We start from the raw sequence: 53,975 nt of genomic DNA, 5'->3' as shown, positions 1-53,975 counted from the left end.
ACAGGTGCTTGGAACATTATAAAACAGCAACCACCACATAACTAAATATTTGTATACATATTCAGTTACTCTTGCACTTGATTCTGTTGCAGTGTGTTGCAGCCCTTATACAACAGCAACTACTATCATTTTAAAACTGGCATTTCCCTTTCCTCTGCTTTTCCTTGCAGATTTATTACATTTTTTTCAGTCAGCATCATAAGATCCAAAAAGAACCTCCAAACTCTCCCCTCAACCCCCTCGGCAAAATATTGAATAGGCCTCTCACTGCAGGGATGACAATCTTTGATTTACCTCTACAATAATTCTGAATGCTGATCAGATTAGAAGGTAGTGGGATCATAAATAAAGCGAAGCATGTTTCCTGCCATGTCCTTGGATGGTGTCGGGGAGGAAATGAATCTGAGGCTGGTGCCAAATTGAATTTAGCTGATAAAATCTGCGTCCTCACCCCACTCCCACTCCCAGTGTTGTTTGTGTAATAAATTAATCTTGTGATAAATTTAATTCTTGCAATGCGTGACTTCAAAAACACTGTTTCACTGAAGGATTTCTGTGATTCACACAGCAAAAAGACGTTAATATTCATCTTGAATTTTAAAGCCTTTTAATGGTGAACTCAAGGATTTTTTTCCCTCCTTAAAATGAATACTAAGCTGTGCTGCGTCACTGAGAGCTTCATGCTCGCAGGTTTTCAGTCAAACCTGCTCAGTGGAAAAGAAAACTTGTAATCCACACGTCTCTCTGTTGCACATGGTTGAGAGCTCACCGCTGTGCTTTTTGTTCATCATCAAGAAATAAAGAAAAACTACCTTCTTGGCTCATGTGCTACGCTGACGTTGATTACCTAGCCTTACAGCTACAATGCGCGCAGCAGCTGTCACCTCAGACTCATTTCCTATTACAGATAATTGAATGTAATGCGAGTGCAACCCCCTGAGTCTCCCTTACTCTAATAAGCTTTATAACACAATAGCATTAGGCTTGTCCGGCTAATAGGATGCAAACTGCTTGCTTTGATCAGACATAATGGTGCATAGTGGTCGTTCGGCGTCTGATGGCTGTCGAGTGGACAGTCAAGGTCACGGTGCTTCTCACTGTTCACGCCGATGATGAGAGTTCTGTCTTAAATGTCAGATTCATCCTCTTGTCGTCATCATCAGGATAGATTTATTAGTTTCCAATCACATTCTTTGGTTTTCCAAACGTGTCAGCAGACGCCGAGGGAACACAAGGAAAGATCTGTTCTTCTTCTCTACTTCACCTACAGTAAATCCCTCCATCTCTGTTATGTCTGGGGGTGGAGCTGAGCCACTGATAGGCAAATAATGAGGAATGCTGTCAGCGGGGATTTTGGCAGGGTCTTGGAAGGGGATTGAGGGCGCCACACTGGGAGGCCCGCAACCTCGGGGATTACTGAGTGCACCCTCTTTCTCACCCAGCTCCCGTATGACAGGCCACCCCGCTGTCCTGGACTCAACTTCTGCCAGCGTGCACGTGGAAAAAGCTACATTTGACCATTTCTTGCAGGATCTGATAAAAAATGCAGCAGGAATCAGATTCCGCTCTGAATATCAAAACGTGTCTGTGGTTCTCAGTTCACCACCACATCAAGAGCCTATTATCAACTCATCATTTGTTTTTATGATGTATCATTAATGATGGAGTCCACTAACAAGCCGGCTGCTATCACCGAGCTTTATATAACATGTGTGCGCTCACGTGCGTACATGCCTTCAGGTGCTTTTTGTTTCATTTACAACATACAAACACAGACACACACACACAGATGAGGTCAGGGCCCTCCTCCTCATTATTTCCTTGCTAATCTGGCTCACCTCTGTCCGCACAGTGCAGCAGAAGCGTGCAACACGATCACATGACAGCAGATTAAGAGCACATTCTTCGCGTCGGTGTCACCCCCATCCGACGACACTTAACTGCGTCGAAATGTTTGACACCGCATATAAATAGTGTCATTTAGATTTGGATCACCTCTCAAAGAAACTCGAGACTTGTCAGTATTTTGATCGCCTGCCGTAATTTGCATTCACGAATGTTTAACATGTTTAATTGCTGCCGCGGTATTTGTGTCCCTCAGGAGTGTTTGGTGGGAATTTTATCTTGTTAACTTCACAACTCCTCAGGACGAGGTGGGGGAATAGTCTTACAAGCAATTAAGTGGAAGCCAGCAGCGTCATGTTATCTCTTCTGTTACACCCCGGCTCATTTTGGAGTAGAATAGCCTGTAAGTAGAAGCTGGTGGTAGAGACACACTGACGGCGTTAACGAACAGCTATGTTGGTTAACAGCTGGACAGAAACAGTCCATCACCAGTTGTGAGCATATAGAATTAATCCTGGCTGTAATCCAGCGAGTTGAATTAAAACTACTAATCTTATGTGTGTGTGTGTGTGTGTGTGTGTATGACAAAGCTTCACTAGGGCTTGACCTCGAGACCTTTCACCCTTTGTTTATCCCTGTTGTGTTGGTATCACTCATCACCCATCCATACGACACAGAGTCAATGATATCTATCACTGGTGTCTGACCTCGTGACTTCTTAGTATCAATGAGACCTCTCCAAAGGTAACACATTAACTTGCTTTACTGTTTTGAAAGTAGTTAAGTACATAATATTCTTACACGCACATGAAATAAAATATGAAAATTAAACCAAGACAAATCATTGCACCAAAGCCGTCCTTGTTCTCTTTGTCTTTATTTTGATTTTATTAACTTTATATTCTGTGGCTTGTCTTCAACGACCCGTTTGTAGCCACGCGAGCCGTTGAAGAAACGGTGCTGACCCGAGGTTTCATTTACACTGGTGATGCTGGGGACATGCCCATATCCCCCTTTTTTTAAAATGACCAATTTTTTCCACATCACTTTTTAAACTTGTTGGGTTACAATGATGTCCTGGGCGATTTTAATCCGCCGCTGTTCAGACTTCCTGTCCTCGTGCTGTGCATGAACCATGCCAAGTTGTCATGTTCCCACTCAGGATGTTTTCTTTCGCTGTCTATTCTAATTTTGTTTTTAGTTTTCCAAGGAAGTAGAGCCTTTTCTGTGCTGTCTTTTTAAGATTCTTTTGCCAGGGTGGTCATGTGCGATGGCTATTGTAGGTTCTCTGCAATGTTAAGTGAGTTTTGGTTTTGAGTAACATTTCTCTACAAATATTGGATGGTCTGGTGGAGACATTCATGTTCCTTTGGAGTCAATTGTGATGACACTGGAAACATTTTTTTTTTTAAAAAGTAGACTTTTTGTTTTCTTGCCTGCCTCTTTTTGTTCTCCTTTCCCTTTTCGCCCCCTCAAACACACTTTGTAAAGTCTTTTTTGAAAAGCAGTATGACGAAATTAAGTTAACTTGCTTGCTCAAGAGGCACCTTGCATGAAGACTTAGTGGCGCTGCTGCTGGTGCTCTCTTGATTGGCCAGTTTAACCTCGCTGAAACTCCGGCTGTTGTAGTGATTTTTCCTCCTTTTCCCTCCTTACAAATGGCACCGGGGGTCAAGGGAAGGCACTCCCACCCTCTCATTCACGTTTTTTCCTGCCTCGGCTGTTTTCCTTCGTCTCTCTCTCTCTCTCTCTCTCTCTCTCTCTCTCTCTCTCCCTCTCTCCTCATTGTGGGTTGTCATGGAAATGAAAGCACGGGGAGGGGAGGGTGGCTTCTATTATAGACACAGTTGTGGGATTGGTAGTGGGCTGGGAGTTGGGTATAGTGAAATGGAGCGATTCATGCACTCATAAACAGAGAGTGCGGTGGAGCAGAAGGGAGGTGGAGGGGCTGCGGGTGAGGTAGAGAGAGAGAGAGAGAGAGACGAGGAAAAGGAGAATAGAGAGGGGCCCCCGGGGGTGAGCGGAGAGAGGAGCCAACTCCACGTGTTTTGGCCCTCGCTTCTAACCGATAGCACGTTTTTTTTTTTCAACCATTACATCATGGTCTGCCAGGCTCTCCCTGCTGTTTGAGACATACTGCTGTGGAGTCACATTCCTCGTGGAAGAAGGCAAAGTGAGCCCCCGGTGATGCCACCTGTTGTTCGAGAGGTCAGGGAAAGCTGCTCGAAGAAGATCAGCGCAGGAGGCGTTTATGAGGAGTGGTGTGCTGTGTTAACTAGCGTCTGTACACCATATGGAGAACAGTTTAAAAGTAAATCAACTTGAAAATAGACTTCACAAATCCACAGAAAAAAAGACAGGCTGTGTTATTTATTGGTTAACCAAGAACACGCTCATGTTTAGGTTATAAGCACATGATGAGACTAAATAATCCTGGAATCATGAACATGTTTATTGTCAGAGTTTAATTATATTATTATCATGCACATTTAATTTTTTTTATTCTGACCTAACAGTAATCATCTGTATTCTGGTATTGAGGCCTTGCTAATATAAATAAGCATCCTATGAGAAGAACCTTTAAGGGCCTTATTACCTCATTAACTGATGCTCATTACAAGGATCTTTATGTAAAGCATTACTGGTTGAGCTTGGTTGGCAGTTTTAGATCCATCAAAAGTGTACACACTGTTCCCTTAATGCTGATGAACAAAGGGGAACCATTTGTACTCATGAATGTCAGTCACCAAACTTATATTTAGCTATGAAAACAGTTATTTAATGTAATGTCTCCTTTGGCTCTGTCGGGGGTTCTCCAGTGTTTGAAAAGAAGCCCTGATGATGTCACCACAGTTATTATCATTACAGCACTGAAATGAAAGATCTAGTGTTTTTGGAGCTTGACCCATACTAGAGATGGGTCAAGTACAACAAGTAAGTTGAATACATCAAGACCTCCCGGCTCAAGTCAAGATCCCAGCCCACAATGAACCGCAGACTAAACTGAGATGATTCAGACGGAGGAGTGCTCTTTTTCCCAGCACCCTGAAGAGAAACACAAAGAAACAGGGAACTCTCCCACACTATCTCTGCTCGGCGTACACACACACTTATCCGGTGTGACGTGTGATGTAGTGCCTGATTAAATCAGACGACAGGAAACAAAAGACAACACGGTCGTAAATTATTTGAATCTACGGGACCCCTACAGGTGCAGCCGACCTTTGACCCTGCCGAGCAGAGACAGTGATGAGGTAACCACAATAGTGTTGCTTTGTGAAACCTGACGGCAAACCGAGCCAGCAATAAGTAACCACAGCTCCGGTGACATCATCCGAATGTTTTGTGCGGAGCCCGTCGTTTGCTGAACATCTCAGCCCGGAATAGATGAAGCGCCTGCAAACAAACACATATCAGCAGTAAATCCATCATAGTTAATTAGCCTCATATCCACCATTCCCTTATGCTCCCCCACCCCCACTGCTTACACGCTACCTAGCATTTGCCAAAGGCAGAGATAGTGTATTCAGTAGTCTATAACATAGGCTGGGTCTATGTTCTCTGGGGACATTCTGAACATTCCTGCTATTGTTGTTTCATTACCAGGCTGAGGGTTACCCTTGCCATTCACAGTGGCTGACCTCTAGACTGACTGGCGGTGCTGGTGGTGACCATGTTCCTTAGAATATGAACGATTGGACCGCTTTCTTCTTGCGTCTCTCAAGTGATGGTGCAAAACATGCCGCTGTTAGAGCAGTTTATATTTGTTGTACATTCAGAGAGGAGAGGATCAGAGAGGGATTCTGTACGGAGCCCATGAAGGGTCAACATGGGAGGTGTTTCTGGACAGTTTTCTGCATTGTGCTGGTCTTTCCCCAAAACTCGCAAATGTGGGAAATGCTCTGTAGATATTACAAAAAATGATGGATGAAGTGACACTTTTCTTCACTCCTTTCAAAACTGTCGAGCTCTGACAGCACACAGTCAGTGGTTGTCAGCACAGTTACAGCCGCTCCGCCAATGTAAAATTTGTCTTTACTTTAAAAAGTGAAGCAGACTTTAAAATGTAAGCTTTACGAGCTAAAACGTTTGAACAGCTTGAGATTATGCATCTACTTTACATGGTATTTTTTAAGTAAATGGCTTCTGTGACTGATTTAAAGTAAAGTCATATTTTTGAAGTAGTGCTTGGCTGTGGATATGGCTACAGTAGCTGCACTGTAACTACTCATCCTACTCCCATTGACATTAGCTGAGAAAGCTTAGTGAAGCTAAACAGTATTTGAATTTTATTTTCTGCTGTGACAGATAAAGTAAGTAAATGTGTCTCAGAGTACTCAGCAAAAGAGCTACTTCTGTCCTTTTGTAAAGAAGGTAAGCTTACTTCTGGGATTTTTAAAGGGGCACTATGTAGATTTGGAGAGGAAATGTTCATATTTGCAATATTAATGTATTCATACAAAATCTGAAATATTGATCTTTTCCATACCTGAATAAACAAGCTGTTCCTAGATTAATGTTTGAAGCTAGAGAGGTGGCAGGGGCTGCCACATATAAACAAAGTGAAACAGCAGGAAGATTTCTTCCCCAAAACTACAAAAAAAATAAATCAAGTTACTTCACCTTGAGCAGGATGAGGTGCTCTTCCCACCCCGATCACCTGAACTTCAACTATTATTTATTTGGCTCCTCTTCCTGTCCTCATTACAAGCTCAAACAGCACAACAATCAAAAAGGTGCAAAAGAAAGGGAGACATCAGGATTCAGAGTGCTATCTTTACACAGATAAGCCCTCATCAGCGGCTCCCTCTTCCTCTGAGGTATCAGTTGTCCCATACAGTGTGTTACTTCCAACTCCCTCTTCCTTTTCTTTTTATCTGTTTACTCTGGGTCCCTGTCTCTTCAATTGGTTCCTCTTGTTTCCGGGACGTGTATTTACTGATGCGAGTGAGTCGTCTCTGCAGTAATGATTTTTGTTTACTCTCTTATTCCCAGTGTTCTCTGTTTACTGCCATTTTTCAAGGGCACAAAATGCTCACGGCGATCAGTGGCAGTTTAATGAAGTGTGTGTGTGTGCGTGTGTGTGTTTTTTAAGCGAGGAGTGCAGCTGCAGCTCCAAAATCAACTCCTTTCTTGAGCACTGAGGGATGGATGGATGGAGGAGGAGGAGGAGGAGGCGCCTCCACTTCCTGTGTGCAGTGAGGTCACACAAGTGGTTCACAAATGGAGCCGACGCAGGTTCACAGGTTCGCGTAGAAGACCTGGCACGATTTCAAAAGCAATAAACGGAGAGGGAGTACAGAGACAGCGCAAAATGCAACTTATGTGTTTTCATCAGTCTGCAGAAAAGACATGCAACATTTCATCCGACAGGCAGATAAAGGACGCTAACTGTGCTATTTTCTCCTGTCTGCATCTACCTTACTTTGAATGGCTCATTAGCACAGCAGGATATGGTGATGTGTGATAAATGGACACACGCCTCCTGACTTTGAGCTATGCTTTAATCCCGATCCCTTTCATTTTCCTATCAGGCTGCTGGCTCATGCACCTGGCCTACTATCTAGTGTGCAAGGCTGAATAGTAATGGTTTATTTGTAACACTGAAACATGTTCCTCAAATACTCAAGGTTAACTTGTTTTGGTCGGATATGAAGTATTAGAAAACTCAGAAACTCATGAGGATACATGTTCTGAAATTAATAGACAACTGTATAAAACATGTGCAAAGTTTCTTATTTGTCATATTCACACAATAATGTTAAATCCATTCCATTTTTCTTTGTAAATGAAAGTGTGACAAGAAGATAAGATCAGAATTTTTTCTTTGCTACTCATGGACACAGTAAATGTATTCATGTGTTTCTCATCCAATTTTGAAGGTCACTGTGTCTCTTTATAGTAAGAAAAAGTTATTAATAAGATCACTAACATCAGTGTTGTTCAAAATACTTTCTCAGAAAACATGTTTTTTTGTGTGTGTGTGTGCACAGGTGTTCGAGTGCAAGTGTGTGGATGTGCTGGCTCAAGAGCTGCTATAGAGAGAAGACTGAGAGCATGAAAGGATTGGAGGGTTTCAATACGTTGGCCAGAGAGGCAGCACAAAAGATCTAAAAAGGTGCATCTGCAGAGCACTTGAACAGAAACAATTCATTTGTATGACTCTCTGAAGCATTTTGTTTACTTCCCACTAATACTGTGCAACAATTAAAACATTTTTCAGTCACAACAAAATAGTTATTTAAGAATTTGCTTCATGTGTGCATGTTATAACGACAAGATAATGAGGTTCAACTGAGCTTGATAAGTTTCCTTTCCACTGGTTTTTTGTTTGCTACACTGATGAATACTCCAGAGATGTTACAGAGTTTTTGTAATACCACAAAAGATGTATTTATTTATCCAAAATATCACAATTATTATTAATTATTGAATTAGCTGAGTTTGTTCTACACAGGAAATAGTTTATTCAAGACTCAATAATCTTTCATATAATAATACAATAATTTAGCTCTTAATAGCAAAGGTGGTCTAAAAATGAATTGTGTCTTCTTTCTGTAAACCCTGAGTTTTAGCTGATGTATGAAGCCACTGATCCTCCATTAGTACTCAAGGATGCTTCTTACTCTCCTTCAAAAGTTCCTTGACTTGAAAGACATGTAAACTTAACTCCCAATTGCTCCTTTGTCTAGTAAATGAACCAACATACTTATCTGTGATTCAATTACAGATAATTCTTAAGTCATCCATCAGTAATGACTTTAGGGGGACTGGGATCTTTGACAAACTGGTGTGAATTCATCAAGGGCAGTTCGGAAGCAGACTTTGAGACATGCAGTCAAATCACAGTCGCTCTTTTCAGCTTTAATTCTGCATAACCTATCAACCATGCACCCTAAAGCACACCCAACCCCCACCTCCTTCAACACCCCCCCAAACTTTTCCAGTTGCAGCGACAGGTGGCTCTTGGGGGTTTGGGGGTGAACACGACTCAACAGCTGCACAAAAGAGCCCCACTGGGGTCCTTTTGACGGGGTGTCCCCTCTCAAGCGTGCCGATCAGCCCCTGGCCCAGCCCCCACCTCGGCAGATGCTCTGAGGGATCCACAGGTGGTAGACGGGAAGACACTCAGCAGAACCTAAAAACTGTTACGTAACAAACATCCGTTTTGTATTTAATGTGTTGAATGCGGTTGTACTATCTCCGATGTTCAATGAAATCTAAATATATAACAGCAGCTTCTATCATGGGTGGAGTAACTTGTTTAACGCATCAAACATCCATCATTCAAAACAAAAACCAGGCTGACAGGAAAACCTAGTCTTCTCTTCAGACTGAAATAACATGCTTGTACCATCACAAATTATTAATCACATATGGTTGTACCTCAGTTGTAGACACTGAAAGGGCTACACCTTTAAAGGCGCATTACGAAGTCTGGGGAGGAAAGTTGGATCAGAAGAGAAAGATCTTCACTGACTGCACAGTTTGTGGACCAACTCTCTTTTTCCATGTCATACTGCCTCCGTCCAGCAGATATACCCGCTCAGAGCTGGATGTGCGGCTGGACCAACATGAATGTTGGACATACAGATTTCTGAAGAAGTGCTTTTCCTGGAAACGTCTCTTGGAAGTGCTAACAGATTGCATTTAAGGGAGCTACAATGTACCGACTCTTAAAAAAAGTGTATTGTCTTTTCAAATACTGAAAAATACACTGGAATTGTGCTGAGAAAGTGCAACGTTGAACACATAAACATGTAAAATCCTGTTTGCTGTAACGGTTCTCTGCACTCAACAATCTCAGATTTTTGTTCAATAAATAAACTTACTTTTTTTATTATGTCTACAGTTTGATCTGCTGTTAAATAGTGCTTATAAAACCCGAAAACAACAGTGCATAAAATATAACAAGCATGCTCGTCAGAGGCTTTCTTAAGAAGAGGTTTATATTGAATCTGAACTGTGACCCGGCTGTGAGAGCATTGTAGTTTCGTGGGTGGAGGAGCCACTAAGAACGAAGGTGGGGTTACAATTTTCTTCAGATATAAAAAAGACAGTTCTTAACAGTATAGGTTGCTTAAACAGTATAACATGTATGTATTTATTCGAGCTGTTACTGTATTAGTCTTTCAAAACGTTGAATCTAGCGAGTATCCAACGAATAATACAATACGTAGTTGCCGCCTCCCCCCTTTCAGTAATGGTACAGTCCGATCCGGAGGCCAGTGAGGAACCATCCACACTAGCCCAGCATCAGCTGTGGCGTGTCGGAGAGTGAGAAACTTCCCTCACTCCTCCTCCTCCCTGCGTACTCTCTCTCCCAAATTCCCCCAGACACCTCGTTTTTTATTATTAAACTCCTACCGGCGGCTGCAGCCCGTACCTCCACCCACATGCAGGTACTGGCTGGTGTTTAGTAGTTTTTCATTGTCGGTGTGTGGACTCAACTCGGGGAGGCGCTTTTATTTCCCCTGGCTCCGGTTCGTTCAGGACATCGGGTGCAGCTGGAGTGACTCGACCAAGTTTCCCCCCTCGTTCTGCCCGAGGAATGAGCCCGTGGAGGAAGAGCCGAAACTCGCATGTTTGAATGAACAAAGGAGCAGAAAGCGAAGGGTAGGACTGCCGCCGGAATGGAGGAAAACACTCTGCCAGGAGCAACATGTAAGTGTTTACCTGAGAGCTGAATCTGTGTTGTTGTTTAAAAAAAAAAAGAAGAAGAAAAGAAACGATGCACTTGTGCTTTGTCATTCACGTCCTCTCTCACGTTTTAACAGCACGAGTCGGAACAATGTCTTGAGGGTGTTGACTTCATAGTTGCATGGCTCATTCACGTTGTTGTTGAAACACTGTTGCAAAAAAAAAGAAAAAAGGGGTAAAGCAACAGAGAGAGAGTATGTGTGTCTCAGGAGTGAATTGTGAATGATTCATTAGGAGGTGCCCATGCAGACAGTCCTCATGTCATCAAGCGAACTCAACCTCGTTTGCTGCTGCAGATTAACACCTAAACCCCAAAACGGATTTTTTTTTTTTTTTTTAATCTGTGCGACAATAAAAAAAAAAAAATCTGATTTGCCTCTCTGGTGACGAAACACCGGTGTGCTCATCAGCTGATTCCTGATGGCTTGACATTTAATAGCTACACAGTGCGGTGCCAGTTCCTTTTTTTGCGCACAGCTCAGAGCCAACGGGGTTATGATAACACAATTTGCGCTAGATGAGGTAATCTGACTAGTCCCATCCCATCCCGTCCCATCCCCCTCCGTATGTTATGTTTAGCTCAATACTAACATGATGCAGTCACAGGCGGGCTGGCATCCCTTTCTTTTTCTCCTCCGTGCTGCGGATCCACCACAGGATGTTTTTTTCCCCCCTCAAACAGACAGTTCACAGGTGCAGTCGTGCTCATGTTGTGCTGGTGCAGAGATGCATCAATGAAGTCCTGAAATCAAGAAAATGTTTGGTAAGAGGTCTCAGCTCAGAGGGGGCAAAGTGCAGGATAGAGAGTCCACCTCATGCTCCGGCCAGATCCGGCTTACTTACTGCTGTTTTTTTTTTTTATATGTTACAAACTATGTGGTCCTGTGATCAGGCAGTTCAAGGACAAAGTCATGTCTGCACTTGGGTGTAACAAACCTCTCAGTTTAAGACCTGCCTGTGTGATACAAGTCTTTGCAAGACATCAACCCGAACAGTTGAATCTCCATGCCAAAGCATTGTGCACTGACAATGTCGCCTGTTTTCTGAAAATAGAAGGGGACACGCACACACAATGTGACCTCCTCCTTCTGACAACAGAAAACTTCCTTCCTGCTGACAGGGGGGCTTTCGTGGAGGGAGGTCAGCTTGTTTTGGCGCTGCATCAAGCAGGAGGAGAGACGTGCTCCACCCCAATCGTGGGAGTCTCGACCACAGCAGACGAGAGAGTCTGACTGACATAATGTCCATATGACCGTAAAGCCAGGAGGGATCGTCGACATATGTGTTGTGAGTCATCGTGGCAGAAGCATTTCATGTGGCACACAGTATGTCAGCATGTCTGTTATGCTTCACACACGTGTGTGAATTATCAAAAGTTGTTTTTCCTGCAGTTGGAAATATGTCATCATTGGTGAAGTGGTTGCAGAGCCCCAACAAGTAACTCTCCACCTTGCAGCTTGGTGTTACTTTGTGATGGTTTGGCGATCTGTCAGTTTCAAGTCATTATCAATCTTGACGGCGTCCGCCATCTAATTGTAAGGCGAACCGTAGGGATGTTGGTCTTTAATGTCGTCTTGTTTCTGTTTCCAAACTTCACATAACCTCACTGACTAGCAGCAGCATTTCAGCCAGCGGTATGGTGGATGGAGAACTATCTTTTAATTGAATCTGGTGCTGGTATAATAGTGCCAATGAAGAAATTCATGGGCTTCATTTCAAGACAAAATTGAGATAAAAGAACACAGACTGTGGATTGTGATTCTGTCTTTTTGGCCAGATTGCACAGCTTTACTCTGAGATCATTGTGTTTTGTTTCAGATAAGGATAAACTTCTGTATATTACATAATCTCATGATGTTACTCTTGAGGCAGTTTTTACCTTAATGACATTCTCCTATGAAGAGAGAGAGAGAGAGTATGTCAACTAAAAATACCCCTGATAAAAAAGACATGTATTCGATCCTACGGATGTGTGTTTCCCATGTAAAACATCTGGGAGCACGATATTCAAACAACACCTGGAAGCAGAAGGACAATTGGAAAAGCCTCCTTCTTTTGTTGAAGTACAGCTACTAAAGCGAGCTGACTTGATCCGACCTGCTTGAAAACTAGCCCTCGGACCAGAGCTGTTGAAAGCCGGGCCCAGCAATGTGAAAATCTGCTGTCAGGAGTTTCGGAGAAGATCTTCTAATCCCTCTTTTCTTTGTGCAGGCTTTCTCCGCTCAGTGCTCTCCACTCTGCCACTCTTTGACAATCAGCTCTGTTTGGTCGTCCTCTTTAATCGCCGTACCTGAACAGCTAAGCTGTGACCAGCTGGGATGAATAGAAACTTGTATTTTCCTTGAAGATTTGCCTTTTATAGCACATTCGCAGGCCGATGATTGTGGCTGCTCATATCTCTAAATTCTTACAGTAGGTACACAATGCATAAGATACTGAGGCTGTGTTTTAAATTGTTAATGAGCAATTATGCAAACTTTGTTTTAAGCAGAAAGCCAAGCTGCTTCACCGCAGGCATACTGAGGATAAAGAGCCTCAGCAGACTAACAGGCAGTCAGATCATAGTGTAGTCCTTGTCTATTGTGTAATATGGGAGAATCCACCAGCTTTGGCTGTCAAGCCTGTAGTGTTGTGAACCGGATCAGTCAGCTACACATCTTCAGCCGCAGGAGTTGTTATGTAATCAGGGGAATACGTGCGACCGTGTCCCATTTTTGGAGAGATTGCTGCTTTCGTGTCTTTGTAAATTAGCAGTGGGCAAAATCCCATGGGGCCTCTTGGATTCACTGCCTAATAATGGAGCCAGATAACGGCAGGAGCCGGCATTGTTTTTGTGCAGGAATAATTGTGAGCAGTGCAGCGGTGAAGCGCGTGTTATAACGAGATGTTTTCGTGCTCTGCATTAGATGTGTTTGACAGGTTAGCCACACGTGAATCCAGTCAAATGTATCATCCAAATCAGGGATGGACAGATTACTGGCCTGGCCGATTATCAGGGCCAGTATTCACAATTTTTCCGAATCATCAGTTGTCATGTTTTTTGTTTTTGTGTCAGATTGCAGATAAAAGTAGAGGATGCAGCATCCTCTCTCTGTCTGTAAACACCGATCTGTGATCTCACTCAAAGTCCCACCCACAACAAAGAATGATCTGAGTCTGCAAAGTAACTGAAATGCATGTAGAGGTATTAAATAGCTGAAGATAGAAATACTGAAGTAATGTGCTTCAAAGTTGTACTTGAAATATGGAGCCCTGTGGGCAGAAAGAGTTGGAGCTTCAAGTTCATAATACTTTGAAATTTAAAAATCTGAATATGTGTATCAAAGGGAGTAAGTTATGGCACAGTATAACATTCATCCCACTGCTCCACCTGTTTTTTTTAATGTTATTTATATCACTGGGTGGTAATCACAGCAGGGACCAACCTATGTTTGGGCTTTAACCTGCATAATCCTTTTAATTCAGTGTATGTGGCTGCAATCACAGATTACTTTGTCAATCAAATGGCTTTTTCCAGGCATGCGTGGCTGAAAGGATTAAAGCTGATTGTTATTAGACTTCACCACACTCTCCCACAGGGTAGAACTTTTCTTTTGGTGTAAAGATTATTTGACTATTCCTCTACAGCCACTTCAGATGACAGTGATGTTGGTTCAGGAGGCTGGAGGCTTCCCAGTTCCTGCATGTTCAGATATGTTCAAAGCCCACATTCAAGACTTTTTTTTTTATAGAAGGGACTCAGCCCCTGTCCCATTGAAGTCAGGAGAGAGGGAAGGGAGCAGAACAGAAACATCTGAGTCCCAGAGAACCGACTGAAGTCATGCCAGCAATGTGGCGTTGAGGTCTGCTTTAGAAACTGCAGTGCAGTTTTTAGACAGTGACACTTTTATTTTTGTAATTTTTGGCTCCCCTGTCCTCCTGCTTATTGGATTTAAAATGAATCACTGTCTAGGGTTCAAGAGCAGAGTTAACAAGTTGAAGAGTGTTTGAGGGTCCTCACAGCATACTGGTTTGAACAGTGCTGTGTTTTAGATGTGGTCAGTGCATTTTGAAAAGCTCAGCATGACGGTGCTTGGGCTGCAGTTCAACTACTTTTCACCCAGTACAGAGCTGCAACAATGAGCCGATTAATTGATTAGTTGGTTGAAATGAAATGAAATGCCAACTGCTTTGATAATCTATTAATCAGTGTTGTCATTTTTCAAGCAAATATGTGAAACGTTTGCTGCCTCTGGCTGCTGAGATGTAAGGATTTGCTCCTTTTCGTTGTCATTTATGATGAATGCAATTATGCGATTGTGCTCATAATACGTCTGTATACAGTAGGAGCTCTTGATGGATCATCCATGAGTTTGCAAGCCTTTGTATGCAAGTTTGTGTCTATGTAGAAGATGCCGGATGTGAAGCACTCCTGAGGTCAGTCCAAAGTAGGTCCCACAGAGTCCAGATCTAGTGCATACAGAGACCAAAAAGGGAGAGAAAAAAGCATTTTAGTGAGGAAAAGCAGAGACCAGAGGAAGCAGAGATGTGCAATAATGTGGAAAAGTTGGAGGAAAAAAAAGACTGACCTGCCTTCTCCACATTTCAGCTCCCCACATAGAGGAGGCATCACGTCAGTGTCGGTCCACTCTGTAGCACCAAGATGGTGTAAATCACACCACCCAGACACAGACCTCTCATAAGGGAATAGAGGCGGATCTCTAACCCAGCAAGGCAAATAAATGCAGAGAGCCTTCCCATTAACCAGCACTCAAAGTGTGTCAGCTGTCTGCCTCTGCAGTATTCTACCAGGAAATGGTTACTGAAAACGGTCAATACGTGCATGCAGGCACAGTTCATGTTTGTTTTTTGAGAAAGTGGTTGACAGACACAAACTCACTGAGCTTCTCTGTGTGTGAGCGCCTTTAATTTTGGACCACCCCGTTTTTAAAAATATATTGGTAGAAAGCTCAGTGTTTGCTCTGAAAACATGGATTAAGGTAGGACTAGATAGGATTAGATCTGAACTTGCTTACCCTTGCACCACCTGTAACCGATTAAAACAAAAGGTAGCTCAAGTATGACAAAGCACGTCTGTGTGGTCTCACCTTGTAGATAATGAGTCCAGCCATATGTTCTAGATAATGTCAATCAAATGCAGTGATGTGACAAATAATTGATACACAGCTTGTGTTTCTTGTGCGTAATGGGTTGTGACGATGACTTTTCGTAGCCCCATTACACGTGTTATTAGTCACACTTGAAATGACCCTGGGCTGCTGTTTTGGTAGATTAGCCTTTTAAAATGAGCTTCACATCTTGCCCCAAGAACTCATCTGGCTTGTTAAGAGTGTGTTTGAAGAATGACTTTATGATGTACGACCTGTACTCACCTTTTCAGCTCCTTTGGTCTTCTCCTTATAACAGGACCCTTTGATATGTAATACAGTTGATCATTAGGAGAGCTAGGACTTGTCACGGACCACCTGAGATCACTTTGAGTTGCAGGTTGAAAGACTCATTAGGTGATGAGTAGTGCGTTAAGAAATGTGTGTGTTACGGTATACCAGAGAATTACTTGATGCAACATAACTCCTTGGTTAAAACTATCAGTTAATCTACATGATGTTGATAAATAAGTTGTTAGTGAGCTCTAGAGGTAATGGTTGGTGGATTTTGTTACCTTTAGGCAGAAAAAGGCGAGCTGTGCTGATTCCGGTATTTATGCCAAGTTAAACTAACTTGTTTCACATCCAGCGCTCAGCAAATAACCAATTAAACATACCATTGGGTTTACTGTGGCTGTCGGTGTTCTGGTGTTACATGGTTGTCAGGAATTGCTGGATTACATTACTTGCCCTCTGCCCGCACCTTCAGGTTTAAAAAAAAAATCAATAGTCAGATGATGGATGCAACAAACTGTTTGCAAACTGTAGGAGCAGTGGGGCCAGCAGCAGAGTCACAGCAGAGAGTATCAGGAGTCACATTTAACCTTGTGACGTGACAAGATGAAGTATTGTTGACTGACAAGACTGTCGAAGTGAAAAGCTTTGGGATTTAAACTCAACAATAATAAAAAAAACTTGATAACCTTATAATATTAATGGAATAAACTTACAGCTCTTCCTCTAACGGGTCCTTCTTGTTCTGTTATTCCAACAACTGATTTTGAAATTGAGCCACTGTCATCGAATGTAACAAATCACCATTGTTTTGCTCTGTAGACTCTCTGAAACACATTGCAGTCCCTGCAAAAAAGAAAAGTCAACTCGTGTTTCATGAGTTAAATGCTATTGATGTGAAGCTGCAGCTGTAGGAAATGTTCAGTTTCCATTAGCAAAGAAATTAATACAGCACTCTACAGCTAGTGATTGTCTTTTCCTGTACTGACTGCACCAGAGTGTAATAAAGCCAAACAATGGTGCAGAGTTTATTCTTATGCCAGTTCCTTTTTTTTTACACACAAAATGCATAAAGGCAGTTGAATATGTTCTACACATTTGATTTACATAACCATAACAAAAACAAAGACAAAATTAGAAGCATGGAATCTTTGCCTGTAAGATGCTGCACAGCTGCAGCAGCTGGGTAGTTGGGGCCGCATGCCAAAGAAACATGCTGTTCTCACTACTAAAACCCTTCACTTTAAAAGCACGACAGCTCCATGAAACATACACATGTGCTGTGTCGACAGCATCAGCTTTTCCTAACCCCTTCATGTCTCGACTGTGACATACAGCAACAAGGCCGATGCTGCAGAGCTGTTTCCTAAATTTTAAATACTCTACTGGGAGCCTAGAGGAAGGACGAGGGGAGGGAAGTCTTGATTTGGACTGTGTCGCTTGTTCCTTCCACCTCCAACAAGTCTGAAAATATCCCAGACGGGCTGCTCTTTGCTCTCTGGTCGCCTGAAAGTTCCAGTCACCAGACCTATCTGCTAATATTAGACCGGCCCGTGTTCAGCTAAAGGGCATGCTTCTTTTACTATAAACACATCTTGATCTCCCGACACATTCCCTGGCAGGTGTAGCGTGTGTCACGCGGAGCCTTTTATTGACTCATTTACAAAGTTTCTTAAATTCTTGTGCAGGCTTGTTAGGAAGTGCTAAGACCGTTGCAGTCTCATCATTTTTGCTTATGGATTTGAAACCTTGTCACCTAGAGGTGGGAGTCAATATTTGGCGTCGTCATAGTTACCTGTGATCAAGAAAACACTATCGCAAGCAGAAAAGTTCTGTGTCTTTGTGTGGGGAGACAAAAATCCAGTTAATGATAACCGTTGGGTGTAATTGTATGTTGAACAGGCACAAGATTACTGCCCGTGCCTGACTTTAGCTTTAGGTAATGTTTACGGAAATAACCATATTGGAAAAAAGTGACAAACAACAGTTTCTTGAGATGCCTTCAAGACAAGGACACACAGTCATTGTTGTTATTTTATGCTTTTATTCTATTTAAGGTGACCTTGGGTGCCTTGAGAGGCGCCATCAAATAAAATGTATTATTATTATTATTATTATTATTATTATTATTATTAGTCCCAGCTCTTTCAAAATGTCAACTGAACTGATGAATAAAGTCACTTGTTATGCCTGTAGCTACTGATTGATCCCAGTGATGCTTAGGGGTGGGGATCGCCTCACAAATCAATGCAATTCAGAGGGCTTCAGTGCGATTCATAAAACAATGAACAGCATTTTTGAGTTGTCTACATGATTTATTTTTTCTCACTGTGAAACTACATACTTCTTTTAGAACAGTATATTTGTGATGATTCATTCTTAAAATAAACAGACAACTTTCCCTCCATTATCTGTGCTCATGCTCAGCCATCCCCACCAAAACAAGAGAAATAGCCTCGTTTAGAGTGTTAACATGACAGCTGAGTTTTACAAAATAGTTACAGGTGCTCATAATGTCGAGAATTAAGTTTAAAATTTCTGATTGTTTACTTTTCCTTTCCCTTTTAGGAGATAATTGTAGTTCATTAAAGAATCAAGGACTGCCTGGAACACTCACTCCTTTTTGCACTGGATCTCATTTCCAGCAATATTTCCAACAAAGCTCTGTAGATCTGTAAAAAAAGGAAAACTAGACTTCCACATAGATGGAAAATTCAGAGAGAGGATAACAGAAATCTGAGATCATTTCTTGGCATTAATGACCGTACAGGACAATTGTGTACCTGGATAACCGTTGTATGCATTTCAGACCTAATATGAGCATTTCAGTGCGAGATTCCTCAAGTCATTGCTATAGATCCTTCTCCCTGAACCATGGAGCTAAACATGAGGAGGTTTAGTTATAAATCAGTTTCTCCCAAAGGCTCATGTGAAGCATTGTTCTTCTGAGTGTTTGAGGGCATTACAAACTAAATTGACTGACTAAAGATTAGACTCTCTTAAAACTAGAACAAATAGTTTCGTTCGACTATAAGTGGTTTTTGACTGGGACAGGGGACCTGAACTCCCCGTCACTGAAACTAGGGAGAATTGGATCATGCTGTCACTTCCCAACCCCCCAAACGGGATGTGGAGCGGGTTGCTAGGAGCAACTGGCTGGCATGCCGATATACTGCTTCCAGTTATGAATGGCAGCTTGTGCGGCCCACAAATCCCTCCTCGTCCTCTGATGTCACTGAGGAAAAGACTCAAGTTTGGCAGTTCGTGGCACACTTCCCCCCACCGCCGGTCAGACCCTCGAGGTTACTTATCCGTTTTTTTTCTGCTGGTGGCAGCAGCACATGCAGCGTCCCCGGGGGGCTGCTGCTAGTTCAGATAAGCGGTGCCTTTCATCAGCGCGGTGGCTTTGGCGCATACGCTGGTGCAGGAGAGAGCGGCAACGGCTAAATACCAGGCATTGTCCTCCACCAGGGCCAGGTGATGGGATGAAAGCTGTTGCAGTCAGTGACAGAGACATTAGTATTCACTGACCGATGGACACGCCGTGAGGGAGCGCTGTCTTGTCTTCAGCTTTCTTGATTGGTATGCAGGAACACTTTTGACCTTATTAGGCAGACACAAGCTGTAGCCTGATGAGTGGTTTCATCAGCCTGCATCGGATAAACCTGTTAAGACCTGTTCTTTTCATTGTCAGCCTAGAAAGCAAACTATTAGGTGATTCATTGATTAGTTATTTGAAAGGAAACTAATCAGCAGCTTTTGTGATGACTAATTAATCATTTAGTGTAAGTCAGTTTACAGTCAAACATGTCGAGCACTCTTAAGTTACAGTCTCCGTATTGTGATTATTTGTTGTTATTTGTTTTACTTACGCAGTAGTTGATTAAAATCTTTAGATTTTGGACTGTTGCTGGAATCATACAAGATGTTTTATAGATATTTCCTGGCATCTGCAACAGAAGACAGGCTAAAGTTAGGCTGCCTGCCCAACAGCCAATGGGGGCAGCTGCAGCACATATAGGATAAATGATTAAAGATCAGTCAAGTAAATAAGTCAGCTAATGGATCGATGATGAAAGTAGTGGGTAGTTGCAGGTCTTACTCAGTCCTTGTCTGAGATATATTGTGATCAAAACCAATCAACAAGAATGATGAGCAAATAAAGATTTTCATCAGAGAAAAATACCCAAATTTCTGTGTTTCCATCATCTCATATGTGAATATTTTCCACATTATCCTTGTTAATAGAACATCTTTGGACCGTTAGTCAGTCAGGGTCAAATTTGGATTTGTTCCATCAAATTTCATCTAACGCGTTTCAAAAACACTTTGGACACTTTTAAAATTAATAATGGCCCCCTAATTAAACATAGCCAGGTTTGCTGGTGGTGTTTTAAAGTACATCCTGTGTGCAGAATTTGGTGATGTATTTAAAATTATAGTCCCCAGCTGTTATCATATCTAATGAAAACTTTGGTCTCTAAACACACACACGCAGCGCCTCGCTGGGCATGGAGTCAGTGCTTGTTGTTTACTCTGCGCTTCCTGTGTGTCTGGGCCCCCTTGCCCTCTTACATCACCCTATTCGGTGCTGGAGGGACACAACAGGGTGAAGGGGCCGACGGGTTAGGGGGGTAAGCGATGAGGTAGTTCATTAGTCCCCTGGCCCGTCCCAAATGAGATGCAGATCCATTCTCTGTGTGTTTCCCGGAGTTCCCCTTTTCTTTTTTCCTTTTTTTTTTTTTTTTTTTAGTTTGCCGCCCTTCTCCCTTTCCAGTCTTTTGATTTCACACTCCTGGTCTCATACTGTTTCCTCGTCTCTTGCCTCCCCTCATTTGCATTTTTCAAGAGAATGCATTTCCACCCTGTTTTTTTTTTTTTTTTTCTTTTCAGAGGGTTAAGATTTGCCGATGTTAAACCTTGTTGGTGTTCTGACAGTGTGGCCACTCCTCGACTTATCTGTATGCCCGGAGACGGAGAACTCTGTGCTTAAGAGTGAAGCTCTTCTTGGCTTCATAAATATTCCATGCCTTGACCTATATTCTTACACTGCACAATGTCTTGGCAATACACTGGAGCTTCTCTTGATGTTGCATTAAGAATAAGCAGCAGTTGTAAGTTGTATTAATTATGACCAGTCACTATCATTTAAGGAGGATCATTTGAAAGCATGCCATTACTTCTTTGTACATATATCACAGTGGAAGTGTCAGCTTGTTTTCGCAGCAGGCAGTTTCGCTTTGAGATTTTTTTTTTTTTTTTTTTTCCTGCTTCTCCACCGAAAGTCTCCCTCCATAAGCAGTAAATGAGCAAACAGTCATAAGAATGTGCTGTCATAGTTTGCCGATTCTGTCATACAGTGAGTCATGTGTTTTGCTGTGCTGTTGAGGACACAGGTTTTTCTTACCCTGACTTACGGGTCCCCTGCGAGGTTGATGAACAAGTAGAAAAATAGCAGTGCAGTATACTGTCAGAGACCTGTGCTTAGTATCCTGTGGAGACAAAAGAGCTTCCATTCAAGGTCACATGGACTCATTCTCTCCCATCTTATGTTACGTTTTATTGTGACTTTCTTATTGCTTCAACATGAATATTCATACGCTGTTATAATTAAATGAATTCAACTAAAGGGCTCTCGTGCCCTGCAGTTTAGGAGGTGACTAAGTATTTAAGTGGCACTGGGGCAGCATTACATGAGGAATCTGGCTTTGCAGTGTGGGTATTTATAACCTGCTCCCACAAAATAATATGCTGTGAAATTGGATTTTTGCTAAATCACATTTCGTGTGGCAGCATTACCAGTTGTCCCGGTTTTAACTCGGCTTCTTGCTCCCAATGTCATCAGCCAAACTGTAAAGGGCTGAATTCCTTTGTGATCACACTTTGGGAGTGAATCTAAAATGAGCTTTGTAGAGCCTGTGCTACATTTTTCCAAAGCCACATTTGAAGTTGCACATGTATTCTGTCCAGCCTGACGTGCCTCTGACTGGGAAATGGCACTGAGTCTGTGCTAATTACCTGCTGATTCCCAACCTGCCACTCTGCTCCCACACTGTGCTCTTGCATGCATGCATACACCCACTCCTGCAGGGGTTCCTTTACCATTTCTGCTGACTTTTTCAGATATCTTATTCCATTGTATTGCGTTTGCATGTAAATGGGTTCAGCTAAGTGCCTGAGGCTTTGTTTGACACCTACAGCTTGAGAGGCCCCTTGGGGAGACACCATGGAGCCAGCTGAGCAGTGGTGCAAGGTGACGATACACTGTTCAACCAGTGATCACGCACAGCATGCCGCAGATTTCCGAACCTCCTCTGACCCACTTTGTAGGGTCTCATAGCTGTCGAATAGCCATTTGATACCCAGTTGGTGGGTAATGCACATAGCGACCGTGCCATGACATCACCGCTTCAACACCAGATCATGTCAAGCACCTAAAACTTTATTTAAAATTATTTACTGTATTTCTCTAAAACATTTTGCCATCATCAGCATACACTACCATCCAATGCCTATTGATATTCTGATCATTCATTTGTAGAATGATGATTGGAACATGGATCCAAACTTAAGACCAGCGTGAGGAGGGCAAATAAAACACAAATGCATCTAAAGAAGCACCGGTCTTGCGCACCAAATCCTTCAACATGTCTCAGATTTTGTCAAGTGTTTGAAATGCTGACCACATGTTTGGTGACCTGTGTATTTTTCTTCCTTGCCATCCAATTATAAGCATAGCCAAAGTGTTTTTCCGTGTTCAGGGCTCGATGGAGGCTCGAGCATCTCAGGGGAAGTTGGTGTGCATTGATTTATGAATATGAATAATGTAAGCGATGTCACAAGGGGGTGGGTCTAATGGGTTTTGGTTGGTGTCATCCCCTGGGTGCAGTGCCTCAGGGAAGCTGGAGTGTAAATATTGTAAAGAGGCAGTTACTCATTGTTGTGCTCCATTGATAGACCTCCTGCATTGTGCTGTATGAGTTGTATAAACACGATAATAGAATTAGGCTGATCTCTCTGTTTCTGCAATGATCTCACAAATGGATGCGCCACACAAGGACACACTATTACATAAGAACGTGATAATTTGATCAGCTTGGTTGAAGTCATATTTCTTTCTGTCAGTGACAGCAGCCAGAACACAGAGTTCACGGATTGCTGAACACATTTGGTCATCACATTCGGTACATCTGTGCAAACATTACTAAAGAATTCTCCTCAAAGCCCTGCATGAGTATGTCCCAATCGTGTTTGCTGTAAGGGGTCAGAGTGTGCGGCGTTCCAAATGCACTTGTTCCTGTAAGTGTGTCAGCTCAGGACGGGCAAATGTCCCTGAATCAAAATCAGACTTCTCTCATGTCCTTCCAGAGAAAACATTTTTAAAGCACTTTTTCTTGTGCGTCACTGCTGCCAACTTTCAATCAGTGGATGGACACCCACTTTTAGAAACACTAACCTTCTAATGATCAGAAACTTCATTTGATATCTCTTTAAAGTATGCATTTGAAAGGATTTGCAGTTGTAACTTCTGAAATGATTTGTTGACTATTTTCAGTGTCAACTATTTTATTTTCAATTAACTTCTAAGTACTTCTAGCAAAATCCCATCCACTCTTCACGATAACATTCTCAGAATCAAAAAGGTTTTGGTTTGTTGCTTTTCTCAGTTTAATGTCACAGATTAAATTTAGTTAGCTAAGTTAAGTTCGGTAAGTTCTGAAGAAATCCATCTGGAAAGTTATGATGACAATTTATATATGCTTTTTTCAGTTGATAGTATCAAGCCATTATTGGTACAGATACTGTATATCGGTATATGTTGTCCAATATGAAAACTTTCCTTTTAGAGATTAAATTGCAGAAAAAGATTGTTGTTGTTGTGGGGTAATGATGAATTAGTGAATTCCCGGTGAACATACTCAGTGAACACGTTACGTTAAAAAGGGGTCTTTTATTAGGTTAGGTACTCACTAGATGTAGTCGAATATGGTGATATTTGCAGTCATTTGCAATAATTATCGCAATACTGAATGTCGAACAGTTGTTATGGCATCTTCAGGTGTTTGTTTAGAGACCGGGCTGGTGGACTTAACTACAGGTTAATTGGCCTGATGTGGCAGCAGGCGAGCAGCATTTTAACATACAGGCATATATACATTTTGGAATGTTAAAATATATAATATTTGGCCCCAAAACAAATAAATTGAGTATCGGTCAGGCTCATTCAACTAATAAAAAAAAAAAAAAAATCACCTCTATCAGCCGTAGTTCAAGTTTTTTTTACATTCTATGGAGGTTTTTTTTACCCATCATTTTCAGCTATCTATGCTACACTCTGTTCTCCCAGCAGTCTTGTTGCCACACAGTCAGAGTGCTGCATCAATCAGCCCTTGTTTCATTCCCTTGCCACACAGCAGTACTCCTCTCTCTCAGCTCCCATCCCATTTTCCTCCGGAGAGCTTCAGGTTTCATTGGTATTCATTGTCAGTGCCGTCAACATACCAGAGTGTGTTACGTTCTCATTCTCTTCATCATTGACAATATAGATCTCGGTGATTGTCTGACCAGTCGCCCACAGTCCTGTCAGTCAGCCAACTCTTTGTGGCTCCAGTTCTCAGGTGTATGGGGAACTTTTTACAGGATACGAAGGAATACAATACTCCTCTGTCGGAGCTTACACTTGCTCCTGTCGCCTTAGTTGTCTTATATGCCCTTAGGGATATGTAAGAAATTTAGAAGCTAGAGTTTTTATGATTCGTCATCTGAGAAGTCGTAACGGAAGGCCCGGGGTTGTGTGTAGCATCGTTTGTTTGCAAAAATGTGCAGGGATTTGGTTGATGATTGCAGCTCTCTGTAAGTATGTTCCCTCTCCGCAAAGGAAAAATCAAAGGTGTTTATATGCCGCTGCATTTTTTTTCATTTTAAATTCATCAGCGTTTTTTTCCCCACAAAGTTTCATTTTGTTGCAAAATTGCACTGAACCGATCCCAGTGTTCATCTTCTCCTCTCAGTTTATCTCACTCGCAGTCCCCCCACCTTCCTCCTTCCTTTCTCCCCTTCACTGTCATTGCAGTGTTTTGGCTGCAGTCCCGTTGCCATGAAGAGTCCAACAACAATGGCCCCTCTCTGTCAGAGCACATCGCTGCCCGAGGAATGCTTATTTAATAGTGGCATGCTTCGACGGGGGAAACACAATGTCTTGTCTCCCAGCTGGACTCTTTCATAGACTGCTGTTCTCTCAGACTTCGTCCAGCTCAGGGTCATCAGTAACTGCCTCCGTTTCCCAGACTGATGACATCGCTTTTCCATGAGCCGAGCTGAGATCAGACAGTCTTTGCCATGAGGCCTGATATCTCGCTGAACGCTACTAGAATCTGTAGTTGCAGTAGTGAGAAGTTGTTTATTTGGCCGACAGCTATTCATGCAGATCTTTTGTCCAGCAGTGTGTATGGGAAAAAAAAAAAAAAAAAAACAAGTTATAAGGCTTGTTTTTGAAGCACAATGTACAGTTGCACACTCTATAGAAAGCTAATCAATTCACTTTAAAGCTGCACAGCATTGGTCTCGCTGCTCATTGGTGCTCTTCTATGCAAACCTTTGAATAGCACAGCATTTGTGGAGTAAATCAGTGCATTCACTGTCTCAATGTGACACCCCCCCCGTGGTCTGTGTTGTTTTTAGCCAAAGTCTGAATAATTTACAGCATGTTGCCCCAGTGTTTACCTTCAGAGACTATGCAGAAGAAACTGCGCTCCGACATGGTTCCACGGGGAGCGCAGGGGTACAGTGCTGAGCGGACAAAGCCAAGTGTCCCTCCCATGAGGGTCTTTGTTCGGCCATCAAAGCCTGGGCAAACTAATGTTTGAGTAGGAGATTCGAGCAGCAGCCTGCCAAATGTGAGTCATGGTGCTGTGAGTGAAGCTGCTGGCCCAACAAACAGGACCAGCTATTCACTTATCAAAAAAACATCATAATCTCAGACTGGTGGTGACTCATGAGGCTAAACGGGCTCCTGTCTAGTAGTTTTGATCAAAAAAGGAGTCTGACTACGTCTGGGAAGATGGTCACTCTGATTCTGTTTTGCTAAGTAATTCATTTCACCTCAATAGAATCATCAGGATGCCAAAAAGCAATTACTGTGTTTTGTTCTGCCAGGGAGCAGGGCCATTTGCTCTGGCCGGTCTGTCGATAAATCAGTTGTGCAGAGTAGAAATGGTATTAGCCGTAGAGTCAGAAGGGGCAAGCTTAAGACCTTTTATCTTGTGCTTCTGAACAAAAGCTGCAATCTCTGCAGCAGATAATGTTGCTCACAACTCAAAGAAACCCGGTACAGAAACAGAGGAGCTTAGATTGTTTCTTTGGAAGTTGTTCTGTTACATTATGTTGTCACAGCGCTGATATTAATGAAAAGAGCCATCGACTCCACCCCTCAGACTCGATACATGAAGCTCTTTCTTGAGGAAGTTTACGTCATCCACAATAAACCACTTCAGAGGCCCGGCAGTGACAGGAATGAGGACCGACTGGTTGAGTTCCATCTCTGTGCTTGTCTTACCTTTTACCTTGTCATTTACTCGCTTGTTTTTATTCTTTGTCTGTCTCTTCGGCCAGCTCCCCACTCGGATCTGAACACAAACCCGACAAGGCCTGACCCAGAGGGGGAGAGCAGTCCACCGAAGATGGACAGCACCCCGAGAATGGAGTCCCCCGCTAAGAAAGATGCCGACCGGAGATTAGCTACCCCAACAAAACCTGACGCCATCGCTCGATCACCTGGATCACCTGCCTCACCTGCACCAAGATCGAAACGGAAGGAAGGTAAAGGAAAAGAGAAATTTCACATGTAAAGTACCTTGCTTATCCACCAATCACTCTATTGTTTAGGCGATTAGTTGTTTAGTCTATAGAATGTCATAAACTGCTGGAAAATGTTGATCAATGTTTCCCGAAGATGACGTCAGATGTCTTGTTTTGTTTTATGATATGATATGTAGTTCACTGTCACAGAGGATTACACAAAGAAGAATCTGTTCACATCCATTTCAGTCATTTTAAAAGATTAAATCTGATTATCTCTGAATACAGCTTCTTAAATGTGAATATATACTTTTTCATTTGTCCTCTGCGACAGCAAACTAAATATCTTTGGGGTTGTGAACAAAACAAGACGATTCATGATGTCATCTTGTGACCAACTTCCACAGTTTTTGAAATGTAAAACAGTACAGACCAAAAACTAATTGACTGCCGGGCTGCAATATCTGTCACTGCAGCTCAATAAAATCTCAGTGGAAACTGACTTAAACTGTCATTAGAATAATATTCATGACATTGAAATACTGAGTGAAGTTTAGAAGGAATGAAGGACACAGACATCAGTCATTATCAGTCTGCTCACTTCAGCCCAGGTGATTCACAATTACTCAAATCAATGAACTGGTTATCAAAATAGTTGGTAATTCAATTGATAGTCATTGGCTGCAGCTCTTGACAGAGTGCAGTCACTCAAAGGTAAAACTTCTAATGGAAGCTATATTTGGCCTGACATGAAGCAGCTCTTCCAGTGGTGCAGCTACATCTGCAGTCTGCTGGACTTTGGTCCGCTCTCCTGAGGAAAGTTAATGCTTCGGTGTCTTGAGTTATAGTGACCACATGCTTTCAGACGTGAAGTTAAATCCAATAGAGCTCATACAGTTTATCTTCCAGCGTTGGAACAAGAGTGGAACAGAAGCTTCTGTGTGAGAACATCTCAGCTTTAGGCTCAGAGGTTTTAAGCACAATTGAATTAGTAAAGAAAAGTAGCCCAGTAGAAATATGGACAATGAGCTTTCTTGGTAAGTTGAGAGCTAATGCTGATCAGTACCATGCACTGTGCCCTAATGAAAGGTGGGTGAAGGAAATGTGAATAGGAATCCCATTTCAGCGAGCGATGCCAAGAAGGCATTTAGTTTGACCTCGTGGCACCGTCGCTATTTTCATAATGCCACCGCTTGAACTGCTTGCAGACACCGGCTAACAGCACATGCAGACTCTAAGGAACATGTTTGAGGGTTTTGGGAGCGTAAGCCTCTTTTCTCTCTCCCCTTTATTCATTATCCATTAATCCATTCACTGTGGTCATGGTCTTTATTCCCTTAGTGTGAGGTGACGCGGATAAACCCCCACAGAGCCTCAAACTGCTCCCAAAACTCTAGCAATGCGTCCAGTTTTGATACCTTGTTGTGACCTGAGCCACTCGAGTTGTACCAACACATTTTATGGTTATTCATCAGCGTTTGGTCTATTTTAGAGAAATATGAAGCTGAGTCTTCGGTCTCCTGATTCCAAAAATGACCCACACTTCCTTTTTGTCCTTCAAGTTCCTTTTCCGCCGGGTTTGCAAAGCTCATTACTTGTGAGCATTTGCACCACCCAGAGGGGTATAATGAAGATGAAAAGCACTCTCCCGCTCCTTAATTAGTAAAATGAAATGGTGAAGCTTGTAGTTCAGTTGGGAGCGGTTGCTCCTGGTAATGGCCAGTTATATTTTGTTACATCTCAAACATTTTCTTCTGAAAGCAGTGATTTGCCTCTGTTTAAAACCCCTTTCACGCTGGACAAAAAACCCACCAACATCTGGATTTTGTCTTCAGCAGGTAAAGGGTACAATTGGCATAGACTCCAGCATGGGTACTTGTCTGATCACTGTGATAGAAACCCGACAGCTGGGCCGACAAGCTCATTTTCGCCTCTCCTCCAACACGATACTGTGACACACAAAACACTTTTCCATCCTTCTCCGTTCAAGCAGTGCTCAAGCATCCTTCAGTCAGTGTCAAGTTTTGAAGAGAGACTGTAGTTAAAGTTTAAAACCGATGGAGCCACCGAAACACTGTCACTGGCCTCCATGCTGCTTTTTCTACTGCTCACCGTTTTCTGCCACGTTTGTGACACACTAGAAAAAAAAGGAAAGGAAAGGCAGTCTTATGTTATGGAAATGTAAAAGGGGTAACCATCTTAACCATGCACATATGTGCTATTTTGCTGTAAACATTGTCTAAGAAAACCTTGTAGGTGGTGTCAAGGGTTTTTCCACTGTAATGACTATAACTGTCTAACTTCAATACAATACCTTGAAAAATGGCATACTTACCACCATTTTCAACACTACGTGGAAAATTTGACACAAATAAGCATGACATTTTAAATATTTAGTAAAAGAAAATCTAATACAATTATAACATGACAGTGAGCTACAACTTCTCCTGGCTAGAAGCAGAGAACAGCAGAAAGATTGTAGTAAACAACACATATGACAACAAACACATTTATAGACATTATTTTTTGTCTCTTTAAAAATGATTTGTGTCAACTCATTATCAGAAAGAAGACAGATTAGGGAAATGCAGCTGTCTTTTCATCGACACTGCACAAAAAAAGAGTATTGAAATGTTTCAGAATATTCTGTACTTATGCACCGATAGTTTTGACAACACAACTAAACAATATATCCTGCAGTGCTGTTATTATACCTCAATTTAGAAGCAAACAAATCAACACAGAGCCGACATTTTGAGAAAGTGCCAGAATGTGTGTGTACAGTCTGGAGCTCCAAACACTGCACCTAGCAGCGTTTTCTAGGCCATGCGGTTTTTGTCTCGGTAGCTTTGTGCATGTGACGTTATGATTAACACGGTGCTGAGTTGGTAACAGCAGCACATCACACTGACCAAGGCCGTGCACATGGGCCTTCCTTAGTCCTATAAATATCAAAGTGGGTCAGGGGTTGTTCTTGGGGGAGACTGCATGGCAGATTGTTTTCGTGTTTATGATTCACGCCTCTGCCTATTAGACACTGGAAGGATGAGTTCCTTTGTGCTTGACGTTGAACATCTGGACTGTGAAGATGAGGGAGATGATGTGGTGCGAAGACTTGAGAAAGAGCCAGACTGCATCCTGTGCCATTCTTTCCCTTTGGTGGACAAGTTATTGGCAATACACTTAAAATGTATATACATGATTTCACATGGGAGCTGTTTTGATAATAGTCCTTACAAGCTATTTATTCAGGTGGGCTGCAGAACTAGATTTAGTGAAATACTGTCATAAAAACATCCCTCTCTAATAAAGCACACGCTCACTGTAGGATTGGAATTAGAATGTGAGGATTATGTTATCTAGCTGCAATTCTGTTTTCATGAAATAATAATAAGTGACTGCATAATACAGCATGGATTTTCTGAGTGCGGCAAATCAGCCCTCTCTGTGAGAGCAAACAATTTTTGGAACTCAGTACCAAGTGATATATAAAGCCGAGCCCACGCGTACACGGGTATTTCTGTTAACTGGGTTTTAGAAAAGAAATCTCCGTGCACACGAGCGCTTTAGCTCAGTTTGAGAAATAATCTCTATACAACACACCTTGAATCACATAGCTCATGGCCATGCAGGTACACCGGGCATGTGCGTGGTGTTGTAAACAGGAAGCAGATTGTATACTCCGGTCAGTTGCAATTCTATGAGCGAGGCGACTGACTAATTATCCAAGAAGATTCTATGACGACATCCTTGCATTTTCAATGTCGGTTTGTGTCAAAATGTAACGTTACACAATATAACATAACATATAATATTTCCACCATGGTACAAATTGAAATACTCATAATATCAGAACATGTAGCCTACTCAGAGTTCACATTTCCTAATGATGCTACAAACACTAATAAACATGTGTCTGCGTCATCGTTTCCAAAAGTCTCAGTTTCCTTTCTGTCCAGGGCTGAAATTGATGATTACTGGTACATTAATTAGTTTTTTTTTGTTGTACATGTTGACATCTTTAAATGTTTTTGACTAGTAGTTTAAAACCCAAATACATTCAGTTTACAGCAAACTTCACATTTGAAAAGCTGTAGCAAGTGAATTTTTGCCATTATTGCTACTATTTATCATCACCAACCCATAGAATAAATGATATATATAAATAATAACTGAAGTTGAAATTAAAAAATACATAATTGTTTCAACTCTCATAGTAAAATATTTTAACTGGTATATTCTTTCGAGGACATTCAAAAGCAAAAGGGTGCCCAGGAAGTAGAAACAGCTATCATCAAAAGCTGCAGTTTGAATTCTTGAAATGGCTCAGTTCAGTGTTCGCTTACACTGCCGGTCCTCTCGCCTATTTTTTTCTGCGTCTTTTCACTGAGTGGTTCCTCTGAGGTATTCAGGAGGAATGTTGTGTGTGAGAGAGACATCGGAGACGTCACAGTGAGAAAAGACACGTATGTAAGTGCTCCCCTGTTGTCATAACATATCACGGTCAAACATGCACCCACGACCAGATGGCACAGGAGATTTACTGAGCCTGCCACATGCTGCAGCTTTGATGTGGAGAAGATTGGCTTCCACGAGGATTTTTTTTCTTCACACATTCGTTCTCCGTGTTTAGAGAAAATAGGACACATCAGCCTCATCCATTTGTTGAGCATCGGCGTCGAAATGTTGACGCTGCCAGCTTCCTGTCATTGTCTTGTGGCATGTGTTTCCTCGTGGTGACGTTTTCTTTTTAAAGTTTAAAGCGTCTGCTGTGTTGAATTTGCAGCAGAGAAGAAAACATTTACTCAGATATTTCTGTTTATCAGACGGGCTGTGCGTCATCGTTGCCTCGAGACAGTTTTGGGTTGAGGAAGGTCGGACGGGCAGCTGTTATGGTGGATGGTACAAAACATGTGGCTAATAGAACATCTAACTTTAGTGCTTTGTTAACAAAATACTATTTTTAGATATACTGAATTATAAAACACACAGTAAGCTCTTTTCACCCGACAGTGGATACGTAGCATTGAATTATGTATTCCGTGCATAACAAGTGGCCCTCAAGGATTCTAGCTACGGTGAGCCTGAGTAACCAGCTTAAATTACATCCTTAGTAGCAGTATTTTAGTCCTAATTGTCCATTTATATGGAATTATGTCATGAATTTCATTTAGTGAGGTACACAACAAAAAATTTTCGGATATTGAATTTCTCTCAGGCTGTGCTGGTTTGTTTCGGCGCACAAGGAAACATAAAGAAATGTCAAGTTTTATAAACTCGTTCAAAACAAATACTGCATCACCGAGGTCTCTCAGGGCTGAATGGTTTGGACTTGATATAAATTTTGCAATGTGACACCTCTCACTTACACAGCATCTCCTTCTTCCCCCTCTGCTCTCATCCCAGACATCATGAAGTCAGAGGAGAGGCAGAAGCTCGCCAAGGAGCGGAGGGAGGAGAAGGCCAAATATCTCGGTAAGTGGAAACGAGGGGTTGGAGCACGAGACCATTACGTATGAAGAAGGCTCCCTCTAGTGTCGGGGTGAAAAAGTGTCGCTGCTGAGCTGTGAGCTGGCATCAGGCTGCAGATGGCTTGCACATGCAGCAAAGGGAGGATAAAAGGGGGAGTTTGAACAGTTTGGGCTTTTGTACAAAAGTGACTTAAATGAGCAAAAGCCAAGCAGCCATTTTCCCAAAGACGAGCGAGCGCTCATTTTTACATGCATGCTGAAATGAGCATTTGTTCATTGTGTTATTTTATTGTGTGACTCATTAGCGCTTCAACTCACCTCTGCACCAAAATGTGCTTTTGAGTTAAGTAGCGATATTCTTCACACAAAAATGATGAAAAAGAAACTGTTTTTTTTCCCTTTATCCACATGTGTTAATAAAGTTAAGTGTTCACAGCTTTTTGCAGTGTGATGAATATCTCTTGCGCAACTTCACTGAGTCATCAAAGCACCCAAATCCAAAATGTTCTCCTTTCATTGGGCGTCATATAAATCGACACAGAGGTGTCAGCCGATGCATCTCCTTGCCAAGTCCTTTTATTTTTCTCACGAACACACAGCTGTCACGTTGTCGCTCGGCCACACGCTGCTCAAAAACACTGCTTTGCATGATTGACAGTTGCCTCTGTCTTCTCTCTCACCCCTCCCCCCCCTGCAGAAGAGCTCAGCATGCTACAAGGTAAGCCACTCACCTATGTGTATGTGGTGGTGGTGGTGGTGGTGGTGTCCTGATTCATTCTGTTACATCTGGGTGTCTCAACTTAAACGTGTTCAGTAGTTTTAACTAGAGTTGGGCAATAAACCACTTACCAACATACAGACACCAGGAGTCGCTGAACAAGCTTGTTCACGTTGGTATGTTTGTTAAAAACTCATCGCGTATGGCTTCATATTGCATGCTTCACTTCGTCTCTTACTTTATAACAAAGCAGCATCTGAAATAATCAGCGCCAACGTCAATCTTTAAAGTCTGTTGAGTCTGTTTTGAATGTGAGCTTTTTGTAGACATTTTGCAGACTTGTCATTATCAGGAAACCCAAATTGAAGGTAAAATAAAACTAAAACCTTATTGTCAATTTGGCTATGTTTTTAAAGGCCGCACGTAAAGGAGTTACAATATCGAATTTTGGCCATATTGCCCAGCCCTAGAACTCTCTCATTCACTTAATCCTCATGGTGTTTCTTAATTTAAAATATTTCATAGCAGGAATTTCAACTAATTATAACCCTTTTCTCTCCCTGAACATCATCAATGTGTCTTTTTTTTTTCTTTTTTTTTTGCTAATTCATGTAGGCATAGACTTACCTCTTAACCAATCATATATCCCTGCATCAACACTCTTATTAGTCATTTCTCAGTTCAGACATATGAAGATGTGACATGCCCTGAGTTTGAACTTGCGTTCATCCACATGTTCCAACTGCAGAAACCACAATGATATATATGGCTATATATATAAAGACAACATGTTTTAACCACATGCCACAAAACTACTATGATTACCATCTTACTGGAGAAATTGGAGGTTTTGAGAGAAGCTTGCAGCCAGATTTCTCCTGGCTGTGAATTCAAATCCAAACAACTTTTATATTGCCAGACACAAAATCACACAGTGCAGAATGTTCCGAAAAAAAAAAAGAATATGTAAAGTAGTAGAGCTGCATCGTTATATATCGGAGACATTTTTCTCAGCTTTTATCATCTCGCAGGTTTGTGTCAGCTTGGTTCTAGACAGAAAATTTAGAGTAGTCGAATAGTCGGTGTTGTTTGTTCCATCATAGTTAGAGAGAAATTGGTAAAATGGCGTTGAAACATGCTATTTTGGAACCAGTTTTGTTTCCCTCAAAACTTTTGGGAGATAGAATACTGAGTGAATTCATAATCATGCCGTATATCCTCACATGACACTGATTTCTTTAAACTGTCACCCTCGTACTTTCAGTCGCGCCCCCTCGTCTAATCCCAATGTGTGTTCGACAGCAGTAAGATGACTTTGACACACTTTGGAGCGTGGATCAGTCTAATTGGGCGATCACCGGGCGTGCCAGATGGTACGGGGTCTGATTTAATACTCTCAGTCAGACCTGGATAAAAAGATGAGATCCCACCAATGCATGTGTTTACAAGACCAGCTTAAAAGAGATCTTATCAGCCATCACCCGTGGTATCACTAGGCTAGAAGTATAAGGGGCACTGTTCCCAAAAAAATCCCAACACATCCTGTCTCGTATCTTATTGTTGTCTTGTCACGTTTAAGTGAATCTTTGAAAGACTTGCGCCAGGAAATCGTCTGCGACTGCACAGAAGCTTTTCTTTCATCTTATCTGTCTTTGGTGGGACCGTATGAATACTTCATGTGCCAGAGCTGGAGCTGCACGCTGTTTATGATTATTTAATGGTCTTACTGTAGTAGGTCCCGAAGCCACTCGTCAGCGCTGATCACTGTCAGGAGAGAGCCGAGGAACGCATTTTAAAGCAATGTCAACTGTCAAGATATTCAGAACTGGACGTCTATTTATCAGAACCCCTGGTATAGACGAACAAATGACTGATGGTGAAGGTGACTCTGATGCTCGTGAGCTGAAATAATTCAGACTCTCATCATAGTTTGGTGTCACCATCAATCACGCAGCCAGTTTCAGGTCATTTTCCCCTCCTGGAACCAGCACTTGTAGTCTGGAAAACTACCAAAATGCGTCCAGTATTCAGCTGGACTTGATTTGTTTGGGGAAAAAAGTGGGTGCAGTCTTTCTGCATTAAGTTTGTGACCTTAAAGGTTTTCCATGGAGGAGAGAGGAAATGTTATGGATGTTGGAAACTGTAATCTATTCCAGCAAGCCCTAAACATTGCATTTGAGGGCGGTTGAAGCAGTTTCCTCCCTCCCTGGTTCTCATCGCAGCACAACGAGTGAATTATGGAACAGTTTCCACTCGACTACGTATCTGTAAAGATGTGTCTTCTCTCAAATTGAGGCCATCGAGCAGCAAGAAGCTGAGATACGCACTGCAGCGGATATTTTCCTTTGCCTCAAGGTGCTTCCGTGCAGCACCTCGGTATTACTCAGCCTTCCTTTCCCTTCTCAGATAAAAGCAGAACTGTGTGCCTCCCCAATAAATTTTAACCCCTCTAGCCTTCAGCATCTCTGCAGTGATCCGTCACCGTAATCTGAAATCCACAACCAGTTGCTTTTGTTGCACCAAGTGCTCTTGAAAATCTAAGCCTAGGATGATTCCTTATTGAGGTTTGTACTCTGCAGTTTAAAAGAAATATGGCGAGTTGTGTGCACAGAGAGGCGGCTGCATGAGGCTTCTTTACGCCCTCTTTAAATGGCACTGGGACAAGGAGACGATTTCCATATCAAAGTGTTTGGTTTACTGAAGGTGACGCGGAGGCTTGATGCGATTAGCGAGGTGTAAAAGTGTCACTTCAGAAGCTCTGTAGCTGTATAACTCGGCATTATGCAGGATTCTGTGGAAAAGTCAAGTAATTGAATTTATTTTTCCAAACACAAAGAGCGATTGAAGTGGAAGGGCAACATGCTTATTTCAAAGGCGGCTCCAGACATCAACATCAGAGGCTTGACTTTTTGGGGATATTTCCTTCAAGCTTCAAACAGGATTTTTTCTAACATATCCCAGCCTATCAGAAGATGTGTCTCAATAGATATCACACAATGCTTTTAAGCCTAAAATGAGGAAAGTCATGCATACCGTACCTACAGTATTCTGAAAGGACAGGGAAGAGAGAGCGGGCTCCTTTGTCCAGTGCTCTTTAGGTAAAATCTCACCCTCTTCACCATGTTTTTCTGTCCTATCTTAGCTGCTAAAAAGACCCAGTGGCTGGAGAAGGAGGAGAAGGCGCGGCAGCTGAGGGAGCAGCAGCTGGAGGGCCGCCGCAGGAAGCTCGAGGAACAGCGGATCAAGGCGGAAAAGCGACGATCCGCCCTGGAGGAGAGGCAGAAACAGAAACTGGAGAAGAATAAAGTACGTTCTGGTAACAACAGTCACCATCTATTATGTATGTGATGGTGTTCTGCTTTTTGCACTGATATCCAGAGGTGGAATGTTAACGCCCTCCCTCACCGGAACGGCAACAGAACAGGGCCAGTTGCGGACGAGAGGATTCAGCTCGGCACGGTGCTCGACCCACTGTGCCAGCAGTTCTGCATGTTTACTTTTGATGCATTTAAATAACTACTATCTGTCCTATTCTGTTATTCTCTTCAGGAGCGCTATGAGGCTGCCATCCACAGGTCAACCAAGAAGACATGGGCAGAAATCCGCCAGCAAAGATGGTCCTGGGCCGGTGCGCTGAGCCAGAACTCCAGCCAGAAAGAAGGTGAGGACATGGATCCAGTCTGGATCGGACTCGCTTGAGATCAGATCTATATCACTTGTGTGAGGCAGCTGATGCAAGTTATCGATGCTTTTATTGATCACAGATTCTGTCTGTTAAGGTTTTTATTCGTCATTATTGGCTTTTGAGTTTCTGTGCCATTAACCTTTTACAGCTGAGTCCATTAGAGGAAAATTATTTCAGCATTGATCGGCCATCATGCAGCTTCCTTTCACTGTTTTCACTGAAGATCATTAGTACCTTACTCTTATGTCGTTGCAGAGGAGACCTTAGACTTGTTCATCAACTGTGCTGTTACAGATTTGAAACAGATGGATTCATAATTATTTATATTATGAATTAAGCTCCCTTCTCTCAAATAAGTAATTGGATTAATTGGATAAAACAAGTAATTTGAAGACAAAGTTGTTACACACAACAACAAAAAACATTGTTTTTGTTGAAATGGACAGTGTAGATTCTGCAGTGGCGGCTTGTGTCTCAACAAATTGGACAAGATGAAAAAAGCATCACTCAGCCATTTTCTAAGGTTTTATTATTTAGTCTTGTTTTATTCCAACCGAGTACTATTTTATCCCTCTTCCTCTCATTAATAGTGGAGGAGCAGCCTCCTTGATACTCATCTGAGGCATTGCAGCCTGAAGTTGGTGCATTATTAGTTCCATCAGGTGAAAAATACTTCTGTTATCTACTTCTCACTTCCAGTTGGCTCAGTCATGCGTGGAGTGTTTTATGCTCAGTACTGGCATAAGATGTGGGCAGGTGCACCGCCAGGAACGCTGCCCAGACATATTTGGGCAGCAGTGGAGGTTTTGTTTTGTCATATTTGAATCTTCTGTCATGCTTCCTCCACCTTAACTCACCTTTTCCTCCGATGTATTAGTTACTGCAGCTCTGTCCTTGCAGGCTGTTTGCCTCTCAAACATAACTTTGCCCTGATCATGAACAGCCCATATCGATCGCACAAGTGAAAATTTATGCTGCTGCTTCACTGCAGCAGGCAGGGATTTATGGACTTAGCAACAAACTTTATTATGCCTATTTTGAATTGATAAATGTCCCGACAGTCCTACGGCAGCTGAGATCAGTCTGCATCGACTGCGGAGGCTGGATGATACTGTAGAAATTGTTTTAACAATGCTGCTCCTGTCTGTACACGCCATCTACCAGACTTGAAGCTATAAATCTAAAGAGACCCGACTTTTATCTCATGTCATGTAATCGCCTCTGCCATATGCCAGGGGAATTATTGACTCTCTAATCAATCTCTCGCTTCCTTCCTCCCTCACCAGCCTGCCGCTTGTCAGATGGTGGAAGTAAACAAGCATAAACTGACTGCAGTGGAATGACGCAGAGTTCAGAATGTTACTTAGGAAATGCTCCAGAGTCTTGGCTTCTGTCTAAAGAGCAAACTGCCTCATTCACTGCTTTAATAGACAAGGCCTGCTTTAATACTGTGCCTCCATGACACTAATGTTCTGTGAATCATGCCTGACGACATCTGGGTAAAGCAGAGTGTTTATATTCCTTTTAATACGCTGCAATCAAATAGACTTGGGATGGATGTAAGTTTTGCACATGGATTGCACAAATTTTGCCCTTTTCTGAAGCCAGTTCACATCGTCACCTTTGAAATGAGGCGATGTTTTCCCTCGTTTGGTTGTTATGGTTGTGTTGAGGTGTCTCTTCTGGGTCATCGTTTGCATTGGTAGCTCTCAAGGTTCATCATGAGTGTGGTTGACATGTTTTTTTTGGAATTGGTATCCTTGTGAAGTCAGCACAGACCTTCTATCTTTCATCTGGAGCGTTGAGAAGAATCTTAAAGGGTCAGTTCAACCAGATCTCCTTAAAGAGTCAACGTATCTTCTCACTTGCCTCAGTAGAATAGAATTGAGTTTGTTGTGCTGACAGCATTACAAATGGCGCTTTTAAAATATTCATAAGCAACTAAAGATGTCCCAGGTTACACTGAATAATCCACTAACCTTACTGCCAGCAGTTTTCACTGCTTCTCTGGTAAAGCAATAATACAAGTGAAAAGTGTTAACAGTGCATTGTTTGGATTATCCAGATTAACAACAAAACTAAAGTACTATGTACTTTTTTTCTCGTGCTGTATAAATCTGTAATAGTTATCACTGTATATTTCAAAACTTGGGCAAAAATCTATCTGCAATACTAAATATCACAAGAGGTAGGTGCTTTGAGTGAACTGACCCTTTAAAAACTGCAGCAGTTATGGAATTCAGAAACATTAAACATCATTTTTGACACGTTTTGTGCCATGGATGCCCGCCTACACACCTAAAGGGCGGGTTGAAGTGAACATACGGTGCACTGTGTGCGTGCATGCACCGTAACGGAGTGGATAATATCATAGACGCGTTCAGCGTGCAGGAATCCGCTTTAATGGCGGTTGCTCACATTACCGATCGGTTACTTCACAGTGTGTGGGTGTGTGTTTGTGGAGGCATCGTTCGAGCGCAACGCATTACGCCACAGAAGTTCCCGTTCTTCCTCTCAACCATGTGACCTGTGTGAACATCTGTGTGGCGCTCTCTTGGCTTCCTAGGCAGATGCTCTGTGTCAACGGTCAACCTGCCCAAACACGTGGACACTGTTATAAACAAGCGACTGTCCAAGTCCTCCGCCACGCTCTGGAACTCCCCCAGCAGAAGTAAGGCAACATCTGGAATGCCCCCTCCCCCCACCACTCCTGTGTTACTGTCCATCACTCTGCCACCGTCTCTGAAACCCGTCCGTCATTGTCTTCTATTTTTTTTTTCCAGTTCCTCTCTCTGATTTCAGTCCCTCTCTTGTGCTTGATGGTTGACAGCTGACCCATTTCCATCTTCCAAAACCACTATGAGTTCTGTTTTTGTTGATTTTTCTCCTCAGAAGTTGGGTCGGGTTTTTGTTTGACATGCTCTGCATGCTCGTGTTTTATTGTGGGTAATGTCCAGTGTTCATATTTCGTTTGGCCATCTTTTATATATATCCTTTGGTTGGTTCATTGTGTGGTGGTCATGTCATGTGTTTGCACAGTCCAATCGATCCTTTTGTTCTCATTTTCATCATAACACACTGGATATGGGATGTCTTATATGTTGATTGAATGCTTTATTGATTGATTTACATGGAGGTGGTGGTTGTTCGTAATTGACAAATACTCCTTTGAATCAAACTTTCACTGCGCTTCGGATGAGCGCCTTTTGGAAATTAAACCAGGTCACTGTGTACTCCTGCAGAGAAGGAGAAACTTCTCAAAGTAAAGTTAGTCACAGAGTGAGTCAGCATTTTTCAGGAGATAATGATATTCTGAAAAACTCCCCCGGAGCAGGTACTGCTCCTCTGTGACGCTGGAACAAAAAACAGATAGGTAACTTCTCTGTCCCTAATGTCGCTCTCCTTCTCAATCTCAACACAGCTACACACGAGAAAGAAAGGTGTCTCCCCCAAATAAATACTGACGAGTCCACATTCTTCTACTTCTCTGCTTGTACGCTCAAGGCTGCGGTTATAAATAACCAACTCACTGTCTAGACAAGCTTTTCAAATAACTCTCTTTCTCCTGGGTGGTACCTCTACAGCCCAAGGTTATAGTCGACACATTCACTGAGCTCGTTTTCTTCCTCTTGTAATCTGTTTGGGTGGCACTGAGGTGTTATAATTGAGTTTTTTTGTGTATATTTTGATCAGGACTTTATGGCTCGTGGGTGTATTACTACATGTGACCCATGACCTCAATCACTGTTTCTTTTCATTTCCTGTTGGTGACAAATTTAAGACTTAATTTGAAGTGTTGGTGTCTGGGTAATCATGGTCTCCGCAAAGATTGATTTTACACGGGCTCACGTTGCTCTGATGCTATGAGCTCTGGTTCAGCTGAGGACATCAATCGAAGACTTATCATTTGGAGTTAGTAGGGAAACATACGTTCATCAGTCTGTTCTTCCTCCTTGCAGCCCGTGGCCTTGCACTGAGTCCATGGGAGAGCAGTATAGTCGACCGGCTGATGACGCCGACACTGTCATTCCTCGCCAGGAGCCGCAGCGCTGCCAGTGTCCTCAACAATGGCAAAGATGGTCGTAAGTTGGCAAAAACAATAGGTTAACATTGGTTTCTTCCTCGCAGTTAATTACGCTGCCGTATAGATTTTTTATTTTTTTTGCTAAGTTTAATTAGACTTGTATTTTCTCCTCAGACTCTCCTCTCTGCCCCCGTTCAGCCTCAGCCAGTCCTCTCACCTTGTGTGCCCACCAGCCGCACCACCGCTGCTCCGACCGCTGGAGAGTGACGTCCAGCACGCCCGACATCACCCAGCGCCATCACAGACGGAGCTCCACACCTGTAAGTCGGCCCAATTAGCTTTTTGCCCTTGCGGCTGTCCTCTCTGACAGATATTTAAGCTGTGTATGACGTATTAATTGGACTGCTCATAGTAATTATAGTAGTAGTAGTTTTACTTCTTCCTTCTCCATTTTTGGAGAAGTATTTATGTACATGTTTATATATACAACAGGACTAGACTCTATCAAGAGCGATAAGTAAGCTGTTTCCCAGACTAAAAGTGTAGCTAAAAGGGCATGAAATTAATAACAGCTGATTCTTTTTCTGCATTCGTGTTTACAGTCCGCTGGAATCTGACTGAAGGTTTAACAGTGCTATTGTTGGATTGAACTGTTGCCAAGAGAGTAAAACATGTTCCCTGTCCAGACTTCCTCTCTTCCTGTGTTTTATGTATAACAACCAACGAAGCGAATCTTGTCATATTTTGTGTTTTCATGACAATTGAATGCTGTCTTTGGAGCGAAAGTGAGAAGACTGATATATGTGTGCCTTTTTCATCCTTTTGTCATACAGATGGATAAAAACAAGAAAGAAAAGAAAGACAAAGAGCGGGAGAACGAGAAGGAGAGAATTGCCCTCACTAAAGAGAAGGTGCTCAAGAAGAGACAGTCTCTACCCAGCATGAGACACAGACCCGACCCGAGGTAACGCATTGTTTATTTCTTCTTCCTTCTTACTTGTTTGTTCTTATTTTTTTACTCTCAGTTCAATTGAGAGTAAAAATATGTTTATAATATGTTTATTTGCATTTTATTTATAATTGGAAAAAGCCAACAAACTTTGCTGTCACCTTTTTCCTTACATGTGTCATATTTACTACCAACCTGGCTCCTGATTTCATCTACAGAACCTCGTAATTATTATAAGAAAACATCTATAACAAACCCTATGAACCATTACCACTGAGGCTGGCACCCGGTCATTTACCTCCTGACACAAACTGCAGTCATCTTCCTCAAGTTGCCCTCAATTTCCTAATAATTTACCTAATTTAGCAATTATGTTTTCAATGAAGCAGTTAATAATTTACTATACAAAGCATCACATATTATGAAGTGTCCCAGCACCACAGTAATAAACAGGGACGTTTATTGTCAGACTCAAACTGTAACGTAAACGAGGATAACCTTACATCCCCCTGACCCACTGCTCGTCTCTGGTCAACGGCTGGGCCAGATCGACCGTGTTTACGTCTGCATGATAATGACTGCGTCTTTCACGCTCTGTTTGAGCCGAGGCAGATCCCAGGACGAGTGGTCACTTCCTCTTGTATCCCCAGGCCACTGACATAAGTGGCAGGAGGGATGGAATAGGAGAAGAAGTTCTTCTGACTCAACAAAAAGGCAACAAAGAGCTTGGCTGTTAGCTGTCAGTGCCATCAGTGCCAGAGGATATAAAAGAAAAAAACGTTGTCTTCAGCATAATGGATGTTTCTCCTTTAAGTGTTGCGTTGCCTGTAAATCTGGGCTCTGATAATGCACTGTAGAGCTGATGCAACGTTTGAGTGCTTTGTCTGCTGCGAACCTGTTTGAAGAAGTCAGGTTTCTTCAGGACGTGTGTCATTTTAAACAAACATTCCAGACCCCGATCTTGGTCCAAATGCATTACAGCATCAGAAATGTTTTCCCTTTTTTTTCAGTCCCAGTCCTTTATCAAGACAACGGCCGTCATCCCCAGCTACGCCGAAGGGCAGAACTGCCTCACCCAGCCCTGCTGCCTCCCCCAAGCCTCCATCCACACGTGGAAGCCCGTCGACTCCTAAAGCTCGACCCAAAAGAGCCAGGACCCCTGCCAGGATAGACCACCGTACCTCCTCCCCCTCCCCAATCGGAAGAGTGAAGGAGCCTCGCAGGCCTGCCACCCCAGAGGAGAGAAAGGGTGAGTACAAACAACAGTTTTGATAAAATATAGTTCCTATCGTGTAGTTTCAGGTGTAAAATCATGAAGTTTAAGTTAATAAGTCTGCACGATTGATATCACGTGAACTAAGTTTGGAACCGTGATGGACCACCTGTTGTCAAGTGATAGAAGTCCCTTGATTTAATCATGATGTATCTGCAGATGTAGACTACAAAAAGAAGCTGTGGAGCAAGCCAGTACATAGGCTTTGAGTAAAGATTATTATTATTATTAACAACACAACAATTTGCATTTGCTTGCAGTTTCTCATCCCATTGATCTATTGTCAGGTTTGCACAGACCAGCAACATCTGGATATTTGGTAGCTTCCCTCCGCAGCAGAGTCATACTTTTTAAGTATTTTTTAATTTATTCCCAAGGAGTTCATCACTGTCTGGCCTCGGTCTCTTCCTGGCCAGCAGAGTGGATCTACTGGAAACAGTGAACAGGCCTCTGGAAAGTCTGTATTTCTTTCAAGAAGAAATAGGCGAAGATTACCATCAGGCTTAATTGGCCGTGAAAACAAAGGGAATGCATTCAGAGAGCCACACACAGCTCTGTGGTCTGTCAGCTCACACGCAGCACTAAGAGGCTGCACTAATCAGTCTTAATTATGTAATTACCGAGTTCCTCGGCTTGAAGCAGCTACGGCCGTTTACAATTTCCAGTTGCTGAGGACAGAATGTTTCACGGTGCATGTGAAGAGAAAGGACTGCAGTTTCATGCATTATTAGTAATGACTGATGAGCACCACTTTAAAGGGAAGCTTCAATAGTTGTTAAGCTACACAAGATCTGTAACACTCGTTTTCCTTGTTTCAGGCTCCCCTGCTCCTGCCGTATCCTCAGCTGCTGCCTCACCTCATGTGTCGACCAGTACTGCTAAATCCCCCTCCCCTGAGCCGGCCCACGCAGCCTCGTCTGTCCCGGCGTCGTCACCCGCACCGTCTCCGTCACCCAAGCCCATGGCGGGCACCAACAACCCGGAGGAGGCGGCTCGCATCCTCGCTGAGAAACGCCGTCAGGCCCGAGAGCAGAGGGAGAGGGAGGAGCAGGAGCGCCGCGAACAGGAGGAGAAGGAGAGGTCAGAGGGTTTGATATTCCTCACAGTGTTTATCTTGCAATATCTGTCAAGTTCTTTCACCGTGCAAGAGGCAAAAGAAAATTTAAACACGTTTATGTCCATGCTGAAAGACTAATTCCCAAGCTGTGTTCCCTATTAGGGGTTTGGTCTTTTAACCACCAGTTTTTTTTCCCTATCAGCCTTCTAAAGTATTGCACAGAAGGTCACAGGGGACAAGTGGAACCACTGTATATATAACATATGAACTGAAGCTGAAGTATTGTATGGTCGGTGTAGAATACGATAGCAGCCATAGCTGCTTTTATGTTCCAAAACAAACCTCAGTGCTGACAATAAACTAAACACAAAAACAAAAAAAAAGATCAGTACAGCCAAACAGGAAGGCTCCAGCACATTCATGCCTGTGTGAGACCTCATTCAGCACTGGACGTGCTGTGTGTTGGCATTAAGAGTTTAACAGCCTGTTAGCTGATTCTAACCACAGCAAGTCGCTTGAGAGCCCACGTTTGCACTCATACTTCTGATTGTTTCCATTTCCTTTAATAGTTTGGTTTGTAGTTGCTTGTGTACGTTCATAAACTAAAGAGGAAATATTCTGTCAATAGAATCATTTGAAATTGTTTACCACACGGATTTAGTGGGGAATGCTTACCCCTCAGCTTTATGCCCAAATCTCTTTTTAGGATCCTGAGAGAGGAGCGGATAGCGAGGGAGGCCGAGGAGAGGCAACGCAGGGAAGAGGAGGCCCGCGCCATGGCCGAGGAGCAGCGGAAGAGGGACGAAGCCCAGCGCCTGCAGGAGGAGAAGGAGGCTCAGGAGAGAGCCAAAGCCGAGGAGGAGGAGAACCTACGGCTTCAGAAACAGGTATGATCACCGTCAACGCACGGCATGTCGGGAAGGAAGCTTAAATGGGAAGTTGTTAGTGAGGTTGAGTGTTAGTGCAGTGCAGTGAGGTGCAGTGGGCAGGAGGTCACTCAAAGCTCAAACACAGGTATGCACACTCCACTGTATCCTCGCATCCTCGCATCATCATGTCAGAGGGGATGGTTGTTGTCCTTAAAGGCAAATATTTAATCTGAGCTGGTATCTACAGTGAATGTGCTTTTTTTTTTTTTTTTTAATTCTTCAGTTTGTCAGATAACCATTAGGAGGGATACTGACTTTTCTTGTATTTGACAGGGAGAAGCAGAGACAATTGATTGATAGAAACACATTTCCAATTAGAACAGGAAATGTGGCTTTTCATTGCAGCATTTGTTTGTCCCACAGACCTGTGATGTCATCAGCCCTGGCTCGGTCTTATCTCTGACTGGTCTGTTTTCCAGCTCTTGCGCTTTGCCACCCCCTTGTGGTCTCTCTCAGAAAAGGCATTTGTGGTTTAAACACGATCCAATGTAATTATACAAAGGCTCAAGGATTGTGTTTCGCTTTGATTGGGCCTCACAAGGCTGTAAATGTTGAAAATAGATCTTTTTTGGCTCATAGGTAGAGGAAAATATCCCTTTTGTGGCTGTAAACAATAATTGAAGTGAGCAACCACACCCTTGTTACGTAAAAGGCATGTTATTTTGGCTGGGTTTTTTTTCCCCTCCTTCTGCCGGCATTAAAGTTGCGGTTGGATTCTCGCCTGTGTGTGTTTCAGAAAGAAGAGGCTGAGGCTAAAGCCCGGGAGGAGGCGGAGAAGCAGCGTCTGGAGAGGGAGAAGCACTTCCAGAAGGAGGAGCAGGAGAGGCTGGAGAGGAAAAGGGTAGGGCGATGCATCCGTCCTCGCATCATTGTTCTTTCAGCCAGGTTTTAAAGCAATTTCACAACTGATTCCACAATGGAAATGTCTTTTCTAACAGACTCTGAAGAAGTTTAAAAATCCTTTGTCCCAGCTCTGCTCTCAGAGTAACACAACATTGGCTAGTAGTAAATTTACTATAAGCTCTCCTCCCTCACTGGAGGCATTATATTCTGGGGTTCGTTCATCCTCTGGTCAGTCCTATGAGATGCCAAACACAGGCTTGAAAGTCGACTCCCTGAATCCAAGATGGATGATGTTTTTGGCTTATCCACGATCGGCTGTCTGCATGCCGTGATTTAATGGGCGTTAGACTCATGTGAGTGTGAAGCTATATATAAACACCAATAATGGTGATCTCGCTGTGGGATTGTGCAGATCTTTGAATGTATGTGTGTTCCTGTAACAGTACTCTTCCACCCACATCTAGCCTCTGTATGCTAGCTAAGCCTTTCTTTCCCTCTCCTCATCTATCTTTCCATGTGTGAAAGACTCTTATCTAGGCGTGCCAGGCCCGCCTCAGCCAATCCAAGCCAGGCTCCTTGCTGGAATTAGCCCGCAAGTACAGCATGTCCTCTGCCCCAAAGACTTGCCTAACTTCTACCCAAAACCGACAGGCTGGCTCTTGTTAACGCCTCAACAAAGAGGAGTTTGTGGTCAGCAGGCACAGGTGGTTTAAAGTATCCAGAGGAGCGGCACAGAAACTCATTAGACAAACGAGAATCTTTCGTCCCGAAGCAGAAGTTTTGCAGCCACGCTAGATGCCAAAGCCATGAGTGTGTGAGCTGTCTATGAATAATCTTGGATCATAAAAACTCCTCACTTTTATGAGTGGCAGCTGCAGTTATGGTCCCAGGCTAGCTGTGTCCTCAGACGAGGGTCGCATCTTGTATCTTCTGCCTTCAGTGAATACAAATGAGTCACAGAGAACGTTTCACATTTGTCTTGCCTTTATCCTACTGTTCTCTGTCCGACCATCCTACGCTGGTGCTCCAGCTGAACACACAAATGCTGCTTCATCATTTTTGACACCTGGAGACACAAGGGTGCATTCACTTTAAGGAGAATTAGATACAGGAGACAGGAAATCCCCTTTTCACCAGCGAAGAGATGCGATGAACAACAAAATGTGCAAGCCTCAGTTCTTTTATAAAGCTTTTTATAAAACTGAAACCTTTATTTGTTAACATCATAAACACATCTGCCCTAATGGCTCACTGTGTCAACATGCTGCATTTTGTTTGGTTGTTTGTTTTGGTCTCATTCCTTTTTTTTTTTTCTTTTATCAGCGTCTGGATGAGATCATGAAGAGGACACGCAAGACAGATGGAGGCGAGAAGGTACATTTTGATATTTAGTCAAAACAACATGCTAAAACCTTAACTCTGCAGTGAAAAATGACTGTTAACGTCTCCCATCATCTTCACAGAAAGAGACAAAGTCCTCCCCTCTCGCAAACGTCAATGACAAAGAGGCAGAGAGCAGCAAAGGTAAGCAGAACATCCATCTGAGCGAGGCCGCCTTTTACAAGACATCAGCAAGTGATGCAATGAAACCAGACAAGCCTTTAATCTGCAGGAATTGTTTCGGGGGATTGTCTTCATGGATCTCCCATTATTGTGTTATCTGTGGAGGGATTTCAAACAAAGCTGGCTTCAGGAATCCACTCAGAAGTGGATTTCTAACTCTGACTGCTTTGTAGGTCATGCAGATTTGCTAATCACAGAACATTTTTATAGTGTCTGACTCATACTCATCCCACTTTTAGGGTGATGTTTGGTGACACACCACCTCTCCCTCTGCCTTCTTTACCTCTTCCATATGTTAGAATAAAACAAAATCACAGGTATTCCCTGTACTTCTGCTCTCATTTCCCATGTGAGTCAGCTTCACATCGGAGGCTTTGTATAAAACGGTTATTAGATTATATTTCAGCCTCACATCCTGCACAGCTGCAGTTGGGAGTTCTTTTTCTTTGTAAAACAGGACCCATGTGTGTTGCTTGTTGTCCAAACTGTGGGACCGCGGGAGTCGGAGAGGAAGAGTGATAACTGTTGCCGGCTGTAGTCATGAGCCCAGACATTTACATCTGACACAAGCAATGATGTAGAGACACTTGATGTTGCAAAGGCCTTACCCATGCCCACTTCCCTGCTACTTTTAACAATGGAAAAAGTCTGTTCCTAACCCTTTACCAGTCACACTACATGTTAAAAAAAACCCTATTTACTGGAAAAAAGGGTTCCCTGTTCTACTTTTTGCTTATTTTTTTCAATTATTTTTTTTTATTCTAGACATGAACTAACAAGTAAGATGCATCAATAAAAGCTTTTCATTTGTGTTACTCAGGTTTTTCTTCTATATTCAATATAAGACACCCAAAGGTAAAATGTGATGCAATATAACAAAAATATACTTTAGTATTCTATAAAAGAATTGGAAATTAATAGAAATAAAATATAATGAAAATACTAACATGCATCTACAAATTTATCTGTATAAAATGTCATGTAAAATGTGAACAGTCAATGTGATCAATACAATTTCAGCAGCGTTTATGCTAAGCTAGGGTGTCAGGTTCAGCTGAACACAATTCTTCCATTGTCACATAGATCAGTTTTATTTCCATTAATGTTTCTTAGCCCAACTTTTTGTGTCACTTGTTTACAAACTCTATTCAAGAAGAGGAATAAAGACAAAGAGCCAAAGATTAGTTTGCCAAGTTTTTATTACAACAGTTTGATGGTAAACAGTCTCTTCACAATGTCATTTAAAGAGTTAACACAACTACATTAAGAAGCACACAGAGCTTCCACACCCTCCTTGTCTAAACTTCCACGTCACGTACAGTCGATGACTAAGATGAAGGGGATCAATGCGGTGTGGGAGATCTGTTTGTGGCAGACTTCCTCTATGCAGGAACACATTAGCCAGCCACTGATGTGGTCGCAGGCCCTGGCAGCCGTGCCTCCGCTCTAGTCGTGGAGTTGAGATCTGTCTCAACCACGGCTGTGTCTTCATCAGAGATCAGAGTTGACGAGATATGAACTTGGAAAGTTGCCTCAGGAAAATTTGAAACCCTTTTTTAAATTTGGCTTGACACACTTTATAATGATCATTGATGGTTTTTATCACGCTGCATTTGATCATGTTGATGTGCAGGGTTTACACTGGTTAAAAAGCTGTTTTACTTTGTCTCCTCTAGCTTCTGCTGAATATCAGCCAAAGCCTGACATCAAGCTGCCCAACAACATGACAGAAAATGGACAGACCAACGTCAGAGAAAGGTAAAACTATCGCTCCTTTTGTTTGAAGAGCATTGAAAGGTTTCTTTGTGCTCATACTGATGCAAGACCACCATGCACGGTGTAAAACTTGTGTGCCAGAAGAGTACGCCAGGAGTTGCCTGTTGTTGTTCTAAACCTCAACGGAAAACACAAGGAGCCGCAGGACTCGGGCCCACAGTTAACAATCGCTGTACTGAAGAAATGGTTTGGTTTCTAGAAATGTTTACTCTTCGTATGCGAACACATTTCTCGGGGTAGATTTTAAGAGACTCCCGTAATTGGAATGACTCATTTGTTGCATGAGTCACTCCGACCCGTCATAAGTACAACCATATTCTTCTCTGTGTCTCCATCTCTGCAGCAGCCCCTCGGTCCAAGTGGTCAACGGGGTCCAGCCCGCGAGACATGAAAACGGTCTGCCCACTAAAGGAGACGCTGACCACTTCGGAGATATCATCCATCTCACGAATCACGGCAACACCACCAACGGAGCGCGGGAGAAGACTGAGACCAGTATGGCCAGCGAGCCGATCCTGGCGTTCGAGAGCGAGGACTCATTCATGAAAAAGGCCGGCCCCATGAAGCCTCAGCATGTTGCAGGTACAGAGCAGGCTGCTTTATAATGCACGAGAGAGACCACAATACAAACATGTTCAAACACTTTAGACTCGACATTAACACCGAAAATATATAAAGAGAGTGAAAGAAAACAAGGATTATGGAAAAACAGCTAGTTTGAGGATTTCGAACAGAGTTTGTAAGCATATAAAGCTGAAAACTGATTATAAAACTCAAAGCCAGAGAAACAAGAATAATAAACCCTCATCTCTTATTAGTTAGTTATTAGAGATTTGAGAAACATTGGCTTCATACTGAGCCGTGCAATAAAGTGCTTTTAGTAGTCTCAAAGGAAATGAAGGCGTGACTTTTTCAAAGTTTAGAAAGGGCCTAATCTGGTCAATAAGTCTTTTATTGAACCCTAGAGGGGAAAAATAATAAAAGCATGTTCACTAGCCTATAAAATAAATATTTAATTCAAGATAACACTGATTACAGTCGGTATCCTAAATATTTGTCGCCACATCTGAAGTAAACCTCTGAACCCCAGGTGTTTTGTTTCTCCTTTCACATTTTTACTCACTGTGGGATCGTTTGTCATGTCACCATCTACGTCTTGATCCTCTATGGAAGCGGCACAAAAATGATTTTCGTGCACCATAACCCAATTTAAAAACGCGAGTCGTCAGTGCACTCTGTGTGACCAGCTCTCCCACACACGCGTGCTAAACACATTGAACTAATTTCAGTGTTGCAACCTCTACAAATCTCTTTTGTCCTCTTGTTGTGGCTGCTGGCTCTTCCTCCTGCAGCGTAGTCGATTTTTTGCTAAATTTTTATCATTTGTCTGTTGGCCTCAGCTGAGTCATTCAGGGATTCTCAGTTGGAATTGAATGTTATTTTTTCAAGTTTTGGTTTGTGCAAGCAGTTTATTTTTGGCAAATATATTAAGTGAACCATGGAGAATTATGTGATTTTGTTTATATATTCCAATTTTAAACTTTGATTTGGTTATTTTTCCTGATTCGGGGACTGCAGACGATGATAATTTCTGTTTCGGCAGGTTCTGGCTAAGATGAACGTTGTAATTTCGGCTCAGAGGATCTGGTGTACGCATCACCAGTATCAGTGTTCCAATTCGGTTTGTCTTCCCATCTGTTCCTAATAAAAAGTAACAGCAGACTGAACTGCGATTCATTACAACAAGCGTGTGCTTATTTGCGCTGATCTGGTTTTACACTTGGCCAAGTTCACATTACCCAATAAAGCCTGCAGTATGAGGTCCATAGTTAGGGCTGTTGTCCTTGGCACGGAGTGACCAGGAACCTGAATTTGCACCCCAGCTAACACGCGGGTCATCACTCCAGAGAGTGTGTAGCCCCCCGAGGAGAGGATGGTGTGGCATGGAGACTCCATTTACACTCACACAGGGGTGGAGATGAGACATGGAAGAAATAGTGTAAGGAAGGGTGAAGAGAAGCAGCGTATCTTTATACTGATGACAGCTTTTATTCAGCAGCCCCACTGACTTTGGCCTGCACCCAGTTAGGAATTCCTGGAATGGCTTGAATGGATGTGGAGACCCTATCCACAAGTGTTTCCCTGCCAGGGGTTAGAAACAAGACTCCGAAAGTCATTAAGCACCATATCACCCGTCACACCACCCCCCTCTTTGCGACGTCAGCAGCACCCTACTCTCTCCTTCCAGTGAGATTTTAACCTTCACCTGATAGCCTGAAGACAAGCCAGCGGTCATAAATAATGCGCAAAGCAAACAGAGGACGATTTTCCTCTGATTGCCCTCCCACATCTCTCCTGAAATCACTTTTATAGAGAACTTGACCTCCCTGGTCTTCCCTCAAACTCTCTGTCATGTAAAAAGTGAATATTATATATCTCCCCATTTTCACCACTATAAACCTGGACACTTGAGACGCCTTCCACTTGGCAGGACTTTTAAGAAGAGGGTCACAATCGGGAATATTGATATGCGAGACCGATTGAATGTTACAATGTAATTTTATAGGAGGCCAGTGTATTTTGAGGCTTCACTTCCACGGTTCATTTGCATGTTCATACTTGTTGAGAGCACAACACTCTCTTCACCTCGCATGTGGCGTTGTCAGTCAGAAAATTCAGTGTTACATCAATTACCAACTAGTTTCACATGTTGGCTGCATTCAACTATAAATACTCTCCGAGTCGAGGCCTTCGCATTAAATCCTCAGACACAAGACAGTAAAGGTTTATGGGTTCATGCCTCCTGCGACATGTTCAACATCTTTTGCATTTAGTATTGTCACCAGGTCAGAGGTTTCCAGACAGTGTCGTTACTCAGGTTAAAGAGGGGAACCCCGGGCCTTTCTCAAACCAGACCCTGCCGACTGTCACATGCAACTGAATGAAGCATATGTGGGGCAGCAGCAGGCTGGCAAAGTTATTTGGTCCCACATAAAACATACTACGGAGCTTCAGAGCTTAAAACCCACGTTAAGATATCTTGACTGTTTATTTTCCCTAATAAATTGTTTGGAGAAAAAAAAAATAAACAAATCTCTTGAAGAATTTTTTTTTTTTTTTTTGGAAAATAACTTGTTTTTGTAAAACGTTTTAATTGATCAGTTATTTTTCAAATGATATATTCCTGAGATAAATTGTTTTTTTTTCAATCTGTTTTGATTCTATATAGTATTAATATAGGTATATCATAAAGCATTGCATGTAGACAGTAAATCAGGATTGCTGAAGACTCTGTGGCAGGGTTTTGAAACTCCCGTCCACTCCATTTGATTTGTGATGGAACTTAATTTAGCAGCTCGACGGAATGGAAGTTAGCCGGGAGATGGTGCAAAAAGCAGTTTGAGAAAGAGCCCTTGTTTTGACTACAAACTAGACTCTGTTAGCATGTGCTGATCATCCCTCACTGGCTGCCGACCTTTAACCCCTCTGCTCTCTGCCTTCCTCACAGAGGTCCTGTGACACGTCCCAGTGTTGAAGTGCCCGTCGCCTTAGGCCACTGACCTTTTCCCGGCCCTGCCATTGCTCGCATGGGGAGCCCTTTGACGTGTGCCAATCAACAACCTTTCTCTAAGCCCCTGACAGCAAACATGCTTCTCTCTGAAAAAGAGGCGGGCCACAGAAGATGACCACCAAGCAACAAGACACAAGCAAAAGACAAAAACAGGATGAAAAGGTGTTGCTGCATGCAACACGGGTGCATCAGTGTTGGCATTTGTAAAGATCTTTTGTGGCACCGATTCCACGCACCTTAATACTCGACAGTATCATCCTCTGTACATTGCAGCGCAGCTTCCAACGAGTTGTTTTCTTTGTTCTTTAGTTATTTAACTGAAAGAGAAATATAAAAGACTGGGTACATTCTTGTGAATAATGTAAATTAACTGTGTGTGACGGACAAAGGAGGGATGGGTCTGTGGGTTAAGGTTGTGTGAAAGGGAGACATTTTATGCCACTTTGCTCTGAGTAGACCTTCGAAATGAAAACCCAGGTGTGACGCGTCCTGGTCTGTATAAAGCTACCTGTAACAGTTTTTTGTAAAGAGAAATCTGGAAAGAGATTTTGAAATGTAAGTTCACATGCAAACAGCTTCTTACTGTGTGTAAACATATTGTCTGTCTCAGCTTTTGATTGATTGTATGCAGAACTGGATGTAATAATGAGCGTGCAACCTTTACGACTGACGATTAAGAAAACCAGAAGTGATCTAAGGTCAAGTCTCTATGAATGAGGGATTTACGCCACTATTTAACAGTTAAAGCTGTTTTTTTTAATTTCACATGTGCGAGCATGAATCAGTTTCCTCTCATTTGCATTGAGATGCCATGGACTCATCTGTGTTTGAACTGCTGGTGCGTGTATATGCTATAATTATTTTGATGTGCGTTACAAGGTCAGTGGGAGTATCTAAAGTCTTATTAAAGACGAGCTGTCCAGTCCATGGTCTCCTTCTCTTTTTGTTGGGGGAAAACTGTGGATGTGGGGGATTTTTTTGTGTAAAAAGTGATGCAGATGTTTTGAATTCAATGCTTAAGTTTTTCGGGTTCATTGATCTAAAACAGGCAGAAAAATTGATCACCATTTGTTGTTAATTTGAATGTTTATGAACGTTTTGTGCTTGCTTTCGGCTTGTTTACTCCCGAGGCTCAGTAATATTGTGACTTTGGAGGGGAAATACCGATTTCCCACCGAAGGTTGTGAAAGACTGACTGCATGCCAGCCACAGGAAAACAGATTTAGAGATAGCACCGGAGGGCCTTACAGTTGATATGTACAAGGCATGCAAGTTGGCTCAGCTGTCCATTTCAGTTTGGGTCTCCTTTTACAAAATCCCCACAGGGGGTACGTGCTGCTCCATCTGCTGCCCCCCCGCCCTCCTCTTTCACTATATTCAGGTGGCCATTTGG

General features: G+C 42.6%; 1 protein-coding gene across 7 annotated transcripts; it reads left to right on the top strand.

Moving 5' to 3' along the window:
- The first annotated feature begins 10,078 nt into the window (after positions 1-10,078).
- Positions 10,079-53,507, top strand: map7d1a (MAP7 domain containing 1a). Of its 7 annotated transcripts, none has more exons than XM_037074767.1 (19): positions 10,079-10,509; positions 26,538-26,744; positions 32,130-32,198; positions 32,892-32,912; positions 36,055-36,218; positions 36,462-36,573; positions 39,164-39,268; positions 40,557-40,679; positions 40,796-40,941; positions 41,455-41,585; positions 42,581-42,819; positions 43,662-43,923; positions 44,607-44,787; positions 45,566-45,670; positions 46,996-47,046; positions 47,136-47,196; positions 48,912-48,993; positions 49,358-49,593; positions 52,520-53,507. In XM_037074767.1, the coding sequence occupies exons 1-19, from the start codon at positions 10,479-10,481 to the stop codon at positions 52,528-52,530; spliced, it is 2,337 nt and encodes a 778-aa protein (XP_036930662.1). In that variant the 5' UTR covers positions 10,079-10,478; the 3' UTR covers positions 52,531-53,507. The 7 variants fall into 7 exon arrangements, with proteins under 7 accessions (XP_036930662.1, XP_036930664.1, XP_036930661.1 ...); XM_037074769.1 differs by having other exon boundaries at positions 10,080-10,509; positions 40,820-40,941; positions 49,355-49,593; XM_037074766.1 differs by having other exon boundaries at positions 10,081-10,509; positions 49,355-49,593.
- Positions 53,508-53,975: the final 468 nt, after the last annotated feature.

This window comes from Acanthopagrus latus, chromosome 17 (genome assembly GCF_904848185.1).
Source record: "Acanthopagrus latus isolate v.2019 chromosome 17, fAcaLat1.1, whole genome shotgun sequence".
NCBI classification, from domain to species: domain Eukaryota; kingdom Metazoa; phylum Chordata; class Actinopteri; order Spariformes; family Sparidae; genus Acanthopagrus; species Acanthopagrus latus.
Note: the sequence above shows the minus strand (reverse complement) of the source record. Positions and strands in the feature narration are given on the sequence as shown.

Coding starts and splice junctions, on each gene's coding strand:
- map7d1a (XM_037074766.1), top strand. CDS start 10,479: ATGGAGGAAAACACTCTGCCAGGAGCAACAT. Junction 10,510..26,537: donor CACTCTGCCAGGAGCAACAT/GTAAGTGTTTAC, acceptor CTCTTCGGCCAG/CTCCCCACTCGGATCTGAAC. Junction 36,574..39,163: donor GAACTCCAGCCAGAAAGAAG/GTGAGGACATGG, acceptor TTGGCTTCCTAG/GCAGATGCTCTGTGTCAACG.